The sequence below is a fragment of the Chenopodium quinoa genome, unplaced genomic scaffold (assembly GCF_001683475.1).
Source record: "Chenopodium quinoa cultivar QQ74 unplaced genomic scaffold, ASM168347v1, whole genome shotgun sequence".
Lineage (NCBI taxonomy): Eukaryota > Viridiplantae > Streptophyta > Magnoliopsida > Caryophyllales > Amaranthaceae > Chenopodium > Chenopodium quinoa.
In genome coordinates, this window is record NW_018743047.1 from 2,483,104 (window position 1) to 2,555,192 (window position 72,089).

At 37.7% G+C, this 72,089-nt stretch overlaps 4 protein-coding genes and 2 long non-coding RNA genes across 6 annotated transcripts; 1 reads left to right on the top strand and 5 right to left on the bottom strand.

Moving 5' to 3' along the window:
- The first annotated feature begins 5,169 nt into the window (after positions 1 to 5,169).
- LOC110730698 (protein RSI-1-like) lies at positions 5,170 to 6,336 on the top strand. The gene is made up of 3 exons (XM_021910520.1): positions 5,170 to 5,350; positions 5,528 to 5,552; positions 6,154 to 6,336. The coding sequence occupies exons 1-3, from the start codon at positions 5,273 to 5,275 to the stop codon at positions 6,333 to 6,335; spliced, it is 285 nt and encodes a 94-aa protein (XP_021766212.1). The 5' UTR covers positions 5,170 to 5,272; the 3' UTR covers position 6,336.
- A 1,509-nt stretch (positions 6,337 to 7,845) lies between these two features.
- On the bottom strand, positions 7,846 to 11,007 carry LOC110730699 (myosin-binding protein 2-like). The gene is made up of 2 exons (XM_021910521.1): positions 10,132 to 11,007; positions 7,846 to 9,395 (listed from the first exon to the last, which is right to left on the bottom strand). Exons 1-2 carry the CDS (start codon positions 10,772 to 10,774, stop codon positions 8,272 to 8,274), a joined length of 1,767 nt encoding a protein of 588 aa, XP_021766213.1. The 5' UTR covers positions 10,775 to 11,007; the 3' UTR covers positions 7,846 to 8,271.
- An 8,454-nt stretch (positions 11,008 to 19,461) lies between these two features.
- Positions 19,462 to 27,713, bottom strand: LOC110730700. Its single transcript, XM_021910522.1, has 13 exons — positions 27,579 to 27,713; positions 26,288 to 26,681; positions 25,913 to 26,065; positions 24,799 to 24,872; positions 23,952 to 24,028; positions 23,796 to 23,867; positions 21,130 to 21,198; positions 20,940 to 20,986; positions 20,749 to 20,863; positions 20,585 to 20,653; positions 20,388 to 20,491; positions 19,862 to 19,937; positions 19,462 to 19,768 (listed from the first exon to the last, which is right to left on the bottom strand). Exons 2-13 carry the CDS (start codon positions 26,620 to 26,622, stop codon positions 19,616 to 19,618), a joined length of 1,344 nt encoding a protein of 447 aa, XP_021766214.1. The 5' UTR covers positions 26,623 to 26,681; positions 27,579 to 27,713; the 3' UTR covers positions 19,462 to 19,615.
- A 1,518-nt stretch (positions 27,714 to 29,231) lies between these two features.
- LOC110730701 lies at positions 29,232 to 35,902 on the bottom strand. The gene is made up of 5 exons (XM_021910523.1): positions 34,499 to 35,902; positions 33,246 to 33,304; positions 32,970 to 33,098; positions 30,957 to 31,092; positions 29,232 to 29,802 (listed from the first exon to the last, which is right to left on the bottom strand). The coding sequence occupies exons 1-5, from the start codon at positions 35,198 to 35,200 to the stop codon at positions 29,446 to 29,448; spliced, it is 1,383 nt and encodes a 460-aa protein (XP_021766215.1). The 5' UTR covers positions 35,201 to 35,902; the 3' UTR covers positions 29,232 to 29,445.
- A 3,013-nt stretch (positions 35,903 to 38,915) lies between these two features.
- LOC110730652 lies at positions 38,916 to 39,976 on the bottom strand. The gene is made up of 2 exons (XR_002513116.1): positions 39,890 to 39,976; positions 38,916 to 39,125 (listed from the first exon to the last, which is right to left on the bottom strand). It is a non-coding gene; the product is annotated as an uncharacterized LOC110730652 (long non-coding RNA).
- Positions 39,977 to 40,100: 124 nt separating this feature from the next.
- Positions 40,101 to 40,751, bottom strand: LOC110730653. The gene is made up of 3 exons (XR_002513117.1): positions 40,342 to 40,751; positions 40,238 to 40,276; positions 40,101 to 40,143 (listed from the first exon to the last, which is right to left on the bottom strand). It is a non-coding gene; the product is annotated as an uncharacterized LOC110730653 (long non-coding RNA).
- Between the last annotated feature and the right edge of the window lie 31,338 nt (positions 40,752 to 72,089).

Consider the following 72,089-nt stretch of genomic DNA (forward strand, 5'->3'; position numbering starts at 1 on the left):
CCTACTTTGAAGTTCAAGTATAGATCTTCCAGATATATATTAGTGGATTCCTTTGACATGAGTGGAGCATTGATTTCATTCAATGATTGATATAACTGTGGTACATTCAAATGTCTTCCCGTAACGGGAGATTATAAAGGATGTCACCTGCTTACTTCAAAAGTTGAGTGGGAGCTTTGTTTCTACAAGATTAGATTGAGTCTACCTATTATATTAGGGAATGTGTCATGGCCTCTTGAAGAGGGAGAATTAAGAAAATACGTGGCCGTGTTCAAATGCATTACTCAGTAATCATTTGGTTTTGTAATACGAACTCAAATATCAAGAAATGATTTGTAGATTATTATGATGTCGACATGTGATGCAATCATATTATCAAATCGACACACATTGACTTAATAAATTTGTATATTGCACACTTGTCTCAGACAAGTGGGAGATTGAAGGATTTATGTCTTCGTCGTGTCCAATTACTAGATATAAAAATGGATCAAGCTATGGAGATAATTAAGTTCATACATTTGGGTCGTCGATATATCATAGCTAGAGGTACTAATGATCTTTGGGCTAGTAAAATAGGCTAAAGCCAAATTGGACGGATCCTATAAGGTCACACAAAGGGCCTAGATCAGCACGAGGATTTTGACATGCAATATGGAGTGATACGGAGGGTTTTTGGGTTTTGTGACCTAGTCTAATTATAATAGGATTATATAAAGACTAGGTGCCTAGGGTTTTGACATGCAATGCAATTCAGTGATCAGGAATATCAAACCCTAATTAGCAAACACGAAACCTAACCCTCTCACACTCCCCCAGTCCCTCTCATCCACGGCTCTCTCCTCCCTTGGCACCAGTTGTGGTGGTGGTTCGTGGTGGTCGGTTTAGTCCATTAAAGGTGGTGATCACGATTTTCCTCTTTCACTCAAACAATCTAGTATTGGTGGATGGATCATTCAAATCCTGTGGGCTAAGTAGAGGAGCAACGCTTGGGGCTCTATTCTCTCCCTGATTTGCCAATTGATTAGCCTCGTGGAATTCACGCTTCAAAGGTATGATTATGTGTCTTGTGTGTTATGAAGGCGATCTTGGATTTAGGTTCTTTATGTATATGTTTCATGTTATCCGCATATAATACCTATAAACTCCTACACGAGGTACTACCCCGCACCCTCGACAGCCACATGTGGGTTGTGCAAGCAACCCGACTGGCCGAGTGAGGTGTTTAGGGGTTTTGTGCCTCGTTTTTCCATTTATGTGAGCTTGCTCGGGAGAAAGGCTTAGGTGAAGACCACAAGGGGGGACCAACCACCCCTTGCTCTTCAAGCAAGCTCACACAAATGGCTCACCCATACACCCGACAAATGGCACCGCGCCGGCTGGCGTGGCCTGCCTTTGGCGCCAAGGCTGTCGCGCTGGTGGCCTGCATGGCCCCAAGGCTGAGCATGCTGGTTGCATGTGATGAAAGCCCGCGCCAGCACGCCACACATTATTGCGGGCTACTGGACGCTGCTGCTCTTGCATATGTGCGCGAGGCCCATCGAGCAATGGCTTGCTGCTAGCCTCGCTGCAATGGTGCGGGTTGTTCGAACTAGCACGCCTAGCTATTGCAAGTAGTTGCTAGCGAGGCACAACATGCAAGCTTACGGCTTGCCTTGCTAGCACGCCTAGTTATTGCTAGCAGTTGCTAGCGAGGCACAGCATGCAAGTTTGCGGTTTTCCTTGCTTGCACTACTAGCTTGCGAGCTCGGCTAGCAAGCACCGGCTAGCACCCTTATAGGACTGCTGAGCTTGCGGCCTTGCTTACGGTTATGGCTAGCTAGCCTATATAGCTTAGCTCTCGATTAGCCAGGCCAACCCAAGGATAGGGATATATTTTAACTTATTGTTTGCTTGATTTCTCGTCTCGTCAATTCCTAAATTTGACTCGACTTACGACAATCGGTTTCGACACTACCAACTCGATATTCGACGTTTTTGTTCGTAATACTCTAATGAGTCATTTAATCCTTCGGATTAATTCGTCGTCTCGAATCAGTTACTCTATTGGGTGTGACCCAAAGGATTCAGTCAAGATTGAGCTGTAATATTAATTATGCATTAATATTATTGGTCGGAAATGGCCTCAAGCTAAGCATTTCAATCACTTGACCTCACTGAATAATTAGCTTTCTAATAATTCTGAACCCTCTATTGGAAAAATACACTTATTCGAAGGACATCATTCCTTTCAAAGGTGACACGTGTCATCACATGAATGTTTGAAAAATAATAAAAAAAATATGGAATAAAAGCTTAAAAAAAAACTTCAAAAATCACACAAAAACCCAGCCCCACTCACACGTCAAAACCACTATCCCGACCACCAGCTACGATCCTTCCCAGAACCCTGCACCTCTGGCGGCACCCTAACCTTCTCTCCAACATACCCAGTCGAAACTGACCCTCAAAACCCCATTATCACAGCCCGGCCCAACTATAAAACCCTCTAAATGACCCTCCCCTACCCTCGAAACCCTAAACTCTAGCCGCTAGAGTTTCGAGGGTAGAGGGGCCGATTGTGGTGTTTGTGCGGTAGGGTTGGGTTTTTTTTTATAGGTTTTGAGTTGTTGATAATGGTGGTTTGGGGGTTTAGGGAATTTAGGGGGTAATGAAGGGCAGAGTCGGTACCAACACCGGCGCGGGGGAAAGGAGGTTGGGCGCGACATATTTTGGAGGGTGGGGCATGTACCTTGGCTAGGCTGTAGGAAAAGCTAAGGTTGCCGAAAATCAGGGTGGTGGTGGGGGTTGTCGTGGATTAGGGTTGGTTTTTTGTTTTTATTATTTTTTTAAAATTGTCAACCAACCACGTGATGACACGTGTTACTAAAACCAAAAACAATTACCTCTTTAACAAGTTATCGATCACTTGGGATCATTTTGAGTGGATGACCCCAAAAGTTCGGATTATTTAAAAATAATCCAAAGTTGGGATTATTTTGAGAGAACATACAAAAATTGGGATCATTTTTACTATTTATAATGAGTTTAAGATCCAACAAGTTCCAACCTACTATCCAATTAACCGAACATGTTTATTAATGACTTGATCAATTACAACTCAACTCATTTTACTGTTTTACCTAATCAACCTAACTTATTTACATTTTGACTCGAACTTGGCCTGATTTGATTTTGTGTATGACCTAACAAACCTAGTTTCTTTTTGACCCGACTCTATTATGATTTAATTCACCTGACTCGTTTCAACCTACTATTAAATCAGCCTAACTTGTTTATGACCCTTATTTATTGTGAGTTTATGCTCAAACTCATTCTAACTTACATACTACTCTATACCTAATTAACCGAGTGTGCATCCGACCAATTACAACTAGACTTGTTCTAATCTGTTACCAAATAATCCAACTTGTGTAAGTCTTGACTCGATTTTGAGCAGATATGTTGCTACCTGTGATTAATCAACTTATTTAGGACCCAAGTGAAAGGGATTACTAATGTGCTAGTTAAGTTTGCGATTAATGACAATTAACAACAACGAAGACGGAAAAACAAGCAATAAACGAGACAAGGAGAATTTACCGTGGGAACCCCGAGAACCGGGAGAAAAACCCACCAATCCATTATGGAGTAACAATTTGATGAAGAATAATGTAATTTACAAGCTTCAATCACCATTAAAGCTCCCACCCCAAACTCACCCTCTCAAACACTCAAACCCTAAGTGTTTGGGTATTTCATGAGGCTTTCTCTCTCTGCATCTTTTCCCTTCATCCTATTCCTTTTCCCTCTCTACAATGATAATACAAGAGTATATATAGAGTAGGAAGATCAACGACTAAGATTACATCCCGAGCGAAATGAAAGAAATCGCGTTGCTGAACAGGGGCTCGATGGTTCGACCTAACCTTCCCAGAGTTCGGTCGAACATGAGGTGGTTCGGTCGAACTTCTTCCTTGGTTCGACCGAACCTGATCTAGAAATCAAAATGCTACACATTCTTCCTCAATTACTTAGAAGCAACTAGGTTCGACCGAACCTTTCATGAGTTCGGTCGAACTCCCTCACTGCGCAGACAACTCTTCTTAAAACAGCCATAACTCCCTCGACTCTGAACCAAATCAAGCTTATGACCAATTGTTGGAAAGCTCTTGAGACAAGCTATCACCTCCAACTTGAATCATCTCAATATCACTTCTAGATCTTGAGATATGCCCATTTGAAGTCAGCCCTTTGTCATCCATCATTGCTTAACACAAAGCAATAGCCCATAGCTTAATCTCCTAAGCTATGCACCCCCTTAGCCTTCTTGAAACCGTTCCACACTCTCAAACCCAACACCAAGTTTCGATTTTGACCCGGCTTCTTTATACCCACTACCTGATTCTTAACCCAGCTTGCTTAGAGACTATCTCAATTTGACTTGACCCATTTCAACCGCTACTCGTAAACCCAACTTAAATAAGACCAGACTTGTTTATGACCCGACTCGTTCCTATCGTTATTCGATTAACCCGACTAAATAATGATTCTACTCGATTTTAATCCATCAAATTTGAATAGGATCCCCTCTTTAAACTAGCTAAACTTGCTTTAAAACTGGTCCAATTTAGATCAACACAAACCGATTACAACTTACACTGATTAGGACTCTACTTGAATAGAAACCGTAATAAAACAACGAAACCAAACGGACTCGGTAATTTTCAAAACCAACCCGATCAACCTGCTAGTCTTGTTTAATCCCAAAATCATTCATAACCCTTAACAATTAAATAGAACAAAATAAAGTAAAAAGTATAAAACCATAGTACGCGGAGTATTAAAACAAAATACCGTCGGTGATAATTCACAAGTCACATGATAAAAGAGATAATAAAACAACAGAAATAGAGGTGCAACAGTTAAAACAGTAGTTACTGTTGAACTAACATGACATCCAACATTGACAAAAGTGGAAAAAATCCAAACAAAAAAGTTGCAAACTTTTACGAAAGAAATGCAACTAACACGCCGGATTTACCGTTACAAACTTTTTATTCTTCAATCACATATCCCATATATCACGCCTAGACCACCGCTAGTTGCCTCCCCACTTGAGCATATAACACTGTGCCCCACAAAATCATCCTCTTTTACTTTCAACTAACGCTTTCTTACATCTATATAAACTCTTCTTACACCCCTTTATTTTGTTCATGTCATTACCATTTCCATTCTCTCTTACATTTGCATTGCTCAAATCATCTTAACTTATTTAGAGAGTTTGGATATGGCTGGACGTAGTCACATTTACAGCATTGTGCTGGTTGTTTTACTAGTGTTGGTCGCGTTTTCGAGCGTCATTGAGGTAATCCATCTTCTAATTTCGATATAATATAGTGACATTACACTAAAAAAAAGGAAGGTAAATAAGAAGTTAGGATATTCTTCTCTCAGATTATGTACATTTAATGATTCTATTTTCATGTTGTAAGTATGTTTGTTGGTTGTGTAGCTGATGTTGAATTTTATTTTTTATAAACAGGGAAACAACAGGCTTCATCCAGGAGGTATATGATAAACTTTTTTTTTTTTTTTTGGCAACTTCTCTGTTTTCTTTATCACTTTTTTTTTTTTATTTTTTTATTTTTTTTTAACGGGCTTTATCACTTTATTGTAAATACTTGACAATCCACTTCAAATAACAACTAAACAAAAAGGCTAGCTTGCATTTAGTGGTACTACAGTACCTACGCTACATTGTAGATTGTGACTTGAGAGTCAAATTAATGTCCGGATTAATTTTAAGGCCACGTATTTAAACCTAATCTGAATTGAAGTGAACTAAAAAAATAAAAAATGAACAAAAAGGCTGAATTGTGAACTAAATTGAAGTGAAAATTAAATAAGACTAAAAAAGAATAGATTAATACAGGAAATCTAAAATGTTATACACTGAATTTTTTTTTTTATTTTTTACTTTTAATTCAGCGCTACGCAATTCAAGAAATATGAAAATAGCACAGTCCGTGAAATATTTATAATAAAAGGGGTTTGCTAAAAATAGAATAAAGTATCCGGTAAACAATAGACCAGCGGAATAATAATTATTTTGCATTAATATTGATGTTCTGGTTAACTCCGAATCTAACCCGAACTAATATGATTTAGATTGTCAACCAAGATGCAACTATAGATGCTCAGCTACATCACACAGGAAGCCATGCATGTTCTTCTGCCTCAAGTGCTGCTCAAAATGTCTGTGTGTACCAAAAGGTACCTACGGCAACAAGCAATCCTGCCCGTGTTACAACAACTGGAAGACCCAACAAGGAGGACCCAAGTGCCCTTAATCACCATCTACTTCCCAAATCTATAATTAGGCATTAATTATACTTAAATAATTATTGTTTAGTACGTGGTCGTACTATTTTTATATTATGTACTACTATGTATTATCACGTTATTAACTCATGCCCTGGGTTAATGTGTTGAGTATTTGGGTTATTTTGATGAGGAAAGAACATTTTAAGTATAATTATTTAAACGATTATCATTTTATTATCGATCATGTGTTCATTTTGTGTATCTAACATGCTGTACATACATATCAAGGTTTGATTAGAAATCTCACATATATAATCTTCTCGCCGTGTTAGAAACTAATCCGACTCCTTAGACAGTACTTAAAATGTGATGATTGTTGGCGTTGTAAGATATATTATTACAACTAACTAAACTATCCAAAATGATGGGAGAACACAACTCTTATGCACATTTAGCCATCTTATATATATTACTGTCTTACTAATTGCTCTGTATTTAACCTAGCATAAACAAATAATCTTTCTAATTTATTCATTACCATGTTTTCCGACGAGTAATTACTAATTAGTATAGCTACGCGATCTTCCTATTTCCTAACACAATTACACAAAAGTTACTTTTTAGGGACGATATGTATTTGAGAATTAATCCCTTGACTTGTATTTTTAACTTACATAAATCTGCAAAAGACCATAAAACTGTAGTACTAGTGTACTACAGCCAAATTAGAAACTGCGTAATTTTAATGCAATTTCATTTAAGAACGTTATTGAACATTTTGTTTATGATTCCTGCCAACAAAACTTTTGATCTATTTCTCCAAGAATCTAAGTCCACCTAATTTGTTCTTGTCTTATCTTTTCTTTTTCTATTGAAACATCCATAGCAAAAAGATGATAATTGTAATGTTTGTAGCCCTCGAATTCCATGGTGAAATCAAAATTTATCTTGATCTAGTAAGGTACTTTATTATGAAAATCTCAGAGCAACTCGAATGTAAGATATCATCAAATATCCAAATCCAATGAATCGCGTAAGTAAAATGGTCCTACGATCACAAATATCCAAAGATAGAGTTTAAGTAATCATAATAGTTTTAAAATTTCTAACGTAATCCTTAAGCTCTAAGATATGGACCAAAGTTTTGGATGTAAAGTGGTCAGACGCGAAATTATCACAGAAGTGAAGTAGTGAACCATCATCCTGAGTTGGTCATGCTATCAGAATGCACACTGGTAGTTGGTTATTGCTAGACATCAGAAATATTTCGCTACATAACAGGTTTTCCTTACACTAACTTTGTTCCTGGACTGCTGAGGTTTTCCTTACGCAAACTTTTGTGTTGTTGCTCTTGCATCAAGATATCAGAAATATTTTCAGTCACATTTTTTTTTTTGGTAGTCTTTAATTTAGTTCACTTTGATGTAAGTTACTTGAGCAGTTGATCTTCTGGAAAACTATTAGGTTAGAAATTCCTTGTCAAAATATACTGTATATGAAACCTGTGCTTGAGATTCTTGTCTTGAATACACTGACTTATAAGTGAATCCTGCTTGTTTAACAAGTCAACCAGGCAACCAGCCCTGCTCGGTAACATCTTTTTGAGTAGCTTCTATAAGACTATAACATTGACTACTAAAAGGCGAAAATAAGAATTTTGCCAAGTAGTTTATTTTTTTTTCCCTTAGAGTAGTAAAGGAAAATAGTTTTTGAAGGTAGAAATTAGTTCAAGTTAATTTTCTGTTACTACGAATAGATTAAAAACTATTTTGAGATTTAACCTCAAGGTCCTCAACCAACTAAACCTATTACTACAATTATATGATTGCCTGGCTTGCCAAACATTTAACAATGTTGAAGGCAAAAAGGAGCATCTTAATGACAGAATCGAAAAATAAAAGGAAAAATAAAGTGTCCAAAGGACTCAGGATGGAGGCCTTGACACAAGAGCACCTACATACTTCACATGCAAATTTCTGCATCTCTTAACTCCCGAAGATGCTGCAAGATTTCTCGAAGTAGACTAAGTCCTTCATCTCCTTTGTTCACAGAGCCAATACAGTGCCTAAGAAACTCCGTATCTGCCTCTAGTGCTTGTAGCCTTCCATAAACATGCTCCATTTCTTTCTCAATTGCTAACCTTTTGCTTTCGGTTTCAACTTCAATTTTACTAGTCAAAGCCATGTCTTCCATTTCATCATCTTCTGATCCTACAAGATCAAGCAGCTTTCGAGCAACAGAAGCCATTGTTTTTGGATGATTTTCACTCTTTACTATGCTGGTAGAAAAACAAGAAGAGACCAAGTTAACTTCTTGGCTGCAGAACTCTGGATTCGGGTCTAAATCAGTATTATCCTGCTCTTCTAATAAAAGATCTGTTTGTTTTTCATCCTCAAACATCTCTTCATCCTGTTTTTCACTGCTCCGAAGCTTCTCTTCCAACTCCTGGAGCCGTCTTATGATGGACAGTCTCTCTTCCTCTAGCTCATCCAGTGAATTTTCAATTGCACCCCATTCCTTAGAGCAGTCAACAAGAGACATTTCCTTGGATATATTACCATCTTCAGCTTTTTTATAGTGGCGATTTAGATCAATAGATAGCACATCACTATCATTGTCAATGCTGCACGAAGAAGAGAAATTCCCACTGCATTTCTGAATTAACAGCATCGCCTTCTCTTTAGCATCATAATCAGAAAACCTCTCTCGATACACATCTAGCTCTTTCTCAAGCTCTTGCGTCTCTATTTCTCGCTTGGCCACTACCTCATTTAACAGCTGCAGCGCGTCTTGGTCATACTCAGCTTGCTCCTCCATCACCCTTTGGTATTGTAGTGCCTCCATCTGCATTGCAGCCTTCTCTTCTTGAAGCCTTGTTATCATAGCCATTGTCTGATTTGCAGCAATTGCAGCAGCATTTCGCTCCGCCTCTAGTTCAGCATACAGCTTATTTCTAGCTTTTTGTTCAGCTTCAAGTTCTGATTTCAGCTGTCTGATTGTACTGAAGATGTCCTGATCACTCTTCTTCATCTCATCTAGAAGACTTCCATGAAGGGACTCTTTCACTTTGGACTTGTTTTCATCAGCTGAAACCAAAAGATGGTCAGTGTGTTCGATACACATCATTTTATCTTCTTTTCTAGACTTTTCTATCTGCTTTCCACAATTCTACCCAAAAAATTGTCAATTTTACTTATCAATCAGAAGCTTTGGCTTCTTAATAACTCGGATTTTCACTATTTTCAAGGACCAAATAAATGCTACCCAGCAAGTAATTGATAAATCACATTCTATTTTGAGAGAAGATAACGATTATCTGCAAATATAACAACTACTATCACACCCAGATTGTAGCCTAAGTTTCGGAGTAAAGTCTTAAGAGAAGAAAAATTGGAGATTTTTTAATCAGACCATCTAAGCTCTCAAGCAGGCCGAGCAATACCGGCAAGTTTGAGCCCAAGGCAGACTACTTTCACTCAGCAAGTTTGAGCCTGAGAAATACTACTTTCACTCAGAAAGTTTGAGCCCGAGGCAGACTACTTTCACTCAGCAAGTTTGAGCCTGAGGCAGACTACTTTCACTCAGCAAGTTTATGATATTAGTTGAACTAATCACGCAACTCAGCACAACTCATACATTTGCAGATTATTTTAACTCAGCAAGTTTCTGATCAAAAGCTCTTAAATAAAATTTTAAAATATAAAAAATTAAAATAAAATAAAATTGTTTAAAAGAAGATGCAGGGAATTTTTCTACTGTGATAGACTCGGATGCTTTAGTTTGAATTACATGATAATAAACTGACAAAGGGTAAGTAGCTACCTGCATGACCATCCACTTCTTCATCTTCATTACTGTCATCTTCTGCGGCTTCTCTGAGATAAAAGCTTCCAACATCCGAAAGGATTTGAGGTTCGCATTCTGAGCAACTATGGTTACCATCATCATTAGCTTTGGACCAAATCTCCTCACTTTTCTCCTCTTCTATTTCTTCGATCACTAAACTTTCTCTGAAAGGTATATACCGAGAATGTTGAAGTTTTTTGTTCGAGATTTTTGCACAACAGGAACAGGTTGATATTTTCTCACTAGTTACCATCTGATCAGATATAACATCCTTTGTCTTAGCAGGAGAACATTCCGTGCACATTTCCTGTGATTCAGTGAATCTCTGATGTTTTGAGCAGTAACTCAGTTTTGATATCTCACAAGCATGAATCTCACAGACCAGATCTTTGTAAGTATCTGTAGTTTTCACAGGCTCTAGTAAGTGATCAACTCTAGAACACAAAATGCAGGGTTGTTTAAGGCCAAAGTAAATGGCAAATTTTCTGATCATGTATGAGAAAAAGGAGTTTGTAAGAAGGAAAACAATTAACACCCATTCAAGAAATGAATACACTAGAACAGACACGATTCTACGACTGTTTCTGGATAGCGCGACAGCTAACTTGTTTGAAGCCATGAATATTGCTACACTCTCTCTTCTACTCTAAGATTGGTGTATTAGTGGTTTTAGTGACTGAAAATCAAGATTGAAGTTAAAACAGTCCCATAATGATGATCTGTAAATTTCACATCTTCAACTTTTTGGGTTAATGAATATCTTGGATAATTAGGAAATGTAAAATATGTTAAAGATTTAATGGATTGGCTTCCCCTATTATTGAATTAATCATCCAATAACTATACAAGAGACAGCCTAGTCAATCTTGACTATTAGGAAATAATATCCTAACACCTCATAACTTCTCATAATTTTATATGGAAAATTCTCTTTGGTAACACCGAAGTATTTGATTTTCTCAGTGGTAAACAGTTAAAAAACTTATTATCATTGGTAACATCCAACTATTGTCCTTGAGTTACTTATAACATTAATGATTAATTTTTAACTATAGTTAGAGGTTATGGGTTAGATTTTAAGTTTCATAAATAATTAAATAATATAATTTTTTTTTTTCTTCTCCCTCACACCCCTGCCACCAGCCACACTCCTCCCCTGCCGGCACCAAACACCCCCATCCCCGGCCGGCGACGCTCCCACTTGCGACGCCCAGCCTCCCTCCTCACCTCATTCCTCCTTGACAACGCCCAACCCCTTCCCCGTCGTACACCCAGTCTCCCGCCGTCCCGCCGAACACCCTTCCCCGTCCTCTCTCCTTTCTCGCACCTCACCACCATCGAAAATTACAAAAATAAAAAAAAAATAAAAAAAATTTGCGAATTTCAGGTAATCGAAACCCTAATTTCTCACAATTGAACAAGATATTATGTGAATTACAGGTAATTGGAATTAATTTGAACCCTAATTCCGCTTTGAGTAGTGACGCTTAGCGTAGTCGCGGCGAAGGAAGGCGAGTTTTGGCTTTCTTCCTTGTGATGCGAGGTTTAAGCGGCAGTGGTGGAGGAATGGCGAAGGATGGTGGCGATTTGGTGGTTGGAGTAGTGACGCTGCCATTTTTGGTTGCTGTTGGTGGGGGAGAGTTGAGATGAAGCAATTAACCATGAAAGGCGTGAATGAAATTGATATTTAGCCTTGAAGAAGACAGGATGTCAGATGGGGCAAATGGGAAGGGCGTTGGATAGGGGTTCGCCGGCGGTTGTGGGGGGCTGCGCCGCTGTCCGGAGGTGGAGGCTGGGCCGCTGTCCGGAGGTGGGCGGTTGTGGGGGGGTGCGCCGCTGTCCGGAGGTGGAGGCTGGGCCGCTGTCCGGAGGTGGGCGGTTGTGGGGGCTGCGCCGCTGTCCGGAGGTGGGCGTTGGTGGCACCAGCAGGGGTGGGGGTGGCACCGGTTAGGGAGGGGAAGGGTGGCTGTATTTTTTAAATTTATATTATCACTAAAATAATATAAATTAATTGTTAAAAATACAAAAACTAACCATGGTTAAAGATTTTAATTAAAATTGTAATTATCTTTGGTAGACAATAATACAAGTTTACCAACGACAATAAGTTTTTTAACTGTTTACCACTGAGAAAATCAAATACTTTGGTGTTACCAAAGAGAATTTCCCATTTTATTTATTTATTTTTTTGAAGAAATGCTGAAGGAGCAAAAATACTACTATATGTACGTAGATACTATCAAATTAATGCTAATTTATTTTTATACAATATATACTCACCTCTTTTATTGTAAAATTCATATAAACAAAAATGTCTAATAAGTTATGAGTATAAGAAAGTAAATTAATTTGATTACTTTTATTTTTTTGATTACTTCAACATATTAATTTGATTATGAAATATATGTATACATTAAAAGAAGAAAAGAACAAGTAAACTTTTTTTTTTTTTTTTGAAACAAGAACAAGTAAACTTTTAATCTCACTAAGTAAAAAACACATGATAATGATTAATTTCAAATAATAATATAAATTTAAAGTAGGTAAAATATTTATCATCACCGTGACGGGTACTAATCTAGTACAAAAGACAGCCTAGTCAATCTTGACTATTAGGAAACAATATCCTAACACCTCATAACTTCTCATAAAATAATATTCTAATAAAAGTCATGTATAATTAATTCACCTTTTAAAAAAAAATAATAAAAAAGGTATGGACGAGTTTTTAAGAGTTACACAATTGATTTTTCCAATTGATAAACACAAAATATAAATCAACGGGTAATTATAATGAGGTCTAATAAATTCGGGATGGTTAGGTAAATATAATCAGGTAAATAAATCGCATTCTAACAAATGATTTGTAAAATCTTGCACAGAAACATACTTTGGATTCTTGGCTAGAAAAGAAACTTAGAAAGGATATGTCAATTAATTTTTAAGAAAAAAGAGCTACCAAAAGAGGGTACATTATAATGATGGGACCTTATGAATTAGATTAAACTTTTTCACAAAGCTGTAAATAATGGCCCATCCTCATGGGATTGCCAGGAAAAGTAAGAATAGAATAGAGGAAAAAGGGAAACTAAAGTGAGACACATTGGTGAGCTCTTTGCGGTAATGATGGACAAAGATGCCATCAGTTAGATAATTTGCAATAGTCTTCCACTAATGTCATGAACTCATGATGGTCCCATTCTCCAATTTTGCGCATGTTGTAGATAAGTAATCGAGGTTAAGATGGTGTAGTAGCGACATTGCCACCTCAGATCCTCGTTATATGAGTAAAAACCGGTAAGTATAGAACGACAAGCGGAGTATTTTATAAAATATAGTCCTGTGGGGCACTTAAAAATAACGAAGGTAGTAGTATATGTCGAAATATCTTCACCAAATTAGTAGTATATGTCGAAATATCTTTACCAAATTAGTAGTATATGTCGAAATATCTTCACCAAGTTAGTAGTACAACAGCTCTTGCAATGTCATTGGCTCTTTGGACTTGTCGACATTAAACTTTTCTTAAATATGGGTTTGAGCTACAACCATCACTTAGAGAATAAGTCTAACGCAGAAGTTTAAGGAGATTTCGTCTCAAAACCATAAGGCAATAACAATGTAGGCCAGTAGGACATTGCATACTGTTTGGGAGGGTTACACTTCAAAAACTTTCATTATAGTTCATCGTTGAAACTGAAGACAAATAGACCTGATATTCTTCACTTCTTCAAAGCTTTAATGTTAGAGAAGTCAGGAAATAAATCTTTAAGATAGAAAGCTGAATAAAGTGTATCATAATAAAACAAATTATCTATGATTTGCAACGATTAGACATTTGAATGTTGCGAATAATATGAAAAGGAGGTAGTAATTCGAATAGTGTTGTGCGACAGCGGAAGCAAAGGTCGAAAACAAACAAGAAAACAATAAAGAAATTCAATGCAAACAATAAGAACAACACCAAGAATTTACGTGGTTCACTATCGATGTGATAGCTACGTCCACGGGCACCGAGATCGAATGATTTCACTATAAACTGCAAAGATTACAAAGATGATTCTTGTATTTCTCAAGAACGGCTCTCACTCTCTCTCTCTTAACCCTTATACTAATATTAGGGAGGTTTTATATTAATCCCTAAAATAAAAGATACTTGGGCAAAAAGATAACATAAAAGATAACTTTAAATCGTAAAATCCGCGTCTCCGCATTTTTCCTTCTCCGCCCGGTCAGACCGGGCAAGGTATGCCCGATCGGGCGCGAGAAGAAAACTCCATACGAATGCTTCAACGTATCCAACCCCCACCGCCCGGTCAGACCGGGCAATGTCCGCCCGATCGGGCGGACAAAGCTACGAAGTACGAGTCACCTAATACTTATCAACAATCTCCACCTTGACGAGAACTCGTAGTCAGCAAACGACCCCATCAAGACATAGTGGAAAAACATCTCAAGCCAAACCCGATGCAAGACTCATGCATAAGCCATACATCCCGATAAGTCTTCAACCAAGACCCATCACATACTCGTCTCCAAGTATAACAACTCATAATGCTCCACCTGCATCACAAGCCCCGGGCAAGCTCCACCTTAAGGCCAACACACCTACACCAGGAGCTCCCCAACTTCGCCCCTCAGGGCCTACTACATCACGTAGTAATCAATATTTAGCAAGTCTAAGCAATGTTTAAACTTGCTAAACGGAACAGGCTTAGTGAAGAAATCAGCCGGGTTGTCAGCAGTCCCAATCTTCTTCACCTTAATCCTCTTGTCAGTACGCAAGAAATGATACCTGACATCAATGTGCTTCGTCCGATCATGGTGTACTTGATCTTTAGCTAAGCAAATCGCACTTAGACTATCACAATACACTGTAGCAAAATCCTGTGCAATACCCAGTTCACCTACTAGGCCTTTGAGCCAAATAGACTCCTTAGCTGCAGAAGTTAAAGCCATATACTCAGCTTCAGTAGTTGACAACGTAACTGATGACTGCAATGTAGACTTCCAACTAACCACAGAACCACCCAAAGTGAACACATAACCAGTCACAGACCTCCTGGTATCCACATCAGCTGCATAATCAGAATCACTGTACCCAGTGACCAAGCATTCCCTACCATTCCCGTACACAAGACCAATATCAGTTGTCCCTCTCAGGTAGCGAAAAATCCTTTTCACCCCTTGCCAGTGTTCCCTCCCAGGTCGAGCCATAAACCTGCTTACAACACTAACAGCATGCGCAATATCCGGCCTAGTACAGACCATAGCATACATCAAACAACCAACCGCGTTTGCATATGGAACTCTAGACATATAAGACAACTCCTCCTCTGATTGAGGTGACATAGACAAAGACAACTTACAACTAACAGTAGTTGGCGTACTTATAGGCTTCGATTTTTCCATCCCAAAACGAGACAAAATCTTTTCAATGTATCTTTTCTGAGTCAAGAAAAGCTTACCTCTAGCCCGATCCCTGTAGATCTCCATACCCAAAATCTTCCTAGCTGCACCCAAGTCTTTCATGTCAAACTCCGAGTTAAGCATCTCCTTTAATCTAGCAATATCAGATTTATTCTTTGTGGCAACCAACATGTCATCAACATATAACAAAAGATAAATCATGGAACCATTATCCAGCTTACTATGATACACACAGCAATCATATGAATTCCTGTCAAAACCTTGTGAAACCATAAAAGAATCAAACCTTTTGTACCACTGTCGGGGGGATTGCTTAAGTCCATACAATGACTTTAGCAATCTGCAGGCATAGTGTTCCTTTCCAGGAACTTCGAATCCTTCGGGCTGCTTCATCAGAATCTCCTCCTCCAAATCGCCATGAAGGAAAGCCGTTTTAACATCCAACTGCTCCAGCTCAAGATCAAAATGTGCTACAATTGACAATAACACACGGATAGAAGTATGTCGAACCACAGGTGAGAATATCTCAACAAAATCAACCCCTTCTACCTGACTGAACCCCTTAGCAACTAGCCTAGCCTTAAAACGTATTTGCTCAGTTTCCGACAACCCTTCTTTCTTCTTGTAAATCCATTTACAACCCACAAGCTTCCTCCCTTCCGGTACCTTTACCAGTTCCCACACTCTGTTCTTGTAAAGAGACTGCATCTCTTCACCCATTGCGGCAAGCCATTGCGCAGACTCACTACAACTAATTGCTTGTTTATATGTGGCAGGTTCAAATGACTCTACATCATCAGCTACACTCAATGCATAACCTGTCATCGCATCAACACAGCAATTTCTTCCCTCCATCTCTTCAATCAATCTAACAGGCTTCTTGATAACTCGTTTAGGCATCTCAAGAATGGTGTCAGGTTGACTAGATGACCCCTGATTAGATTGCTCCACCTCATCCCCAGAGTTAGAATGAGTAGGAGTAATCTCAGGTTCAGGAGTACCCGGCACTGGAACATCAGCATCATCATCAATATATTGTACCCGAGGTAAATCAGCAATGGTAGACTGATGTACCTCAAGTACCCCATCTGTCTGTAATAAATTGTCTCCTTCCCTTCTCAAATCTGAAATCTCTGCATTTTTAATTGAATACATGGTGTTTTCATCGAAAGTAACATCCCTACTAAGAATGACCCGACCCTCCGAAGGTGAAAAAATTCTAAACCCCTTCACACCATCCCCGTACCCAACAAAACACCCCTTCTTGGCTCGTGGATCCAGCTTACCCTCAATAACATGATAATAAGCAACACAACCAAAAATCTTCAAATTCGAAAAATTAGGCAACTTACCACTCCAGATCTCAAACGGAATTTTGGAATCAATTCCAGAATGAGGACCCCTATTAATGACATAACAAGCTGTTAACACAGCTTCACTCCAGTACCTCCTCCCAAGCCCTGCATTAGAGAGCATGCATCGAACTCTCTCTAGCAGTGTCTGATTAACCCGTTCTGCTACACCGTTCTGCTGTGGTGTCTTCCTGACAGTATGATGCCGACCTATACCCTCATCTGCACAGAACTGATTAAACTCGTCTTTGCAAAACTCTAGCCCATTGTCCGTTCGTAGCTTCTTGATCTTCCTTCCTTGTCGATTTTCCACCAAAGCTTTCCATTGCTTGAAAACTTTGAAGGCCTCATCCTTTGACTTAAGCAACCTAAGCCATGTGTATCGGGACTTGTCATCAACAAATGACACAAAATAGTGGTAACCTCCCATACCTTCAACTCTAGATGGACCCCAGCAATCTGAATGGATGTAATCGAGCACTGCATCAGTAATGTGAGCACCCTTGCTGAACTTTGACCTGTGTTTCTTACCAAACACACAATGCTCACAAAATTCAAGGTTGGCAACCTTGACCCCGGATAGAAGACCCCTCTTGGACAATAGCTGCATCCCCTTCTCCCCCATATGACCAAGCCTCATGTGCCAAATCTTAGTCATCTCCTGGTGAGATACAGATGCGCAAACCGCAGAACTAGGCAGTGTAACACCCTCAAAAACATAGAGGGTGTTCCTTTTGATACCCTTAAGTACCAACTCAGAACCTCTGAAAATACACAACTCCCCATCTGAAAACACACCATTGTACCCCAAGTCATCCAGGGTACCCAATGAAATCAGATTCTTTCCTAAAGCAGGAACATGCCGTACATTAGTCAAAGTTAACCTCCGCCCATCAACAGTCCTCAACCTCATGGAACCAATACCTGTGACCTTACATGGAGCATTGTTACCGACTATAACCATACCCCCATTGCGAGGTTCATATGTATCAAACCAATCTCGACGTGGACACATATGGAACGAACACCCCGAATCTAGAACCCAGTTATCAGATAAATCATCAGACCTAGCAGAACTGACTAATGCTAAATCTTCCTCTGAATTATAGCTCTCATTCGGTTTCTCTTCAACTACAGCAGCCTGGGACTTGTTTTTCCTCACCGGACAATTATTCCTAAAGTGACCCGGTTCTTTACAGTAATAACATGTTTTAGTAGTAGTTTTACTAGATCCATCCTTGCCGTTTCCAGCACCCGACCCAGCATTGTTCCCCTTGTTAAACCCCTTATTCTTTTTAGACTTTCCGGACTTAACAAACAACCCACTACCATTATCCCCATTATCACTCGTAGCTTTCATTCTGAGTTCCCTAGTATGAAGTGCTGCCTTCACTTCTTCTAAGGTTATAGAATCCTTACCAACAACAAAAGACTCTACAAAATTCTCAAAGCTAGACGGTAGAGATACAAGTAAAATCAACGCAGCATCCTCATCATCAATTTTAACATCTAAATTACGTAAATCAAGCAAAATAGAGTTAAGTTTTTCTAGATGTTCCCGTAAGGAAGTACCTGACTGCATCCGGAGGCTAAACAACCGCTGTTTCAGTAATAATTTGTTGGTCAACGACTTAGTCATATACAATGACTCCAGCTTCAGCCACAATCCAGCCGCCGTTTCCTGATCAGCCACCTCCGTGATGATTTGATCATCAAGACTAAGTAATATGGTAGAGTGTGCCTTCTCTTCCATAACTTCTAACTGCGGGTCAGTCGGTCCATCTTCTGACTCCGAAGTAGTACTCTTTGGAGCCAACGGACGCCATATCTGCTGTTGTTTTAACAGAGCCTTCATCTTAATTTGCCATAGCCCGAAACTATTTTTCCCGGTAAACTTCTCAATTCTTATTGTTGAATCTCCTGCCATTGTTATCTTCAAGAAACTCTCCAAGGATTGAACCTGAGCTCTTGATACCAATTGTTGTGCGACAGCGGAAGCAAAGGTCGAAAACAAACAAGAAAACAATAAAGAAATTCAATGCAAACAATAAGAACAACACCAAGAATTTACGTGGTTCACTATCGATGTGATAGCTACGTCCACGGGCACCGAGATCGAATGATTTCACTATAAACTGCAAAGATTACAAAGATGATTCTTGTATTTCTCAAGAACGGCTCTCACTCTCTCTCTCTTAACCCTTATACTAATATTAGGGAGGTTTTATATTAATCCCTAAAATAAAAGATACTTGGGCAAAAAGATAACATAAAAGATAACTTTAAATCGTAAAATCCGCGTCTCCGCATTTTTCCTTCTCCGCCCGGTCAGACCGGGCAAGGTCTGCCCGATCGGGCGCGAGAAGAAAACTCCATACGAATGCTTCAACGTATCCAACCCCCACCGCCCGGTCAGACCGGGCAATGTCCGCCCGATCGGGCGGACAAAGCTACGAAGTACGAGTCACCTAATACTTATCAACAAATAGCAAATACATTGCAGTGTTGACAATTGACATCGTAGTAAAAAAAAAAAACATAATTTTGAATTAGGAATTAGTTAACTCTGTGGTTCAAGGGTTCAACTTACAGAATACAGACTAGTAATTGAGTTTTCTATCATCATAATTATGCTACATTCTTTACAGTTTAATGAAATAATAACGTTTACATTTATATCAGCTTGCAGTGCCATCATCCTCTTCAGCACCATTCTGATTTAGTGTAAACCTCCAGCTATCGCCCTCTTCGATATCCCATTGTTGTTTCAGCTCGTAGATAGCTCTCGATGCAGCTGCAGCAACAACGGGGTCACTATCCTCTGCCAATCTCTGCAAGATCAATATATATATAGTTATTGTAAGACCTGTAGGTAAATGGTAGCATTACTAGAAAAAACCAACTCAGTGATACCAAAAACAAACCTGCAATGCTCCCATGCCTGCATTTCCAAGCGTCCACATTGACGGAGCTGCTGCTAAAGCATTTGCTAGTGCTTGCCTGCATCAGAAAACAAGAGTTCCAAATTATGTCATGAAATACAACAAATCAAATTTGTAGTAAGAAGAAATCACAGAAACTGATGTTGAATCACCAAATATTAACATTACATTATACAAGTATAAAACTTAGTTTTTTAGTATTAGACTTTTAAGTATGTTAGTAAATATATTCTGCAGCTCCGAGTTTAAAGTCACAAACTTTCTATCAAACTTAAGAGCTACATGCAATTTCTATGAATCGAAAAAGAACCCATCTAAAATACTCCGTTGTAGACAGGAAACATTATAATATCATGGATTGTTGTTGGGTTTTGCAGTTTAAAACCAAAGCTGGAAACTAAAGGTTTGATCTCCTACATTGTTGTTTCCCGATTAACACATTTTTATCTCTTTTTGTGTAATAAAGATCAAACATATGAAGTATAAGCACATTTGAAAGATAGGATACCTAGTATTGACATCGGGAGAGCTAGAACATTCAGCCAAGAGTGATACACTTGATTTACCGTCCATAGCATCAAGGTCTATGAGCGTCGTAATTAACAGCTCAAGCTGGATCCAAATGTGAAAAATCATATAAATATACAGATATAAAGATTTTCATCAGTAGTTTTGTCAGATTCAAATGTGTCCATCCATTCAAACCTCTTCAGGATCCGTGTAGTCAATTCCATCTGCTTCAGAAAGTGCAAATGCCATACTCCAGTAAGCTTCCTGCAAACCGCAACTTCGAAAGGATTAGAATTCTATGTTAAAAACTTAAAACCTAATCTGGAAATCAATAGCAACACAATGCAAAAGCAAGGAACCTGAATAGCATTGATGCGATCATCGGACACTTCACCAGGGAAGAAATCAAGAGCCTTTCCATTCTTTTCAAGCATTATATTTTGATTCAAGGACCCATATTTCTTGCGCAGAGGGCTAAATACAAAATGACAGATTACAATTCCACATCCAATATGATACAAAAATCATTACTCTCCAACAGAAAACTTACAATTTGTACATCCTGTTGACCATAATATCATGGATGTTCTTGACAAACTGCAAAACCCAAAAGTCAAGGCTTGTAGTCGCTTAATGTACAAAACAAAATTATAAACAATCAAGATTGGATAACTACTGAAATAAGAATCATCACTAAACATGTTTTTTTGATAACACTAAATACAGTAACTGGTTTTTACCTCTAGGGCCATAAGGGTATCCTCCATTGCACGTCTCTTGGCACGTTGGTCAGCTCGCCGTAAGTCAGCCTGTAATAAGAACTCAACATTATCTAACTAATGCTCATATTTTTGTAAAGGCAGACTAGTGTCCAGCCAACACTACTCTAGGAAGTGAGAGAGATTTTATCGAAACAATTTGAACATTACACAACCTTCCTATTAAATCTAATTTAGGTTTTGAATTCAAACTGCTTAGTGCATACTATATTCCAAGATGAAAAAAAATCACATGAATGAGGAGATGACAATAAAGCATCAAAAAAAAAAAAAATAGAACTTTTATCCTGCTCTGACTATGTTCTCTTTATGGTGATCTAGTCTAGTTTAACTTGTTGGCATAACCTAAGTCATTCCGCTCAAGTGCAGTTTAACATTAGCTCTATTTGGATAAGAAAACGTGGAAATTTTATTCAAATCCCTTCCTAGTAGGCAAGTCCTTAATACTTTGACCTAGTAAGTAGAGAAGCGTTTACTAATGATGATAGTTCAAGAACTTATCTACGGGGAATTATGTACTATACAGCATACTATAACAAGCCTGGATCAGTCATTTTTATGCAGGATGAAATTATTGTAACTCAAAGAAACACGAATCCTAAATCATGCCTCACAAAATGCTATTATCCACTATTAATATCTATTATTACAAGTGAATCCCCCTCCCCTCCTCCCACCAAAACTTCTCCCTAAACAGATACGGATAGGAAAATAAAAAAAAGGGGGGAGGGGGGTTAGTAATCTATATTGTCCGAAAGTTTTGAATTCCAGAAGTTTCAAAAACACAGTTGCATGAATATCTTGATTTGTTAACAAAATCATCTCAACATCTTCTAAAAGAGAAATACTATCTGGATGCCATACCACATTGAGGATGAAACTTATTATATGCATAAAATCCATATTATCAAAATTACATGTCAAAAGCACAATAGAGAAATACAATTATAAGATTTATGAACTGATAATTTAGAAGACTCGCATAATCTCAAACACAACAAGACTACATTCAATTTGAAATGAGAACCCTTACTAAGATAGTAAGATAACACAATCAAGCAAGAAACGACTCCCTTTGTCTTCAAATAATTTCCTCCTTAACTTAGTAAGGATATTAAAGATAATCATGCTACTAGGATAATCCTTTCTGAAATTCCAAATTTGTTCATAATCAAGTGTTTATCATGAAATTCGAACATATAAATATATAGTACAAGGGTTGATATGGAGATTACTTACATTTAGGATTAATTAGCACATTGGCAAATGTGTCAAGTTTGATTGAACGAACGTAGTATTAATAAAATTGTGGTTATTCCCTTATTGTTGAGGATGGGTTTTCCATGTAAAGTTTGTAAGGGGTCCCATAAAAATAAGTCATATCTTAATCTTCCAAAATAAATTTAGTTATAGCCATTGACCATTCTATCAACATGTTAAATGTGAAAATTATTATTATTAAGTATTCTTATATTAAATTTGTGATTATTTACAAAAATTCTAAAATCTCCAAACTTCTTCTTTCTCACCCCTTACCTTCATGTCATATCGTGATATCAGCATTAAATATTTTATTTTATTTTATTTATTCCTTCTTTTTTTTTTTTTTTTTTTTTTTTTGGGTGTTTGTGAGCCACAAGGGCTGGTGATGTCATCACAATTCCCAAGATCCCTTGGAATCAATGTCAATAGATTAATCCATTAGATTTTTGGTCTCTCTCCCCTTCTTGGCCCTTCAAGCACCAATAAGACCAAATCAACTGCTGGTCTCCCGTTTCTCCACACCTCATTTAAGGTCCTAGGCGCCACCCTTCATGGTTATCTTTCACAATTCTCTATGTCAGCTATTGGGCAACCGATTTCCCCTCCATAAACAACATCCGCTTTTCAAATTGTTTGAACATTCCAAATCTATCTATGAAGATATGTATGAAAATGAATAAAGGAAATGAGCGGAAATGCAAAATATTGCAATCCAACATATCCATAGCTAAATTTAGTTTAATAAACATGGAAAATAATACTTGTAGCCTTGTAGGTTTGTACCATCCCCTTCCTCTCCCACCCGCCCCTAGGGCCCAAGAGCAAAGTTTGATTTGGTCCAATTCTAGAGGCTATCTTAATGACTCAAATAAATAGTAGCAGACCGGTACCACGACAATAATACTCTAGGAAGAAACTGAAAAATAAATAAAGGGTCCCGTATCTTAAGCAGCAAACAAAAAGACAAGGATCATGAACATAACAACGTTGACATCATAATTTTTGGAGGACTACAACCACCAAGATCATAACATGTAACGTGCGAAATAGTGAATAAATGATACTAAAAGCTTTAATTAACGCAGTGCAGACCTCAGTAGCAACTAGATTTTTTTTTATTTATTTATTTATTTTGGTTATTTTCGCAATATACATAACATGAATCATTTCATGGAAGATAACTATTAAAAGTTTTTTATATTTTGGAAAATTAAACTAAACAAAGACCGACAACGGACAACCAAAATCTTAATATGCACAAATAATACAAATAAAAAAAATAGACAAGTTTTACAAGAAGTTAAACCTTGGTGACAATGCAGGAAGACAATGACACATAAACTATAAAGCATTGTAAGGCACACCTCTAATGCTCCATCACTCCAATGTTGATCTGCTGCAGTCTTCAGTCTTGATTTTGCTTTATCTTTAACAATCTGATGTGGTTAAGAATAAGTTTTTAGTCAAATATCCAGAAGTTACAATGAGAAACTAATGTAAAAACAAATAAAAGTGCCTACTGTAGCAATGTGATGAAGGCGTTCAGCCTTTCTCTTGACGTTATGGTCAATTTTTTCAGTATCTTCCCTTGCCCGAGCTATATATCACAAAAGACAAGGCAAAGAATCATTTAGAAATCATAAGACAACAAAATATAGAAAGCAGTGTTTTTTTGTGAAAATAGACCCCAGTTTTGTACATAATTTGATCAATCACAAATATAGAGGGTAGGTCTTCCATTATTGAATTATAAGAGTTTAAAAAGACAATTGAGGAAAGTTGTTTGGGATAAAATATCAACACCATCAACTTGGGTTTTGAAGTCCTATAACACTCAAAATGGAATTTAAAATTGATTTTAGAATGAATGTGAAATTTAATAAATTTTGTTTGTTGGCAATTGTGTGAATGAAGTCCTGCACCTCTCATTTTCTAGGAAGTTGTCAGACATCTAACCAAAAAATCTTCTCTGTATTTCAAGGGATAAAAAATATGCACATTGTACAATCTTATACTTCCTCCGTTTTTTTTATTATTGCACCATAAGGGTTTGGTACAAATATTTTGGTAGTGGAAAAAAGTGAGAGAGAGAAAGGTAAAAATACAAAATTGCCCATGTGACATATTGATAAACTAAAAAGTAAGTGTGAAAAAGCAAGGGTATGTTGGGTATTTGTAGTGTGAACACAAATAATTTATATCCTAAAGAGGAAATGGTGCAATATTTGTGAAACTTCCTAAAAAGGCAAGTGGTGCAATAATAAAAGAACGGAGGAAGTACTCACTAAGAGTCTTATACGAGGCTGTACAGAAATTAAACTATATTTATGAAAATAGGAAATTAAAACAAAACACCAATGAACTCACCATCTAGTTTAAGAAATTCCAAACCTAGGATGGCTACATCCTGACGTGCACGAGCATCAAGGCTGCGTAAACCACTGCAAAAGAAATCGGAAAGGAAAATAATGAACAAGAACTTTTAAGGAGACTGATCAGAGCACTAATAATTGGATACACACTAAAGTATTAAACTAAAGGATCAAGCATGGTTGAAAAGTTCATATATCACAAAGGAAATACAATAGCACTATAACCATCACCATCATTAACAGCAAAAAAGTCATTAGTGTCCAGTGCATAGGTTTAATTATGCAAATCCAATACCATATTTTGGGCAATTAAAGACACAAGATATTTTCAACAATACAGTTCACTTTTTTAAAAAAACTTCTTATTGATTGGATAAACATCATTTTCACAACACAATTATATCACTTTCAACAACACATCTTGGCATTAACTGAAGATTTATGCCCATCCCATCCCATCCCACTGCACAAATTACAAAAATTTATGATGAAAAACTAATTCACTGATGACCCTTTCATTCATTGATGTCAATGATTCTGACTTCTGACTATACCTTTACTACAAAACCATCTTCTATATCATGACAAGCAAAAAATGATAATACGCCAAATTAATAAGTTTTATATTGGGGAAATATCAGGAAATGGACTGTTATATTTACACGTTCAGTCTGAACTCTGAAATCAATGCCTATTCTGGTGCAATGTATGAATATTAACTTGTGGTGGAAAATCTTTCAGCTTCTAGGAAGTCTGCCAGGGAAAAGGAAAAACCATTTTAAAAACATCTGACTGTTCACCAATATGCATCTTCTGACGTAACACTTTGGTTCAAGAGCTTTCCTCCATTGCCTCAGGCAATTCTTTTCCATTTTTGTTCATGCCATAGAACAACTTTTCTGACTATGACATTCTTAGATTCAAAGGCAACTTAATTTCTTTATTTCCTTAATATTTGGGCAGGTAGAGGTGGCATCAACTTAAAGATGCAACAAATAAAGCAACTTCGGGAAATTAATTAGTTAGCACTTGTGCGAGTAAAGGATTAGACGGTGAAGTAAACATGAATATGAAAAAACCAGAACAAGTTATCAAATTATTAGCATTACCGAGAAAGTAAGACCATATCTCTACGTGCTCTTTCATTAACAAACTTAGCATCGTTATGAGCATATTTATAGGCTTCTGCTAGTCCTTGAGTTGTTGAAGCCAACTCTTGACCTCCAGCTGAATTCTGAACTTCCTTTTCTTCAATCCCTTCTCTACAATACAAAGCAAAAAATTATGAGTACAAGATATGAGCTTAAAAATATTACTGGATAGACACATCACTTTTGTCGTTCTAAGAGCTCAAGGATATCAATGGATAGATACATCATTTTTTTGTTTGTCATTTAAATCATTCTAAGAGCTCAAGGATACCCTCCAATAATCACTTAAATATTGACAAGGAACAATGAATGGGTAGAAGCTATCCACAATACCCAGTTTTATCCGCACATTCACTAGCATGTCTAATGCCTTCTCTTGATTTTGTCTGAGGAGTTTCTGTCAAGTGGCATTGTACTAACAATCTCCGACAAGTAGCATGGCTTACAGGTCTTTTGCATATGCCCCATAGACTGTCCGAGGAAGGACTCAGCCTGGCTTCCCTGTTACGCTCACTGCACAACCTTCTGAAACTGGCTCCACAACTTCCACTGTGACAACTAGATCTAGGCGAATTAGGAATGGAACATAAAATTGCTTGTCGGTTAGAATTTGCAGTTTGATCTGAAATTGCAGGATTTCTTATTACTCTGCTAGAGGTTAGTGCCATTTGAAGGATCAGAAATTGAATCTGACTATGCTGAGTGGCATTTCACTGATGAAAGCTCACTGTTGGAACAAATCAAAGAACGGGAGTTATTAGTACATCAATGAAGATTTTAAGACACCAGCCAACAAGAAACACACGATGAAATGCATACTAAGCTAGGGTCCAATTCAACCAAAGAACCAAGAACACAACAAGATTAAATAACAGCCAATTCACAAATTCGACATGCAAAGGCATCAGCATAGTAATGGCTCTTTTAAGCTTTTGTGCTGCATTTGAACAAACACATACAGGTACAAATGAGGTAAAGATTTATGTAAGATTCATTTTGCATTTTTACTATTTTTTCATCTCAATTCAATCATTTAAGTTGATATAGCCATAGGATTGTATAAATTCTAATTGCAAACTCTTTACTATATAGGATTATACATGCTTATTTATTTCCGTGTATCAATAATCAATTTCTATTATACACCCGAGTACAACTAACACCTTCCACATGGGGAGGAAACTGTGAGAGAGTCGAAAATTTACACCCGGGTGTATGATGGACTCCTGCATACCAAATGATCAAAAATAGCAACAAATAACACGATTCTGGAATGTGTATCATCATTGACAAGATTACAAATTACTCAAACATCAACTTAAGTTATCAATAAATAGTTCAACTCCATTATTGCAAATTCTACCATTTTGACAAAATATAACATCATCCCACCAAATAATTGTATCATACTTATAATTTAAAAAATACCCTTTAGAAATTATAATCAGTTTGTCAACATAAACATGAAATTGCAGCAACAAAAAATCAACTTTTCCGAGCTACTCATATATTGAAGTGAAAACCAATCAAATTTGATTACAAATAGTATTTCAAGTACAAGTAAAATCAGTTGAACAGTATTGGTAAGAAACAAGAAGATGAAAAGAGAGAATATTCAACTGACCTCAGAGGGACCAAGAGAGGAGAGCAAGAAGAGAGTGAAAAGGGTGTAATTGAGTCGTAGAAGATATTGTAGGGATGATGAGTAGTGAATACTGAATAGTGGGTGAGAGTGAGATGAGAATAAATTCCAACCACTAGGACCAAACTATGTCAATTAACCCACTTTATTTTTGTTGAATTGGATGTGCCTGTGTCGATAATTGCTCTTGTTGTCTACGACAAATGTTCAGCCATGCTGATCCCACGTCCCACTGTTTGCATTCAACCCAAGGTAAAAACCGAATACTCGTAAAAGTCGTATCGAGTATTGTTTGGTTAACCTGGAAATTAGAACTTCCTATGAATAGTAAATTTATGGAAATTAAATTCTTATACTCAAATTTATAGGAATTTTATAAAATTGTTAGGTTAATCACGAGGGAAGTAATTTTTAATGGGAATTTATACTTACTTACCTTGGAGGGTTAGGTAAGTAAGTTCCAACATTTCTTAAAAAAAAAAAAAAAGAAAGAAAGAAGAAGAAGTTCCTACATTTTGTGGGAACTCAAAATTCTTAGGAATTTCCACTTACTTCATTTCAACAAATTTGGTCAACCAAACAACACACAAAACTTGCAATTCCCAGGAAGTCTCACTTTCTATGTTTTTCTTATGTCAAACAAACAAGTCCTTCGGCTATGTTCACTCTATCTATTATGACTTAAAATTTTCTAATCTGGTTAGATTTCATTTTTAAATTTGTTGAAACATTGACCTTTATTGGTATATTTTGATTAGGGATGTCAGTGGTGTGAATCAAGTAGGAGACATGCGCCCACTAGGGCGGAGATGGGTCTCGGTTTGGCAGGTGGTGGGGCGGGGATGGGGATAAAAAATCATGCTCGCTAGGGGTGATTGGGCGGGGGTGGATTTTAGGTTGTACCCGCCTCATTCTCGCCCCACTCCACTTTATACCCGCCTCGCCCCACTTTATACCCGCCTCATCTCCACATCTATAAATTTTTATAAACAAAATTTATATTTTTATTCTATTTTATTAAAAAAAATATATATGTAAAATAAATTACTAGATATAATACTTTAAAATACGCTAATGTCATAAACAAAAAAGTTTGCAATATTACAAATATATATTTTTTTAATCCATATTAATTACTAGTATGTAGGATTGTGTATTGAGAAGTGGGGATTAGGCGGGTCTTGGGTGGGGATTAGGTAGGGTGGATATCCAAGTGGGGCGGGATGGTTTTGAAATTGTACCCTGGCTACCGGGTTGGGGATGTGGATGAATTTTTGACTCGCCACGAAGATGGGGATGAGGATGAAATTTTAGATACGGATGGGGATAGGAATGCCAATATCCACTCTACTTCGTCCCATTCACAACCCTAGTTTTGAATGTAGGCATTTTTTTTATACATGGCTGGCCACACCATGTGGTTGGGGTTACTCAAGTAATGATCTTTAGCAACCATATAGGTAGGACGTTAAGCTACTTTACTATTGTAGGTTAAAATTACTTCAGATTGATTAAAATGTTACCCTACAACTGAGCAATATACAGTCAAACTAATATCAATCGAGTGAACCCAACAGTTATTTCATCTAATTTTTGTTGGAAGAATTGGGAAAGGGCAGGAAACGAGAAGTTGAATAAATAAGATAACAAACATTCACATTCAAATGCTGCGCACGTCAAAAATTGAATGAAGACAACATTCACAAGAATCGTTGTGTACTTACTATTAATATACACTTATAGTCTACACTCGATAACAATTATACAATCATTCAAGGCTATGCAATGTACATGAAACAATTTACAAACTCATGGCAAAAACAATATATGATAGTGTATTGGCCAAATGTTAAGAATTTTGGGAGCCTGGTGAAGCACCTTCAATTCTGTGTAAATTCATTTCTCCAGCTTCTGACTTTTTAAAGAGCTTCGATACTAATTCATCCCAAGTAGCTCTCTCACCAATCGATCTTGGAAGGGGTCTTGAGGACTCCTCTGTTGGCTTATCTTCCGATGAACGTACAGCTCCCTCCTCGAGGGACGCCGGCTTCTCAAGTTCCTTCTCTAAAGAAACAGCATGAGGCACCTTGAGACTTACAGCTCTTTCCAAAGCATCTTTGTGTTCTTTTTCAATTGTTTGCAACCTCTCAAATCTCTGCACTCTTGGAGGACTAGTTACTGTCTCTGTGCTGCTGTCTTTCATCCTCTGCACAAAAAAAGATAGTAAATTTTTAGATTTGATTTTTCTTTCACGTATGTTAGAATTACAGTCCTCTCCATTTTAACAAAGGTGAGCATTTCCTTTTGTTGGAAAACTTAAACAACTGTAGGTCCATAGGTGCTCATATAATAAGGAGCATGCACTATTCTCACCTTTAAACAAGAAAAGATAATCTAACATAATACTATCTACAGCAATCGAATGAAAATTATAGCTCAAATAGAGATAGTACTCCCTTTCATACTAATACTATTTGTTCAAATGCAATGTTAATCTACTAAAATACAATGTAAACACAAAGCCAATGTGTTACAAGACTTACAACCTAAGGTAGTCCAGTGTCATTTCATCAATTCATTAAACTGCGAATCGAAAATGATGGATTAATAGGTGAATGGTTCAGATTTTACTGGCAAATTAGGCAATACTGCTACCCATAGCTCCGGGAAGCATTTCCAGATCTTCAAGAACTACACCATTTGAAATCTACCTCTACACTTGGCAATTTAAAGAGTTGGTTTAGGAAATCCAAAATCGTGTGTTATCCACCCAAGCACCATTAACTGCCATTTAACTCGCGAGCCAGGACTAGCTCAAAAAAGCCTCCCTAGGTAAGTCTCGCAGGAAAATAAAATATATTACGGAGTATCACAAATGCTCATGAGCATTCATTGCCCCAGAGCACTGGGAAATTCCCCAGAGACCACAAGGTTCACAATGACAACATTCCCTTTTTGGAGATCTTCCTAAAGATTTAAGTCATTTAACAGTTAACACATGTCAGCAAGTTAACATCAAAAAATCAGAAAGTACATACCAAACTTTTCAAGCATATACCATAAGATGACCAAGAAAAAAAGGCATCTGATGCTTTACCTACCCCCCACAGATACATACAAGTATTTCAACCCAAGACGTGAACTTTCATCAAATGACAATTCTTACTTGATTCCCCGATTCACTATCTTTTCCGCCTTTTTTATTAAACACCAAACTTTGGTAAAAGTGAAATTTTGCTTAAGAGCACATGTTCGGGTTTAAAGATGAGAACATTGAAGAAAATTCGTAAGACTCCATACAGTAACTTTATAGGATCCCTAGGATATTAAAGATCTCAATTCAGATGTGAATTAACTTACTAGTAAAGCTTTCTCTGCTTCTCTTTCGATCCAAACAATCCCATGATCAGATGTAGCATTACAGGACAGCACAATATGCTCAAATCTTCCATCAACAGGAATAGCAGTTCTGACTTCTGGAGGAAACCTTCCACATCTGAAAATTTCGATATTTAAAACCCAAGCTTATGTAAACAACATTTAGCAAGTCTATTTCTACAATTAAGCTACTCAAAGGATGCAGAACTCAGTAAATTGCATGAAAGCATAAAATGATTGAGCAGGGATTCCAACATATCTGTGGGTTAGGGGCTTTGGGTTAAAATTTTATGACAGAACCCTGTACAGTACAAAACATATATCTGCAAAGAACCAATTATCATTTATTCATATGACTAATGACTTTACTGCGAATAACCAGATAGTAAGGAAATCAAAATTAATCAAAATTGGTCAAACTCTCACTCCCCCCATGCAGGAGGTACTCCAACTCCATACCAATTATCTAGCCACCTCTTTGGATAATAAAAAAAAAAAGATAAAGGAAATACAGGAAGCATGTCAACCTTTAAGGAACGTAACAGTCAACAAAGATGTTCAAACTCGAGAAGAAAACATATAGGTGAAAGAGTTAAGCATACCATCAAGTACCAAAGCTGACTTACTAACACATGACAATCTCCCCTCAGAGATTTTTCCAGCCAAAATCATTTTTAAAATATCACCTTAGGGGGAAATAAGTTCTACAAAATAATAGTTGCTCTGAAGCATAAAAATACCTACTTTTAAAAAAGCTTTCTAAAATACCTAAAATGAGTAGATCTTGATATATTTATGTTTCTAATATTGAATTTATAATGCATAAAGTTTTGTATATGTAAATTTACCCAATAATTACAAAGGCATTTTCTTATAAATACTAGTCTGAGCTTCAGGTAAAAGACTAGTTTTGCAATAATACAGTGCCTGGAGAATTTGTGAAGTTGGTTTTGGTAGGATCTGTTGATTAACATGTGATGCCTTTTTCAATTGCATTAAAACAAGGTCTTAGTTCTTGCACTTAAGATAGTCTGAGCTTTTTTCTTTAATTTTTTTGAGGCAGGGGAGCTAGGAGGGTGGGATTTTTCTGTAAGAAATAAACAAATAAAAAAATTTACTTTTAGTTTCTGTCAATCCCGCACATACTATTGGGGATTCACTTAAAAAAATAAAATAGCAAGTAAGCAACAAGCACAAGTTACTTGCATGGTTTTGTGGCAAACTATCAGAGCTTTGTTGTTTTATATTACAAAAGCATATGCAAATTCCCAAGCACTAGAAGCTGGGAAGAGGGACTTCTAAGCTTGTAAAAAGTGCTTGTTGCAGTGGCAACTCCTTATCATAGGCCTTCTCCGCTTTTGATTATGAGGGTAAGAAGCGAAAATAACATGCCAAAAGGTGGGACATTTCTTCCTTTCTAGCTATCTCGAATGATGTGCCACTACTCTATGTAGCATCTATTACAAAACTGAAAAAATATTCTAAAACTATGAAAAGAAACTTCATAACAGGACACTTAATGTTTATATGACTGAAAAAATACACCGTGACAGGAGTAATAGGGACACTGAATGTTTATATGACTGGCATCTCAGCTCCTAAGTGGCAAACACCAAGATTCACAACCATGAAAGAGATTAAGAGATCCTCCAAATGACATGTCTATGCAATGAAAAAGCTGGATTGATTTCAAAAGTGTTAAAAAAAAAAACAAAAACAAAAAGGCATTGCCACTGTGCTCCAAGCACTTCTTACAAGCTTGAAGAAAGATATGAAGGTGGTTTACGAGGAAAATCTAGCTAATATAGTTCCACACTGCCTGTAATAGTGTAATATGAGATTCTTAAAACATTAGGAATTCAGGATTCAATCCTAACATGAGGAAATAACAAGAACAACACAACTCGGCTCTTACCTGCAAAATTTCCTTTCTACAATATGGTACATTAATCCTAACATGAGGAAATAACAAGAACAACACAACTCTGCTCTTACCTGCAAAATTTCCTTTCTACAATGTGGTACATTCGTCCAGGAGCATATAGTCTTCTTGGATCTCTAAGCTTCCTTTCCTCGGGGATGAAGGTGTCCCTCAAGCAAATCAAAAACATCAAACAGGGCAAGCTGTTGAAAGCATTTAAGGCCTGGTTTGAGAGATTGATATAAATAACAAACTCACTGCTTTACAGATCACTGATTCTGTAGTAAACTCAAGAGGGAGTTCCTTTCTTTTCCCATCTCAATTTAAAAAAATTAGGGAATAAGACTAACCAGAAAATTGACTTGAAAATATCTTCTAATGGAGTGGCTGTTCTGGGTAGAAAGTCATCCTGGATAACAGCATAAATATGGTGATGTTGTCAGGTCACTAGTGAAATTTAACATTTTCCCATGTAATAGCTTAGAAGTACTTTGAAAATATTTACAAATTCATTTAAATATAAAGCAACTAGATAAGCACAAAACAAGGGAAATTAATAGCTTCAGTTTAGCATCTGATGAGGGTATGCTTATTGAATGGGCGAGAGCTACCAACTGAAGGAAGGATCAAAAGATTACTATAACAAGCAGCCATAATTCACATCCAAGACTAACTGGTCCACAACTGAAAATCTAACATTCTAATGGATGACTATCTGGGTTGATCTCTAAGCTGACAAGCTGGCAATAAAATTATCCTACATCAATAGAAAGAACAAATTCACTAACTAAGAGAGAATACAAAGAACAGATTGAGGAATGATCACAAATCGGGCTTTTAAAGGAATTAGTCTAGCTAGCATGTAAGATGCAACACAAATATCTGCAGAAATAACCAAAAACCAACTCCACCTAAGTCCTCCAAGCCACGGGAAAGAGTAGAAGGGCTTCCACTTGACCCAGGTTGCATGAATGTGGTAGAGTTACTAGACCAACTAATATGAAGAACAATAACAACACTAGTCCTAAAGGCTTCATTATCAAATCATTTAGAAGGACCCTTCTCATCAATGTCAACGGTTAGTAACTCATACCATATCATTAGTCCATTACTAATTAGATCTATAATCACCCCTTATGTTACACTCGGTTGTATGATGAAAGGTTCCCATGTAATTAGTACAAAATGGATCATCAAATCATACTCATGTCTTTGAGTATTGTTTCTCCTACACCGCACTTGAGGTTAATGAAGGGTCCGAGTAGCAACAATTGACCTATACAGATTGCCCAAATTTACCATTATCAGACATAAAGCACAATTTCTGAAGAATGATCCTATCCTAATTACCAAAATCTCTGATTTATGTGTTTTTGACAAGTACTTGTTAACAGACACTGATGTATGACAGAATCCCTTCCCAAATTAAACTCAGTCAAAATACTCAAAACCCATAAGTGTCAATGATCCAACACGGGCACCAATCGAAAAGTGCGAAACAATTATTACCAATAAATTAACATCTTCTAAGTAATAGGCCTAATAGCAACAATGATAAAGAAGTCAAAGTAATGAAATCACAAGATCTTATCATACTACTGACCTGAAGTATGACAGAGTGAATAACATCAGCATACTTAACAGCAAGATTAAGCGACATACACCTCGCAGGAGCAATCGAATAGCAAGTAACAAGATTCCGCGGAATCCCCCCAAGTTTATGACCATGATTCACAACAACAACAGCCAACAAAGCAGCAACACCAGACCCTAAAGAATGCCCAACAAAGACCATCTTATAGCACCTTCCATTATCCACCCACAGTTTCTTCAGCGTCTCTGACTCTCTATTGAGCAACCAAATCGCCGATTTCAACAACCCATGATGAACATACCCACCATCAAACATCTGCATTCCAAGCCGATTATCAAGTAGTAGCTTATAATCCGATTCTTTGATTAGATTTAACCCACGAATAGCAAGCACGATCTCACGGTGTTGGTGGTCAGCATAGATAATGTAAGGCGGAGCACGGCCTTCTGTTTGTTCATACGTCACTCGCTTTATAAGCCAATCTGGGTTGAGCCGATAACCACCAGGTGGGGCGAATTGGGGGTTACGGATATCTGGTTCGTAAACGGCGAGGATGACCCGGCAAAGGCGGGGAACTGGCTCGAATTCATCAGGGGTTGCAGATGGCCATGTAGCGCTGTCGTTGGAGCCGACGTATGTGCAGCGCTTCCATAGCCATCTGGAAAAGCCAATGATTACGACGCATTCGACGCTGCAGCAGCAGACTGACATGGTTGTGGTGGAGGAGAGAGAAAGAGAGGGGTGTGACTGTGACTTAGTAGAAGGTGTGAGGCAGGCTGTCGATTGGTTGGCTGTGAAAATGAATAGAATCAGGAAGAAGTGAAGCTGTAGAGTCTTGTAGTTTTGCCTAAAAAAGGTAAAATGAAATGAAATGAAAAAGGGAAACGTGACAATGTTCGAAGGTTCTTATCTTAGCCTTGAAGGTGTTAGCTGCCACTCTGCCAGTGTTACAGTGCCAGGTCAAGCTGGTTCTGTGCTTCTGCTTCATTACTTGCCCATGTTTTTTATTTTTTTATTATTTTTTTTTAAACTCTCTTAATTTTTTTTTTTTATTTTTTTTTTTTTTTTTGAGAAATTCTACAAGATAACCCTCAACTTTTTAAAATTCTACAATGTGCCCTTATATTTCTAAACTTCTACACTATAACCCCAAGGTACAATTATGTCATGTTAAATGGGCTTGCCCTCATTAGCACAAAAAAAAAAAAAAAAAACAATTATGTCATGTTCTTTTAAGCTTCTGGGCAGTACAAATTTTTACCTAGACTCTAGTCTAGGATGAAATCCCTGCACCCCCTTGCAAACGACGCCGCATCACTATTGTTTTTAATTTCTTTCACCTTCAAACTACAGGACAATCTAACTTGATCTCCATCTTACATCTTTGTTGATCTCTCTGCCATTTCTACTTCTCCGTCGATCTCAAAATAACTTTCGGTAGAATTGCTACATTTGCATGCTTTAGATATATTTATGAATTGCAGAGATTATTGTGTATTGATTTGATCAAAAATTGATTGCAGTAACTTACGATCAATTAGTTCAACAAGCAAATAACGAGCTTAATCAAACAGGCAAGCCATATCAAGAAACTAACACAAAAATTATAAAAATAATTTGATCCAATATTTCCTGATTTTTTTTGTGGGATGAAGATCTGGAATTATATATGCTAGTTTACTGTTGTGGTGGAGGCGATGACGACGCAACTAAAGTTGTGGATTATTTATTGTTCCAATTTTTAATTCCTTTGTAGTTGATGCCAAATATGAAAGTAATAGAGAGGGAGAAGAAAAAGATGAAGAATGAAGCTTAGAGGATTGTAGAGTATTAAGAAAGAGAGAGAAAATTATGAAGACTAAAGCTGAAGAAAAGATACCAGAAACACCTTACCGTACTGTATAATGAATTTGTTCATGAATGAAAGACAAACATAAATGAACATATAATATTTTGTAATTGAACATTTAATTATGGTTTGATAGAACATTTAATTATTTTCATAGATGATTAAAAATTTATAAAAGTTATCTTTTTTGTATTATTAAAGGAGTTTGAGGATAATTATTGAGGCTTATGTGAAAAATAAACATATATTAAAAATTTGTGGAGTATATAAAGTATATAATATTTATACATATGAAAATGAACATCAAATAATATATAAATGAACATTTTTTTTTATCATTTTCATGAAAAGCTATAGAAAATCAAATTGTTTTTGAAATTCCTTATTAAATATGTAGAAAATATATAAAGATCGAAGATGGAAAAAGTGTGGACATTTATCAGAAATCTAATGATCGTCTATTAATATGCGAATAATGATCATATACTAATATATAAATGAACATTTATCAAAATGAAAATGAACATTCAACAAAAAGAATGTATTGTAGTTCATCAAGTAAACACTATAGGTTGTGCAATATGAGTTTGTTCTCTTGTAGCTATTGATTTCACTATATTGTCAATATATCCATAACTTGATGTACATGTATAAATATGACAATGAACATGCATCCATTTCTAGATGAGCATATTTCAATACAAGAATGAACATTTATTAAAATATCCTGAAATTAAAACAAAAATTAACAAACATCTTGACCGTGCATTTAAATTATGGGATTGAACAATTGCAATACTATATGTATAAACATCTACTAAAAAAATCGAAATCTACATCTATTAATATCCTGGCTATGTATCTACATGAGAATAAGCAAAAGGCTTTGATAAGAACATCAAATTTATTTATAAGTAGTTTAAATATAATAAATATGAACATTAGACGCTATATATATATAATAGGAAAAATAACACATGAAAAACTATTAAAAAAAACAATATATACATAAAAATGAACCTAAAAGAGTATAGAAACTAACGTGATCAACATATTATATAATGAGCATCTACTCACATATAAATGAACTTATATTGGAATGATAATGAACATGGCATAAAATTAATGAGCATTAAAAAATATATGTGGTTAAACATATAAAGCTCTACTCAAATTTTTTAGTATCTTACTGCTTGCATAAAATATATTTTTATCTTAGATGTGACATACAAATGATACAGGCAGGCTAAGTAGTAAGTACTACATATACTTAATTACCTACTACTCCATACTATACATAAAAAAGAGTACGTATTTGTAACAATCAATACACATTATTTACAAAACGTGAATGAATGTTTATCAAAATTGAAATAATAAACTTATCAAAATAAAAAATGAACATTTATTAATAAGAAAACGAACATTTATTAATACGAAAACGAACATAAACCATGTATGTATCAATATCACAATAAATATATATAAAATAAAGTGATCTTGTATCAATATGGAAATGAACATTTATCAATATGAAAATGAACATTAATAAAGTTAAAATAAAAATAAAATAAAAATAAAACTACTTTAAGAAATTTTTTTGATTAGGGAAAGAAAAAGAAAGCAGCTATGCTTATGATAACTGTCAATTAGAAAGACAAAGTAGAATTAGAGACTAAAAAAATTTAAGAGGGACAAAAATTGATGGGAAATTCAATCAATGAAATTTTTGTTGATTGAATTTCCATGGAAATTACTAGTAGAAGAACAAATCACACACTTCTAAGTTACATAAATTTTATGTTAATTTTGTTGTATTTTCAATATATATGTGTATATGTCTATTTTAATGATAATCATTGGTTTGTATTTGTTCATATGCCTTTTAAATAGTGAACAAATTTTATTATATGTTAATGTGTAGAGTTATAAAGATGTTCAGTTATGTAATGATAAATGATCATTTATGTAGATATATATGTTTTTTAATATAATAATAATATAATTGAACATTATTGATATTATATTTGTTTATTATAATTATTGCAGCCGATAGTAGAAATGCTCAAGATACTCTTATTGTTTCAAGGAATGTTCACGCTGCTTCTAGCTAGTGCTTCAACAAATGTTCAAGCTACTACAAGTGTTTCAAGAACTGTTCAAGCTACTACTAGTGTTAGTTCTAAGAAGTGTTCGAGGTGGTTTAGGACATACTTCTATTAAGTATGATAAGTTCTTAGTCTTTTTTGATACAAATGTAGCTAAGAGGTTCACTAGTAATGGTAAATGAGGGAGTACATTAGGAAACCATAACTTTTAAATTACTACTTTCATGAGACTGCATTTTATATTTTTATCATGTAATGGATCTAAGGTTGTGTTTCTATTAAGCAATGTTTTCTTTCAACCTTAATATTGTTAGTGATGTAAATTATTTGCAAATGAACATTTCATAGATACAAAACACCGAGTTGTTAAATATGTTAAAAAAAGAAATACTAGCTATTTAACATACAATATTAAAAAAAAAGAAATATCAAATTCTATAAAAAAAATAGAAATACCAAATAAAGACTCTTAAGCGAGTAAAATCTATAAGTTCTATTGAACACATATAAGAACATATATCTTTGTATAAATGAACATATATAAATTTATAAATGAACATGTAATACTACTCTTTTGTAATTTTTCTTGATAATCTTTTGTTGATCCTACATTCAGTGTTTTCTTCAAAAGCATTAGTTGAGTTGTGTATTGCATCCTCAGCTTCCTGATTTGGTCTACCTGTTGATAAAAATGAATATATAATATAATATTAATTGTTATTTAATAATATATAAATGAACGATATATTTTAAGTAAATGATCATTTGATGGACTAACATTGTTTGGGTTTAAGTCACAAATCCATTTTTTATTTTGATCACCAGTGAATGTTTCCATGTGTTTCATAATGTAAACTTCACAATTTGTGTAATCCTCATTGCCACTTTAAATGACACATCACTACAATATAGATTATATCAATTTATATGAAGAAAAAAAAATGTTCAGTATGTATTTCATATATGTTCATATATGTATCTACAAATGAACATTATTTTTTAATATAAATGGCATATTTTTTTACAGGTAGATGCTCATATATGAATTATAAAATATGAATAGCATATCCATCTCTAAATTCCATCAAATGTTTCACTTAAAATGGTATAAAACTATAATCTAGCTTTGTTTATTATGCATTTAAAAATGTTCATATATGTATGTAAAAATGCTGATAATATTTAAAAATAATGAACATATTAATAAATGTAAATGCACATATATAAACTATTAAAAAAACATTTGAATGTATTACCAAATTTTGTATGCATGCGTTCATAATGTTTCATACAAATCAATAACACATATTTAAAATAAAAAAAAAATCAAATCTGAATATGTTAATAAATACATATTAACATGTAATTATAGGTAAACATGTGAATATTTTCATAATATGATGTGAAAATGAACATATAGTGCTTTATAATTGTTCATTTTACCTAAGCATCCGAGACACTATTTTTACATCTGCAGCCTTAACGCTTGTATATCTTTGAAAGTGTTGGATCTACAATAGGAGATTTTTGTTCGCCTGTTTTTTTGTAGAGGTGTTTCACCATCATCTCAATTTTTACATTATAAACCATTTAATAAATTTTTTTTAATAAATTCTTGTAAATTTAAGAAGTTTGAGTAATATACTTACATTTATGAAGAATCGTTGTTTCTGTTCTCTGAAATAGATTTCTCCAAACTGAAAAATGAAATTGAAGCAAGTAGATGTTAATTTTACTAATTATTCGAAATAATCACTTTGAAATTGATGAATTATTAACATAAATACTTACATATATACATTTTCAGTTATTAAACTATCAATTTGTTTCCTGAAACACAATCACAAATAAATTCTCAAAAAATTAGTAAAAATTATATGAACATTTATACTTACTCTTTTGATTTTCGCTACTTTTTTTCGGTGAAATTTGCTTCGGTTGTTTGACTTCGTCTCTAATGTCCGCCATGGTTGAAGTTTTAAAGCTTAGATGAGAGAGATAATGGAGAGGGAAAATAAAGAGAGAACAAGATGTTTTTTTTTTTTTTTTTGGGTATATATATTTGTGGGGTAGAGGAAGTTACTGAATTTTTTTTTAGGATTTTAGGGAGTAATAGTATGCTGCATTTTGTGAGGGTATAGTACTGCAGAAACTATGAAAGTAGGTAGATGGGGGAAGGGGTGTTAAACGATGTGTTTAGAGAGGGGTGTAGGGGATGATGCCTAGACTAGAGTCTAGCCATAAATAACTATCTGGGCAGGGCAGAGCAGAGCAGAGTAGATCAGATTTCAACATTATTATTAATACTATTATTAATGTTGTTATTATTATTATTATTATTATTATTATTATTATTATTATTATTATTATTATTATTATTATATCTCAAAACCATACAAAGTTATACAACCTATAGAAAATTAGTGAGAAGCCGAGATACAATTTGGGCTCCCACTCCTCTAGCTATAGAAAAGTCGATCCTAATAAAGATATGGGCTGCAGCACGCACCCCAATATCCTGAGTCTTCAAGAACTTCTGGATTCGCTATTATTATTATTATTATTATTATTATTATTATTATTATTATTATTATTATTATTATTATTATTATTATTGCTACTACTACTACTACTACTACTACTACTACTACTACTACTACTACTACTACTACTACTACTACTACTACTACTACTACTACTACTACTACTACTACTACTACTACTACTACTACTACTACTACTACTACTACTACTACTACTACTACTACTATTACTACTACTATTACTACTAGTATTATTATTACGGCTATTTCACCAAATGCCACTAAACAATTTAAAAATTCACCAAATGCCATCGGACTTTTCAGAATTCACCAAATGCCACCGTGTTTTTAAAAAATTCACCAAGTGCCATTAATGACTAACGGCAGTTAACTCTGTTAGTCATTTAGGCTAATTATGCCACGTGGCATATTCTTATCGTTTCATTTTATTATTATTATATTATCAAAAAAAAAAAATAAAATAAAAATTAACCCCAGCCACTCCCACCGCACCACCGCCCCAACACCAGCCCAACCCCTTGCCCCCACCGGCGACCAGGCCAACATTCTCTTCGGGTGTCAGTGGCCACCCTTCCCCCTGATCCTATGCCATCGCCACCCTCTCCTTCCCAGAACCACCTTCCCCCCACCCTAAAACCCCTCCCTCCACTTTAAAAACACCTCCCTCCCCTCCCACCGTCGCCCAGCACTATCACTTATGCCGCCATGCCGGCTGTAGACACCTAAAAATGTCTCCCCAAATCCAAACCCGATGATGAACAACCTTTCACCGCCACTATTGATCGGGTTCAGTATTTAATCCCGAGAGTGCTTAAAAAATCGTATTTGATTAAATTCATATTTTTGAACAGTCCATGGATTAGTCTTGATGTTTGGTAAAAGCATAGTTTTAATTTCAGCCCAAATTTATTATTTAATTTTAGTCCAAACCTTTTTAATTTATTATTTATTTTTGGTCCAAACCTTTTATTTATTTTATTTAATTATTTTTTTATTTTAGCCCAAATGATAATAAATCAGAAAAGGCCCGAAATTGTCAATCAGCACTTAAAATGCTGAATGAAATTAGGGTAAAAAATGTATTTAGACGGAAAAGCGGGCTGGGAATTCCCGCGCCACGGCAGGTATCCACCGTGTCACGGGAATCATTCCCGTCTGACGGTGGGATTTTCCCGTGACACGGGAAATCTGCCGTGACACGGGAAATTCCGTGTCTTTTCCGCGTAAACCCTTAACGCGTTTTCTTCCCCGTTTACTGAAAATTTCCCGCGTCACACTAAAATTGCACCGTGTAACGGGAATGTTTCCCGTCTGACGGTGGGACTTCCCGTGTCACGGTACAGATAGCCGTGTCGCGGGATACTTTTTTTAGGGTTTTTATCATTTTAGGGTTTCGTGTGCTCCCTCAGCACATTTTCTCTATAAATACCCCCTCATTTATGATGTACGAGGCATCAATTAGTTCTCTAGTTTATTTTTCTCTCTTCTACGCTTTAGCCTAAACACTAGCCTACCCTTCTTATTTCAAAATTCCTTCTTCAAGTGCTCAAAGGAGTCCATACTTTACTCGTGGTTCTATCATTAAGCCAAGGCGTGAAAGGTAGAACTGTTTGAGGGTTTGGCCCCAAATCAACTCTACTTAATTTAATTTAATTTAATTATTGTTTTATTATTTTTTTTTTGAAGTTACTAACTCGTTTATTATTTTGTAGTTGCAAACAAACAGAATCAAAGTAAGAATTATGTTCCTTTTATTTCCTATTATTTTTCTAACGATTTTATATTGTTGGAATTATGGTTAAATTGCTTCCAATATTAATGTTTCTACTATTATTTTTATTGATCACCATATTGCATGTTTAAAGGGAATATGTAATTGAAAATCACGCCTAATAAGATAATTTGGACAACCGGTTTAGGTTTCTTTTTAATCTTGTTATTAATTCAAGTGATCACAAATATTTTAGAATTATGTGTTGCATTAATATTCAACCAATTTAGCCTAATAATAGTTTGGAGCAAATTGAATCTTTGTTTGTATGCCTTTGAGATTGCAGGAATCACTTTTCACTATAAGAATCGAGTAGAGGCCAATACGGGCGAATGTGACTCCATGACTCACTTCGTACCATCATCCCCGATCCTCCTTTCGTGGTTCTGAACCATATGGAGTTAGTAATCTCATGGATTATGAATGGGGTGTAACCTTCACGGGTCAATCGTTGTTGCCTATCGTTGTCCCTTATCGTGGTTGCCTTTTTATGATCCGTGAACGGTTTACAAGTTCCTTAAAAACTTGTTGGCGGCTCCCTACTTTCCTTGTCCCTAATCGTGTCCCTTATCGTATATGTCAATTCCCACTTCCTATGAGTGCCAAGCATATTCACACATGCTCTAACGTAGGCGCACTTCGAGCGACGCCTACAATTTGGCGACTCCACTAGGGAGGATTCTTGGTTATTTATCGATTTGAGTGATCGATATTTAATTAAGATGAGTGGATGAGACTTGAAAGATTCTTGAAAAAAATATTCCTGTGATTAATTTGGCATTTTTGCATCTGCATAGACGTTTTAACGTCGCATTCAGGTCTGTCCCGTAGGAAAAATTGAATAACTTGGTTGCGCACGAAGGAAAACAGGGCACCAGTCAGATCTTCTGACTGCCGTGCCACGGCAAAATCTACCGTGTCATGGTACAGTGCACCGTCTGACGGTGCACAGTACCGTGGCACGGGAATTTTTGTCGTGTCACGGTTGTCCTAAAATCAGTCCGGCGGTTTATTTTCTCTTCTCACAGTCAACTTCCTTCGATTTTTCTGAAAAAGCGTATGTGTTCTACATGCGTCTTAGCCCCGGGGGATTTAAGCTCTATCAACCCAAAAACGCTCATGGCAATAAGGGTTCATCCGAGTCATTAAATCCACCCAAACCATGGAGTCGAGTTCGATTTCATCACGAATTCGCGGAGCCGCCCGTTGGCATACACCCTCAAGGGAGGCTGCCTTGCTAACGCGTCCAAACACTTAACCATGGTACCCTTTTGACACCCAAATCTTGACCAATAGTTGAACATAGATCTTGACTCTAGGTTGCGAACTTTTTTTACATCATTGTGCCTAAATGCTATGTGATTGTTTGGTGCTAACCTTCATGTGTTTACTCTTTTTTTTAACCCATGACCGAGGGTTTTTATTTTCACATAGTAATTAGTATGGACCTAAAATCGATTAAAATTTGGAAAAATCACAAAACTGACCTGGAACTGCGCACCGTGTCACGGTGTGTTCTGCCGCGCCACGGTGAACAGTTCCGTGACACGGGGCTTTCTACCGTCTGACGGTAGACTGCACCGTGTCACGACAGTCAGCACCGTGACACGGTGCCCAGGAAAAGTGTCCTGTCTGTCTTGTTTTGATTTTTGTGCGTACGTATGTGGATGCTGTGTCCAGTTTGGTGTCATGTCTAGCTATACGGTCAAAACACGCGTCCATAACCTCACTCAATAACTCACATATTGTGTTCACACACTTTTTTTTTCCTTTAGTCGTGCACTACTTTTTGACCGTATTTTAGGATAGTCTTGTTTTTTGTGTCGTTTTTTTCGGAGTAAATCAGATAGTATCCTCCCATATTTTTTTAAGAAAATAAACGAATAAGAATTTCAAAATTATAATTTTTTTTTTTAAAAAAAAATTCATTCCGGATGGGTTAAGGTTAAGTTTGGTCATTAAAGGTGTGTTTGTTTCGGTGTCACAACACTTGGTCTAGGAGCAGGGGTAGATTGTTACGGTTCGAGTCAATACCTCAATAACCTCTTATACCAAAGAGGCGTACAAGGAAACCACCTCAATCATCTCCACAAGATCCATCTCCAGTCTACTTTCAACCAATGGCTACTAAGGAAGACATCGAGAACCTCAACAAGACAATTGAAAAGTTGTCTAACATGATGCAGACACTCAACACTAGAGTCAGCACGGTAGAGCAAGACAATCAAAACAATGTCAATACCGCTGCAATGGACAAGATTAAAGTACAGATGAGCAAAGTTTCTGAAGAATTCACTTATGTGGAACAACCTGTCACCTCTTCGTCCATAAGGGACAAACTTCCTGAGAAGTTTTCCACTGCTGACATCCCCAAATTCAAGCCTACTGATCATCCGCTTTTCCATTTGAAGGCTTTTTCTGCGACTATGGCTCTTAAGGGAGTAGATGTGACACTCTTCCCTACAGTGTTCCCTCTTTCCTTGGAGCATGCCTGTCAACAATGGTTTTACTCTTTGGAATCCAAACATGTCGCGACCTGGGAGGATGTTGCTGAAAGCTTTATGAATCGTTACAAGTGTAACATTCAGGCCAAGACTTCTGAACGTGAACTCTCCATTCTCAAATAGAAAGAGAATGAAGGCTTCACCACATACCTAAGCAGGTGGAGGGAAACAGCCGCGCTCTTGGTGGATCCCCCCAAGGAAAAGGAGATGGTTCGCTTGTTCATTGCCAATCTGACTCATAAGTATAAACAACACTTGAAGTTTCTTCCTCTCAGTACCTTTGAAGTTGTATATGATATTGGAATCAATATCGAGGACGAACTAATGAAGACTGCTGGTAGCAACAATAATAACAGCACTTGGAAAAACAAGAAGAACGACACTCCTTCTTCTTCGTCTTCTAAGCCCAATAATGCTACCAACAATATCAATATCAGTGATGTGCTGGCCCTTAATGCTCCTCCTCAAAGATTCCAAAGGCAAAGGAGGGTTTACACGCCTTTGGGAATGACTTATGATGCTGCTTATGACCGTTTGCATGGTCAAGGACTGATTATGCCAATTGGACCATTTCTAGAACCTCGACCAGTGAATAGGACCGCTAGCTATGATCCCAATGCTTATTGCAAGTTTCATCAAGGAAAGGGTCATAATACTAAGACGTGTTGGAGGTTGAAGGATGCAATCCAAGACCTAATTGATGCTAATCAACTTCCTGTTCCTCCAGGGGGCAAGAAGCCTAACATTCAAACAGGTCCTCTTTCTGATGCTTTGGTTATCATGGGAGATGAAGTCTCCTTTGATCCGTCAATACTCATTCAACCTGTGAATGAACCTCTGCCGGAAGTTGTATTTTATCTCGAGTTCTGAAGAAGTGAATGGAATTTGGGATAGTGACGATGAAGACGTCTATCTCAAGGATATAGCCTGTTCATCTCTTGGCACTAGTGAAGATGTTTGGGGAGACTTTGAGGTCAAGGTTCTCACCAGAAGTGGACGGTTGCGACAACCTAGTCCACCTCCACCTCCACCACAATCACATCCGATAATTATCCCATCGACCCTATGAACAGCGATATGGTCAAACAATTGCAAAAGACCAAGGTGGAGATGAATGTATGGAAGCTTTTGGCCACCTCCCACGAGCATCGAAAGGCTGTGATGAATGCTCTGGTGAAAATAGGAGTTGATGATGACATGACTCCTCAAGGACTGGTCAACTTTCTCACTACTGAATCGCCAAGTACTAGCAATCTGATTTCGTTTTCTGACAAGGATCTGCCCCCGGAAGGGGACCAACATAATAAGGCTTTACACCTCACTGTGGTGTGTAGGCAGATGAATGTTCCTATGAGCCTGGTGGATAATGGCTCTGCGATCAATGTGTGCCCACTCCGTACTGAAAAGAAGTTGGGCATAAAGAATGAAGAATTGACTCCCTCCACTCAAGGGATTCGCGCTTATGATAATACTCGCCGTCAAGCCGTGGGTACTATCATACTGAATATAACTATTGGGGCCATTGAACGTCGCACTAAGTTTCAGGTATTAGACATTAAGGCCTCCTTCAATCTGTTGTCAGGACGCCCTTGGCTTCATGAGCTAAAGGCGATTCCATCGTCGCTGCACCAAAAAGTGAAAGCCATAGTTGGAGGGGTTCCAATTACCATTGATGCCTCTCCTATGCGCATTCAAGTTATCGACACTCCTATCGTCCATGTCGAGCACGACGAAGAAGAAGAAGATCTTTGGGGTTTTTCACTCGATGATGTTCTCGTGATTGAAGAAGAGGAAAAGTGCCATCTCGACTTCGATCCCTATTCAAACACCAATATCAATTCCATTATGAAGAAGCAAGGTCATTTCCCTGGAATGACCCTCGGACTCAAAAAGAAAATGGTTGAATCTTAGGGCCGTCCTGGTGCACTCAAGAAGGATACTTTTGGCTTGGGATTCAAGCTAACAAAAGAAGATGTGAAACAAGATCTATTGAAGATGAAGGCTCGCAATAACGCTCGAATCATAAAGAAGGAAATGGTCATGGATCCATATCCATTAACACTCAATGGCCAGTACATCAAGGAAGGGGAAGACTTTCCGTGCTATGAATTCCCTGAACCATTCGTCCACGATGGGATGCGTGAACCAGGATTCGAGATGTTCCTCGATTGTGACTTTCTTGATGAAGATGAAGAGCTCTTCACAACTGAGAAACCAGCTAGCCCAAGTTCTGATGATCTAGGCATCAACCTGCTTTTTGGAATGGAGAAGAATGAGTCTAAGCCCGTCTGCAATGATAATTCTGAGCTCGTTCAAGCTGTTATAGCAAACAAGGATTTTGATCCCTCTGAATTAATCGTCCAAGCTGATAATATTTCAAGGGGATGGCGCAAGACATTGAGGATCACTACGCCAAATGGAGAGAAGTTGGAAATAACTGCTGGCGAAGGTCCTATGTTTGATGAGTCTGAGTCGTCTGGGTCCGAGTCCGAGTCTGAGTCTAAGTCTGTAGACGAGTCCTTAGAGTCTGAGGCCGACCCTCTTTTTGCTATAGAGTTCAATCCTGAGTCTCTTTTTGAGTCCTCTCTTTCTAGTCCAAATAATCCCGGTGAGGTCGCAACTGACCTCGCCCCTCTTGATGTATTAGCCAATGAATTCAATAAAATGAGTACCTTTTCTTATGATGCGTGTCATTCCCCTAGCCATGATCAATATTGCTTTGCTAATGATAAAAATGACAAAGAAATAATAAAAGCAATGGAAGAACACGAAAATAAAACAGCAGTTATAGAAGATACGGAAATAGTTAACATTTCTAATGATACGACTGTTAAAGAAGTAAAAATTGGATTAACACTAAGTCAAGATGAACGCAAAGAGATAATTAACTTGCTTAGTGAATTTGTTGATGTATTTGCTTGGTCATACCAAGATATGCCAGGAATTGACAGGGATATAGCTCAGCATACGATACCACTCATTCCAAGTATGAAGCCTGTCAAACAAAAGCTGCGCCGTATGAAACCGGATGTGGCTCTCAAAATCAAAGAAGAAATCAGGAAGCAGTTGGCCGCAGGTTTCATCAGAGTATCCAAGTATTCAGAATGGATAGAAAATGTGGTTCCAGTTCCAAAGAAGGATGGAAGGGTCAGAATGTGTGTTGATTACAGGGATCTCAATAAAGCAAGTCCAAAAGATGGGTTCCCTCTACCTCACATTGACATTCTGGTCGATAACACAGCAAACCATGCACTCCTATTATTCATGGACGGTTACGCCGGATATAATCAAGTATTGATGGCTGAAGAAGATATGGAGAAAAACACATTCATCACACAATGGGGTACATATTGCTATACGATAATGCCATTCGGCTTAAAAAACGCGGGTGCCACCTACCAAAGAGCAGCTACAGCATTGTTACACGACATGATGCACAAAGAGGTGGAGGTCTATGTAGATGATATGATTGTTAAGTCTAAAGATCGCCCAGGCCATATCATTGCACTTCGCAAGTTCTTTGAAAGACTCCGCAAGTACAACATGAGATTGAATCCAGCAAAGTGTGCATTCGGAGTCACGTCAGGCAAATTACTCGGATATGTGATCAGTTCTCGAGGGATTAAAATAGATCCCAAAAAAGTAAAAGCGATCATGGCCATGCCACCGCCCAAGAATGAGAAGGAGATTCGAGGTTTCATTGGAAGGTTGCAATATATAAGTAGGTTCATATCAAAGCTCACAACGATATGTGAACCTATATTCAAGAAGCTTAAGAAAAATGTCCTAGTCACATGGGATGACGATTGCCAAAAAGCTTTCGACAAAATCAAAGAGTACCTGGAAAACCCACCTGTGCTAGCGCCAGCAATACCTGACTTTCCTCTTCGACTCTACCTTACGGTCACAAGAGACACGATGGGGGCAATGCTAGCACAAGAGATTGAAAGCAAGGAGAATGCAATCTACTACTTGAGTAAGAAGCTTCAAGGATATGAGACACGATACACACCACTTGAAAAATTGTGCCTCGCACTTGTATGGGCCACACAGAAACTAAGACATTACATGCTCACTCATATAGTGCATGTCGTGTCCAAGATGGATCCTCTCAAATACTTGTTCGAAAAAGCAACACTCAATGGCAGATTATCAAGGTGGATAGTCAATCTTGCTCAGTTTGACTTGAAATTTGTACCACAAAAAGCCATCAAGGTTCTGCGGTTTTATGACTTCTTAGCAGACTTTCCGCTAGAATAAGTTGAGAAAGAAGAAGATGAGTACGATTTCCCTGACGAAGATTTACTCATGACCGAAGATGATAGCTGGACGCTCTATTTCGATGGAGCTTCAAACCAAAAAGGATGTGGTGTAGGACTCTTGCTTGTATCACCCAATGAAGAGTACATCCCAATTTCCATGAAGCTCGACTTTGATGTCACCAACAATGCCGCAGAATATGAAGCATGTATTTTGGGATTAGAAACAGCTGTCGCCTTGGGAATTAAGAAACTCAGAATCTACGGTGATTCTTCACTAATCATTAACCAAATCTCCAAGAGATGGAAAGTAAGAAGTGAAAGTCTCGCTACGTATCAAGCTCATTTAGAAACTCTCACGGAGCAACTAGATGAAGTGGAATATACGTATTTGCCGAGAGAAGAAAACCAATTCGCCGATGCACTAGCTAAATTAGCATTAATGGTGCGAATTCAAACGGATACAATCAGAATGCCATTGACCATAGAAAGAAGATATGAGTCGGCTTATGTTCACGCACTCGACGATGAACAAGAACCACAAGAAGAAGATGAAGAGCCATGGTATACAAATATCCTTAATTATGTGACAAGAGGAGAATACCCTCCTAATACTGATAAAAGGGCACGCCGTGCTTTGAGGCTCCTGGCCTCACAGTATGTGCTCATCAGGGGAGAACTCCACAAGAGAACTGCAATGGGGAAAAATCTCTTATGCATAGCCAAGAAAGAAGCACATAAAACCATGGAAAACCTTCATGCTGGTATATGTGGAACGCACATGAATGAAAAGATGTTAGTCCAAAAGATTCAACGACAAGGTTATTATTGGACTACTATGGAGAGAGATTGTCACGAATACGTCAAGAAATGTATGAAGTGTCAAGTCTACGCAAATTTACAGCATGTTCCACCTTCGCTTCTCTACACATATACTTCTCCATGGCCTTTCTCCACATGGGGCATCGACATCATTGGAAAAATAACACCACCAGGACAAGGGGGGCACGAATTCATCCTCGTAGCGATCGACTATTTCACCAAATGGGTCGAAGCTGCCTCATATGCTAAGCTGACGGCAAAACACGTAGCTCAATTCATTGAGAAAAATATCATATGCCGCTATGGGGTACCACATGAGATGATCAACGATAATGGAACGCATTTCCAAGCCGAATATCACGGGAATATGGAGTATCAACGGTAGTAAGCCAACATCACGGGAATATGGAGTATCATTCGTACCAACCATCCTAGTAAGCCTCCACCAAGGCACCACCCAACGAATGGAAAATTCCCTCTTTGCAAAGAAATTTTTCTAGTCTTCATACGACATGTTTGCAGAGTAATTCTTTTTCCTACGGACTAGGTCGTTAGGGCCATATTTTTCAACATCATCAGGGGCTTCGAATAGTTCTAAACGCTCCATCAACCAAATCTGCACAAAAAAAAAAAAAACAGTCGTTGATAAAAATTAAAAAAAAAAAAGTGCAGATTCCCGTGACACGACAGACTACATCGTGTCACGGCAGACACCCACCGTGACACGGTGCCTGTTTTGTGTCACGGGGGCTACTCGGAGCGTATTTTTACCTGCAGCAGTACCAGAGAGCCCTTCCTGATGGCTTTCCGGTCAGCTTTTTCTTCGTCAAGGCCACAAAATGTTTCTCCAAGGCACGTAAGCATAGGAGATCTCCCAGATTTGACATGTTCAAGCACAGACGCTAGACAAGCATGTCCTACCCTACTGTTTGTAAATAAAAGCTTGCTAAAAATGCAAAAAATATATGCACTTCTACGATATACATGATAAGACTCAGAGATAGGGCGATTAAAATATAAATTTGCAAGTTTTTCTAAGTCTACCTCATTACCACACACAATTCTATTTAAATCTGGATCTGTTAGATTTAGATGGCGTTCAAAATCTTGGTAATAATATTCACGTAGGGTAGGCATGGCAATAAGATTTCTAGCAGGAAATCCAAAGATTGCACCAAATTCCTCCGGCAGGGGACATATTTCATCGTAATCAAATTTGAAATAATGTGTTTCTGGACTCCAATAGTCTAATGCTGCCCTAAGAAAATCATGTTCAATCGCCACATGCCTCAGGGCTAGTAAACCCCTGACATGAAACAATTCTAACTCTCTTTTGTCAGCATTGGTCAAAGCATAAGACCAGTCGCGCAATGTATTATCAAAATTCTGAGACATTATTATTGAAATATGAAATTCTAATTATTTTGTGTTTCGTAATTATGCATATCATAAATATACTGGTCCTATTTTATAGCAAAAGCGCTCGGAACTACTCAGAAATTATCTTTTCGTACGCGTAAACCACACGTTGTAGAATACGCGCACCATGACACGGGGAATCCCACCGTGTCACGGGAATTTTTGCCGCGACACGGGAATTTTTGCCGTGACACGGTGTGCAGTGCCGTGTCGTGGCACCCCACGCATTTTCTTTTTTATCTTTTCCCGTACATATCCGAATTTTTTTTAGTATTTTATCTTCACCGTTATTTTTCAGTTTTCTAGGAGTTTCATTCCTAATAAAATTCTCAACTTTTTTTTTATTATTATTTTTATTTATTTATTTTTATCATTTCTTTTTTCATTATTTATTTTGATTCATTACTTTAGTATTTCATCCTTTTTATTTCTATCTTCTCTTTTTCATTTATATATTTACTTGTTTATTCTATTTATTTTTTCTTGTCTTGTTATTTCTCTTTCTTTTGGGGAAGGTCGGTACCCTCCACTTACTCCACTTACGTTTTGTTGCGTCATTAATAAATACACGATCACACACAATGAGTCTCAAGCACACACTAACACACAATAATGAATGCATAAACTGTGAATAATATACAAGATGAGTCATAGTAAATAAACAGCGTCAAGTGTCATCACAGTATGTACAAATAAAGACCCTCGGTCAAAAGTCTGTAGAACTAGAAGAGTTAGGGTCAGTATCATCTCCACCTTGTGAATACGGGAATGGTGAGCCAAAGAGTCTCGCCATCATCCGAGTACGGGGAGTAGTGTCCCTACTAGTCCGTGTGACTCCAGCAGCAGTCAAACTCAAGGCAAGACCCGTCCAACTGGCAAACGATGTAGAGTGACTCAAAGACACGGGAATCCGAGCAAAAAAAGAAATTTTTTTGGGGTGAAAACCGGACAAGGAAGAGAAATGGTTGATGAGCAAAATGGGAGAAGTGGTTGATATTTAAAGCCAAAGGTAACCGTTGCATGTCCCCGTTTCCCGTGCAACGGTAACAGTAATATATTGCGTGGTGCACGTGGTCTGACTGGTCAAAGATGCCAATTGACTGATTTTCAGCCAACTAATTTCCCGCTTAACAAGAATCTGCTCCGCTTGACGGGGACCCCTTGCCGCGTCACGGGAATCTGCTCCGCGTGACGGGGACCCATGCCGTGTCACGGGAAGTCATTTTGTGACACGGTGGCTTGCGCCTGCCCTACATGGCTATTTGCGAATATTCCTGGCATTTTGACCAAAATTGCACGATTTTCTGCGCAAATTGGACTGTTAATTTTTCGGTAAAATTACGCGGAAAATTCTAACTGACGGTTGGAGGGTACCAAAATTACTATTTTTCCCCTAGAAACATTGAAGTCATTTTGTTGATATTTTAAAGCACCTAATATAGTCGGATAATCGACTTAAAGGTGTGAATCATATGCGGCCCACATTCAGGGATAATCGAACCATCATACACTTGCAAATTTCAGCGATTACAGTAATTGTGGGCTTTCCTCAAGCTTGGAAAGCGTTATCGGTGGATTTTTCTTCAAGTATAGAAAACCGCCAAGTCGGCTTTCCTCAAGCATGGAAAGCGTTATCGGTGGATTTTTCTTCAAGTATAGAAAACCGCCAAGTCGGCTTTCCTCAAGCATGGATAGCGTTATCGGTGGATTTTTCTTCAAGTATAGAAAACCGCCAAGTTCCTTTGTCGGCTTTCCTCAAGCATGGAAAGCGTTATCGGTGGATTTTTCTTCAAGTATAGAAAACCGCCAAATTCCTTTGTCGGCTTTCCTCAAGCATGGAAGGCATTATCGGTGGATTTCTTCAAGCATAGAATGACACCAAATTCATACGTCAACTTTCCTCAGGCATGGAAAGTATTATCCGGTAGGTTTCTTCAGGCTTAGTAAACTACCAAACTCCTCAATCGGCTTTCCTCAAGCATGGAAAGCATTTCAACATACGTCATCCGGTGGATTCCTTCAAGAATAGGAAGCTACCAAACTCATTTGTCACCGATACACTGGTGTCAGATACGCATTCTATCCCTTTACTCTTTTATCTGTGGAACTAACATTTTTCTGCAGGTATCGGCGTATACAGAGTAATTTAGGATCGCAGAACGTCTTAAATCATTCTCCGTCCCTATCGACTACTTTGACTATCGTTTTCGAAACTAACGTTTCTACAAACTCACTAAAAGTGGGGGCTTCTGTAGACACCTAAAAATGTCTCCCCAAAACTAAACCCGATGATGAACAACCTTTCACCGTCACTATTGGTCGGGTTCAGTATTTAATCCCGAGGGTGCTTAAAAAATCGTATTTGATTAAATTCATATTTTTGAACAGTCCATGGATTAGTCTTGATGTTTGGTAAAAGCATAGTTTTAATTTCAGCCCAAATTTATTATTTAATTTTAGTCCAAACCTTTTTAATTTATTATTTATTTTTGGTCCAAACCTTTTATTTATTTTATTTAATTATTTTTTTATTTTAGCCCAAATGATAATAAATAAGAAAAGGCCTGAAATTATCAATCGGCACTTAAAATGCTGAATGAAATTAGGGTAAAAAATGTATTTAGACGGAAAAGCGGGCTAGGAATTCCCGCGCCACGGCAGGTATCCACCGTGTCACGGGAATCATTCCCGTCTGATGGTGGAACTTTCCCGTGACACGGGAAATCTGCCGTGACACGGGAAATTCCGTGTCTTTTTCGCGTAAACCCTTAACGCGTTTTCTTCCCCGTTTACTGAAAATTTCCCGCGTCACACTAAAATTGCACCGTGTCACGGGAATGTTTCTCGTCTGACGGTGGGACTTCCAGTGTCACGGTACAGATTGCCGTGTCACGGGATACTTTTATAGGGATTTATCATTTTAGGGTTCCGTGTGCTCCCTCAGCACATTTTCTCTATAAATACCCCCTCATTTCTGATGTACGGGGCATCAATTAATTCTCTAGTTTATTTCTCTCTCTTCTATGCTTTAGCCTAAACACTAGCCTACCCTTCTTATTTCAAAATTCCTTCTTCAAGTGCTCAAAGGAGTCCATACTTTACTCGTGGTTCTGTCCTTAAGTCAAGGCATGAAAGGTAGAACTGTTTGAGGGTTTGGCCCCAAATCAACTCTACTTTATTTAATTTAATGTAATTATTGTTTTATTATTATTTCCTTGAAGTTACTAACTTGTTTATTATTTTGTAGTTGCAAACTAACAGAATCAAAGTAAGAATTATGTTCCTTTTATTTCTATTATTTTTCTAACGATTTTATATTGTTGGAATTATGGTTAAATTGCTTCCAATATTAATGTTTCTACTATTATTTTTATTGATCACCATATTGCATGTTTAAAGGGAATATGTAATTGAAAATCACACCTAATAAGATAATTTGGACAACCGGTTTAGGTTCCTTTTTAATCTTGTTATTAATTCAAGTGATCACAAATATTTTAGAATTATGTGTTGCATTAATATTCAACCAATTTAGCCTAATAATAGTTTGGAGCAAATTGAATATTTGTTTGTATACCTTTGAGATCGCAGGAATCACTTTTCACTATAAGAATCGAGTAGAGGCCAATACGGGCGAATGTGACTCCATGACTCACTTCGTACCATCATCCCCGATCCTCCTTTGGTGGTTCTGAACCATATGGAGTTAGTAATCTCATGGATTATGAATGGGGTGTAACCTTCACGGGTCAATCGTTGTTGCCTATCGTTGTCCCTTATCGTGGTTGCCTTTTTATGATCCGTGAACGGTTTACAAGTTCCTTAAAAACTTGTTGGCGGCTCCCTACTTTCCTTGTCCCTAATCGTGTCCCTCATCGTATATGTCAATTCCCACTTCCTATGAGTGCCAAGCATATTCACACATGCTCTAACGTAGGCGCACTTCGAGCAACGCCGACACCGGCAAAGCTAATTCGCCCATCCCCCTACCATCTCCATCCACTTTCCCCCCTTAAACCACCATCCTCGACACACTAAAACCCCAAAATTGAAATATCCAAAATCAAAAACCTAATTCGATTTTAAGGTTTTCAATTTTGGGGTTTGAGTGAGGTGGTTCAGGGGGTGGAGATGGGAGGGGGAAGGGGGCGGTTTGGGTTCGCTGGAGCGAGGAGGGTTTATTGGTCACCAGAAGTGGGGAGTGGAGGGGGCTTTGGTCGTCCGACGGTGGGGAGGGGAATTGAGGGATTTTCGATGGAGAAAGAGAAGGTTGCGAATTGCGAGAAGGGTGGCTGGGTTGCGTCGTTGGCGCGGGCTGGCTAAGCTGGGTTGCGTCGTCGGCGCGGGCTGGTTAAGCTGGGGTCGCCGACGTGGTTGTTCAGGGCTGGGTCACCGTGGTGGGGATAGGGTGGTGGCAGTGACAGACGGTGGTTGGGGCTGGGTCATGGTGGGTGTTTTTTTAAGTTTTTTTTATTAAGTAATTAATTTACTAATTTAATAATCAACCAATCATAAGCCACCACGTGGCATATTTAGCCTAAATGACTAACGGATTAACTGCCGTTAGTCATTAATGGCACTTGGTGATTTTTGTAAAAACTCGATGGCATTTGGTGAATTCTGAAAAGTCCGATGGCATTTGATGAACTTTTAAATTGCTCAGTGGCATTTGGTGAAATAGACGTTATTATTATTATTATTCAAAATAATAAATTATTATCATCACTACAATGTTAATTATTATTATTGAATATTAATTATTATTGTTGTTATTATTAATTATTATTTGTAAATTAATCAGAGTAGAGCCGAGCAGAGCAGAGCAAATTTCTTTTGAGTAGAGCAGATTCGATTTGAGCAGAGAGAAGAGAAAAGCAGAGCAGAGCAAAGAATCTCTAAAGAACGGGGCCTTAGTAACCCACGATGTTCCCGTAAAAAAAAAGTAACCACGATGTAACCGTCAAGTCTCTGATAACAATGTTCCATTTGTTATTATTAAACCATTATTTGAGGTTGGTGGGAAAGTTTCCCTCCATAGCAACGAATCTCCCTCCCCTCTTCCCCAATATTAAGGGTTTCAATTTGTTTTCTCTCTCTTCTTTCTCTCTCTTCTTCATTCTCTCTCTGCCTCTTTTCTAGTCATGTCATCTTCAACCTCTCGAAGCTCCTTCCCCTCGAATTCATCTTGTTCGTTGGAGTTTGTCAGCCATCGATGTTGGTGTAGGCCACAGAAGCTTGCGAAGTTGAAGATCTCGAGCACATATTAAGGAAAGCATTTTTTAAGTGCAATGATTGTGGATTCTTCAAGTGGCTGGACGAAACTGATATTTTAGGGCTTGATGCTGTGATGAAGGGCAATAATGAGATAGAGTCAGTAGTTTTGAAATTGACAGAGTTTATGTCTTATTTTAGGGAAGTAGTTAAAGTTGGAATTTTTTTGTATGTTTTGCTGGTTGTGATTATGTTGTTAAAAATGGGGCAACGTAATTGTAATTGTCATGTTAAATTGTGGCTTATTGTAACCCAAGTTAATTACATGAAATAAAATCAAGTCTTATTTTGGTGACTGTTTTGTTTTCAAAGCATTTGTTTATAATCAATAACCAAATTAATAAAAGCAGAAAAGGGGTGGTGTAGGCGTCAATTGAAGTGCGCCTACGTCAAAGCATGTGGTGAATATGCTTGGCACTCTTAGGAAGTATGGGAATCGACATATACGATTAGGGACAAGGAAAGTAGGGAGCCGCCAACAAGTTTTTAAGGAACTTGTAAACCGTTCACGGATCATTTAAGGCAACCACGATTAAGGGACAACAAAAGGCAACAACGATTGACCCGTGAAGGTTACACCTCATTCATAATCCATGAGATTACTAACTCCATAAGGTTCGGAACCACGAAAGGAGGATCGGGGATGATGGTACGAAATGAGTCATGGAGTCACATTCGCCCATATTGGCCTCTACTCGATTCTTATAATGAAAAGTGATTCCTGCGATCTCAAAGGCATGCAAACAAAGATTCAATTTGCTCCAAACTATTATTAGGCTAAATTGGTTGAATATTTAATGCAACATATAATTCAAAATTTTATGATCACTTGAATTAATAACAAGATTAAAAAGGAACCTAAACTGGTTGTCCAAATTATCTTATTAGGCGTGATTTTCAATTACATATTCCCTTTAAACATGCAATATGGTGATCAATAAAAAATATAATAGAATAAAGATTAATATTGGAAGCTATTCAACAATAAATTGTTAGTCAAATCAAATCATAAATTAACCTAATCATGATACTATCAATATAAAAATAAAACAAGTAATTAAATTAATTAATTAGTCACATTTTGCGCGCTCCTTGAAATTGCTACAATATAAATCAAATGGAAATTAAATTAAATTAAAAGTAGAGTTGATTTGGTCCAAACCCTCAGTTAATTCTACCTATCACACCCTGGTTAACGTATAGAACTTTGGGTATTGTATGGATTCCTTGGAGTGTTTAAGGGAACTATTATGGAAGAATAGGGAGGCTAGTTGTAGTCACCTAAAAATGTCTCCCCGAAACCAAACCCGATGATGAACAACCTTTCACCGCCATTATTGGTCGGGTTCAGTATTTAATCTCGAAAGTGCTTAAAAAATCGTATTTAATTAAATTCAATTTTTGAATAATCCATGGATCAATATTTTTTTATTTTATTATTATTTTGGCCCAAACCATAGTTCTTTTTTTTTTAAAAAAAATTCAGTCCAAACCTTTTTATTTTATTATTTTGGCCCAAACCTTTTATTTATTTTCTTATTTATTTTTTCCTAAACCTTTTATTTTATTTTATTTATTTATTTATTTTGGCCCAATTAATAGTATTAAATCAAAAATGGCCCAAAATTATCAATCGGCACTTAAAAATGCTGAAAGAAATTAGGGTTAAAAAATGAATTTAGACGGAAAAACGGACTACGGGCTCCCATGTCACGGCATTTGTCCACCGTGTCACAGGAATTTTCCCCGTCTGACGGTGGGATTTTCCGTGACACAGTGCCTCTGCTGTGACACGGGGCAATTCCGTGTCCTTTATGCGTAAACCCTTCACGCGTTTTATTCTCCGTACCCTAAGTATTTCCCGCGTCACACATCTGTGCACCTTGTCATGGGAATTTGCCCCGTCTGACGGTTCCAGGCACCGTGTCATGGTGCCCTCTGCCGTGTCGCGGTGCAATTTTTTTTAGGGTTTTTATCTTTTTAGGGTTCCGTGTGTTCCCTCAGCACATTTTTTCTATAAATACCCCCTCATATCTGATGTACGGGGCATCAATTAATTCTCTCTTTTTCTCTCTTCTATGCTCTAGCCTAAACACTAGCCTACCCATTTCTCTTTCAAAATTCCCCCTTCAAGCACTCCAAGGAGTCCATACTTTACTCGTGGTTCTGTCCTTAAACCAAGGCGTGAAAGGTAGAACAGTTTGAGGGTTTGGCCCCAAATCAACTCTATTTAACTTAATTTGACTTAATTATTGTTTTATTATTTTTTTCCTTGAAGTTACTAACTCGTTTATTATTTTATAGTGGCAAGCAAACAGAATCAAAGTAAGGATTATGTTCCTTTTATTTCTATTATTTTTCTAACGATTTTATATTGTTCGATTTGTTGTTAAATTGCTTTCAATATTAATGTTTATTCTATTATTTTTTATGATCACCATATTGCATGTTTAAAGGGAATATGTAATTGAAAATCACGCCTAATAAGATAATTTTGACAACCGATTTAGGTTCCTTTTTAATCTTGTTGTTTAATTAGGTGATCACAAATTTTATAGAATTATATGTTGCATTAATATTAAACCAATTTAGCTTCATAATAGTTTGGAGCAAATTGAATATTTTATTTGTATGCCTTTGAGATCGTAGGAATCACTTTTCACTATAAGAATCGAGTAGAGGCCAATACGGGCGAATGTGACTCCATGACTCACTTCACAACATCATCCCCGATCCTCCTTTCGTGGTTCCGAACCATATGGAGTTTGTAATATCATGGATTATGAATGGGGTGTAACCTTCACGGGTCAATCGTTGTTGCCTTCGTTGTCTTTTTATTCGTGATTGCCTTAAATGATCCGTGAACGGTTTACAAGTTCCTTAAAAACTTGTTGGCGGCTCCCTACTTTATTTTTCCCTAATCGTATATGTCAATTCCCACTTCCTATGAGTGCCAAGAATATTCATACATGCTTTGACGTAGGCGCACTTTGAACGATGCCTACAATTTGGCGACTCCACTGGGGAGGATTCTTGGTTATTTATCGATTTGAGTGATCGATATTTAATTAAGATGAGTGGATGAGACTTGAAAGATTCTTGAAAAATATTCATGTGATTAATTCGGCATTTTTGCATAAGCATAGACGTTTTAACGTCGCATTTAGGTCTGTCCCATAGGAAAAATTGAATAACTTGATTGCGTACGAAAGAAAACAGGGCACCAGTTAAATTTTCTGACTGCCGTGCCACGGCAGAATCTGCCGTGTCACGACAGTCCTAAAATCAGTCTGGCGGCTTGTTTTCTCTTCTCTCAGTCAACTTCCTTCGATTTTTCTGAAAAACGTGTGTGTTCTACATGCGTCTTAGCCCCGGGGGATTTAAGCTCTATCAACCCAAAAACGCTCATGGCAATAAGGGTTCATCCGAGTTATTAAAACCACCCAAACCATGGAGTTGAGTTCGATTTCATCACGAACTCGCGGAGTCGCCCGTTGGCATACACCCTCAAGGGAGGCTGCCTTGCTAACTCGTCCAAACTCTTAACCATGGTACCCTTTTGACACCCAAAGCTTGACCAATAGTTGAACATAGATCTTGACCTTAGGTTGCGAACTCTTTTTACATCATCGTGACTAAATGCTACATGGTTTATTTGGTGCTAACCCTCATGTGTTTGCTCTTTTTGTTTAACTTATGACCGTAGGTTTTTATTTCAAGGTGTATTTGTTTCGGTGTCACAACACTTGGTCAAGAAGCAGGGGTAGACTGTTACAATTCGAGTCGATACCTCAACAACCTCTTATACCAAAGAGGCGTACAAGGAAACCACCGCAGTCATTTCCACAAAGTCCATCTCCAGTTTACTTTCAACCAATGGCTACGAAGGAGGATATCGAGAATATTAACAAGACCATTGAGATGTTGTCCAACATGATGCAAACACTCACCACTAGAGTCAACACGATAGAGCAAGACAATCAAAACAATGTCACTGCCGCTGCAATGGACAAGATCAAAGAATAGATGAGTAAGATCTCTAAAGAATTCACTTATGTGGAGCAACCTGTCACCTCTTCGTCCATAAGGGAAAAACTTCCTGAGAAGTTTTCCACTGCTGACATTCCCAAGTTCAAGCCTACTGATAATCCACTGTTTCACTTGAAGGCCTTTTTTGCGACACTAGCTCTTAAGGGATTAGATGTGACACTCTTCCCTACTGTGTTCCCTCTTTCCTTGGATCATGCCTGTCAAAAATGGTTCTACTCTTTGGAATCCAAACATGTTGCGACTTGGGAGGACGTTACTGAAAGCTTTATGAATCATTACAAGTGTAACATCCAAGCCAAGACTTCTGAATGTGAACTCTCCATTCTCAAACAGAAGGAGAATGAAGGCTTCACTACTTACCTAAGCAGGTGGAGAGAAACAACTGCGCTCTTGGTGGATCCTCCCAAGGAGAAAGAGATGGTTCGCCTGTTTATTGCAAATTTGACTCATAAGTACAAGCAACACTTTAAGTTTCCGCCTTTGAGTACCTTCGAAGATGTGTACGATATTGGAATCAATATCGAAGATGAACTGATGAAGACTACTGGTAGCAACAATAATAACAACAACACTTGGAAAAACAAAAAGAACGACACTCCTTCTTCTTCGTCTTCCAAACCCAATAATGCTACCAACAATATCAATATCAATGATGTGCTGGCTCTTAATGCCCCCCCTCAAAGATTCCAAAGGCAAAGGAGGGTTTACACGCCTTTGGGAATGACTTATGATGTTGATTTTGATCGCTTGCATAGTCAAGGACTGATTATGCCAATTGTACCTTTTCCAAAACCTCGACCAGAGAACAAAACTACTAGCTATGACCCCAATGCTCATTCCAAGTTTCATCAAGGCAAGGGTCATACTACTGAGAAGTGTTGGAGGTTGAAGGATGCGATCCAAGACCTGATTGATGCTAATCAACTTCCTGTCCCTCTAGGGGGCAAGAAGCCTAATATTCAAACAAGTCCTCTTTTTGATGCTTTGACTATCATGGGAGATGAAGTATCCTTTGATCCGTCAATACTCATTCAACCTGTGAATGAACCTCTACCAGAAGTTGTATTAGTCTCAAACTATGAAGAAGTAAATGGAATTTGGGATAGTGACGATGAAGACGTCTATCTCAAAGCTATAGCCTGTTCATCTCTTGGCACAAGTGAAAACGTTTGGGGAGACCTTGAGGTCAAGGTTCTCACCAGAATTGGATGGTTGCAACAGCCTAGTCCACCTCCACCTCCACCGCAATCACAACCAATAGTTGATCCCATTGACCCTGTGAACAACGATGTGGTCAAACAATTACAAAAGACCATGGTGGAAATGAATGTATGGAAGCTTTTTGCCACCTCTCACGAGCATCGAAAGGCTGTGATGAATTCTCTGGTGAAAATAGGAGTTGATGATGATATAACTCCTCAAGGACTGGTCAACTTTCTCACTATTGAATTGCCAAGTACTAGCAATCTGATTTCTTTCTCTGACAAGGATCTGCCCCCGGAAGGGGACCAACATAACAAGGCCTTACACCTCACTGTGATGTGTAGGCAGATAAATGTCCCCATGAGCCTGGTTGATAATGGCTCTGCAATCAATGTATGCCCACTCCGCACTGCAAAGAAATTGGGCATAAAAAATGAAGAATTGACTCCCTCTACTCGAGGGATTCGTGATTACGATAATACTCGCCGTCAAGCCGTGGGTACTATCATGCTAAATATAACTACTGGAGCCATTGAACGACGCACCAAGTTTCAGGTGGTGGACATTAAGGCTTCTTTCAATTTGTTGTTAGGTCGTCCTTGGCTTCATGAGCTAAAGGCGATCCCATTGTCGTTGCACCAAAAAGTGAAAGCCATAGTTGGAGGGGTTCCAATTACCATTGATGCCTACCCCATGCGCATTCAAGTTATCGATACTCCCATCGTCCACGTCGAACATGACGAGGAAGATGAAGATCTCTAGGGGTTTTTGTTGGATGATGTTCTCATGATCGAAGAAGAGGAGAAGTGTCACCTCGACTTTGATCCTTATTCAAATACCAATGTAAATGCCATTATGAAGAGGCAAGGGAATTTCCATGGAATGACCCTCGGACTCAAAAAGAAAATGGCTGAACTTTGGGTCCATCCCGGTGCTTTTAAGAAGGATACCTTTGGCTTGGGATTCAAGCCAACAAAAGAAGATGTGAAACAAGCTCTCATGAAAATGAAGGCTCGCAATAATGCTCTAGTACGACAAACTGACAAATAGTATTTTCGAGGAAAAGATATGATTTTATCCTCCAGTACGACAAACTTATCTAATTTTTGAAAACGCGTCAAAAACAGGTCTGGCGCCTGTCTCCAGGCATTGGCGCCTGGCGCATATTAGCTGGTGCTGGCGCCAGCTTTGTTTTGCGTGCGCCAACCTCGTTTTGCGTGCGCCAAGTGCTCTGTTTTGATATTTTATCTTTTTGGCTGATTTCTCTATAAATAACGTATTAAAAACTTCGTTTTCATTCACGAATTCTCATCAACAACCAATTCACACGAATTCATACCTACAATCAGTTTTCATTCGCAATCATTAATTCTCTAATTCTCTCTTAATCATTCACCAATTCTCATCAAGTTTTCTTGATTATTTCATCTCTCTCTTTCTCTTTTTTAAACTTGCTTTTCAAATACAATTCCACACTCATTAGATCTAGAAACACCTAGCCATATTCGAAGTTGCCTTCGCCCTACACGTGAAAGGTTTAATTTCTGAGGGTTTGGTCCCAAATCTCTCTTTCAATTATTTAATTTGATTGTTTTTTTATTATTTTCCTTGAAGTTACTAACGTGTGTATTTTCTTATTAGAAAGAGGTACGAGGCATCAAAGTAAGTAATTTAATGGTTTTTATTGATGTTATGATGTAGAAATCATGTTTACATTGTTCTTATGATATTCCTAGTATCATGTCTAGGGTAATTTTAATATTAAATATGATTCCTGCGATGCTTCCTATGTTCTTCCTAATATTTATGATTGTTAGTATCATGTTGGGGTTAAAGATTTGATCTTTATTGCTTAGTGACATGCTAGGGTTTGTTATTAATCTTGTTAGTATCATGCCTAGGGTCTTGCTATTATTATTATGCTTTAATATTAACATGAACATGATTATGATTATAATTGTTATGATTTATGATGATTATGTTTATGATTATTATTATTATTTTGATGATGATTATTTTATGATTATGATGATATTATTATTATTATTATTATTCATGATATTGATTATTTATTATTATGTTGCTTGATTATGTTCATTGTTATTGCTTGATCACACCTTTTATGCATGTTTAAAGGGAATTTGTACTTGTAATCACGCTTAATAAGATAACTAATAATCTTGTTTAGGGTTAATTTGATTATAATTCAAGTGATCGCCAATAATAGTTTATTTGTGCACTATATTCAACCAACATAGATAAACAGGTTTAGGGTAATTCTATTGATTGCATGTTAATTTAAAAGCGCACATGAATACGATCAGAATAAAGTAGAGGCCTATTATTAGGGCAGGTTCAATCTCTTTTAGGTTGGATTTGTACCTTCATCCCCGAACCCTTATTTGGAGTTGACGATCTCATGGATCGTTAAGGGGTGTAACCTTCACCCTGTGAACGGTTTACAAGTTCCTAAAACTTGTTGGCGACTCTTTTGCTCTATCTTCTTCCCTTTTGGACGCCACCGTACTCAAGTGTATGATCACAGTGGGGTTCAAGCTAGGGGTTAACGCTTGAAATTTATTCCCTACAGTTTTTGGCGACTCTGCTGGGGAGGATTTCTATTTTAATTCCTGAATTTGTTTTGGCAATGATTTAGAATGAGTGGATGAGACTCGAAACGTTCTAAGTATTTCATGTGCGTAATTTTGATTAACATTATTGTCATATGCATAAAAAAGATCTCATTGGAAAGACCATCCGTAATGAGTTAAAAACATAGGATTTTACACGTAGGAAATTTAAGAAATATCTTTCACAACTAGAGCCGAAATAACACCGCGCGAAACTGGAAAATTTTATCGAGCACAGAAAGCTGCTGAGGCATGTGGGAAGTAGCGCCAATGACCAGAGCATTGGCGCCAGCATTTTCCATGTCATTTCTACAAATTCTACTATCGATGACATTTCTACAAATTCTATGCTTGAAGAATCCACCGGATAATACTTTCCATGCTTGAGGAAAGTCGACAGATGATGAGATAGCAAGTCTCTGTGTATCGAGAACCTTGCACTGTGAAATGATGGTGGTTCGATTGTCCCCGAACGTGGGCTGTAGTTGGTTCGCTTGTCCCCGAACGTGGGCTGTAGATGGTAGGGGTGAGCAAGACCGGGTACCCGGTCATATTTGTAATACCCGGATCCGGAACCGGTTATAACCGGGTCCCAAGAATTGGAACTGGTCCCGGAACCGGTTAATACCGGATCCAAATTTTTTGGAACTGGTCCCGGACCCGGTAGGAACCGGTTCCAAAACCGGGTACCCGGTATTATTCAACGTAGTAAAATACTGTTTTTTTCTTTATAATTGTTATATAATATATTATTATATATAATGGAATTTTGCAGGCTAGTTATATTAACATAATAATATCCCTAAATTAGTTTTGGAGGCTAGCAAAATACAAATATTTCAAAATACAAATATTACAAACTAATAAGCCAAAAACTAATAACATCAACACAGTAGGCCAGTAGCAGCAGATCAACACAGCAGTAGCAGCACAGAGCAATCACTCAAGTATTTCGACCACTTCATCAATTTTAGCATCACCAATTGCCATATTCTTCACAAATTAAAATGTAGCAAGTAAAATCGCAAGTTAAAATCGCAAATTAAAATCGCAATTCACAATTGAACATGCAGTAGCAACGATTAGTATTTAGTACTTTAGTAGGAGAAGACAGGAGAGAGCAAGTAAGTAGAGAAACGATTAAAATCGCAAATTGAATTCGCAAATTGCATATTTCATACCTTAATTAGTAGGAGAAGACAGGAGAGAGAGAAGCAGGTGGACCGTTGACGGTGGTCGCCTGGTGTCCTGGTGTACTGGACGGTGGTCGGAGACTCAGAGGAGACAGTCAGACAGGAGGGAGGACGAAAGAGTGGAGAAAGGCTGAGAGGATTAGAGGAATTAGGGTTTTTTTATTTTTTCATTATATACCTAGGGTATTTAGTTTTGGGCCAGGCAGGGGTTTTGTAGGATTGGGCTTATAATTCAGTTTGGTTCGGTTTTGTTCGGTTTTTCAATTTCCCGAACCGAAACCGAACCGAAAACCGAAATTTTTTTATTTTTGACACCGAAACCGAACCACCCTCCCAAAAAACCGAACCACATTCCTTATTCGGTTTGGTTTTTCGATTCGGTTCGGTTTTACACCGATTCACTTTCACCCCTATGCATCACCATCTACATCTTTCTCCACAACTACAAATTTCAGAAAAGACCAGCTCAATAAAACAAGAAATAGATCTGAAAATCTGAAAAAAACAAGGTAAACCAATATCATGATAACTAGATTAAAAAAAAAAAAAAAAAAAACACTATTGCAAAGATGCAAGGTGAATGTGATCAGAAGATGGGATTGTAGTGTAGTGTAGTATGATTTTTTTATTTAATCATTCAGTCAGGAAAAAAATTCAACAAAAAATTTTTGAACTTTGGGAAATATCTCCTCTAAAGAAATTTTTCCACTAATCCATCGCAAGTGGTAAAAGCCAAAAGATAGAACATTGAGTTATTGACTCTGTTTCTTCCAATGTTTTTAACTCTATCAGGGAGAATGCAAGCAGCAAACATAACATCATTAAAACGAAACCCCAGTGTACCCACCTCATGTACTGAGATCAACACCACAATGTTAACAGCCAAACAACAACTTCTATAAAAGCAATGACTGAACTAAACATGTACAGCAACTAAAAATGGTACCCACCAATTAATACTCAATAAGAATCTATTCAAACACCCAGAAATTGCAGAAAAAGACTATAAGTGCAGTCAATTTGTACCAATTCATTGATTTCAGCATATTAAACACTCGTAACACCCTCAGAAATTGAAGAAAATAAAAATTAAAATTAACATAAACACTCTAACTATCTCCAAAGAAAATGCAAGCAGTAATAAACAGTACCAGAGATCTACATATGCAAGATGAAACAAAAAGCAAACAAAGTGAGAAAAATACTTACGAAAGAGACAGTCGTTCGGTGGCTTGATGAGAACGAAAGAGAGGATGAGATTTTGAGTACCAAGAGAAAAATACTTACGAAAGAAGACCGAGAATCAGTGAATTGATGAGAACGAAAGAAGACAAGATGAGATTTTCAGAGGAGAACAGAGAAGATTGAGAATGAACAGAGAAGAACAAAACCCTAGCAAAAATGAATTCAATGAAATGAGGAGGCTTAGTGGCTGACAGAAACCCTAGCAGAAATGAGTTGGATGAAATGGGCCTAATGTTGTATTGGACTGTGGATTGTTGGGTTTTTTAAAAAAAAATAATTTTTTATAACTAAATCAGTACCGGTTCCGGGTACCCGGATTGTCTGGATCCGGGACCGGGTACCCGGAACTGGAATTGGTTTAAACCGGGTACCCAGTGGGTACCGGGTCCGAAATTTTAGGACCCGGTCCCGGAACCGGTTACAACCGAGTCCGACATTTTGGACCCGGTCCCGGAACCGGTGGGACCAGTTCCGGGTCCGGACCCGGCGGATCCTAACCGGTTCCGGGTCCGGTACCGGGTACCCTGGGTCTTTGCTCACCCCTAGTAGATGGTCCACTTGTCCCCGGACGTGGACTGGTTGAAAATGGTCCGCTTATCCCCGGACGTGGGATGTAAATGGTCCGCTAGTCCCCGAACGTGGGCTGTAGATGGTTCGCTTGTCCCCGGACGTGGGCTGGTTGTTAATGGTCCGCTTGTCCCTGGACGTGGGCTGTAGATGGTCCCCTTGTCCCTGGACGTGGGCTGGTTTTAAATGGACCGCTTGTCCCCAGACGTTGGCTAAAGATGGCCCGCTTGTCCCCGGACGTGGGCTGGTTGTAAATGGTCTGCTTGTCCTTGGACGTGGGCTGTAGATGGTTCGCTTGTCCCCGGACGTGGGCTGTAATTGAGACCTGCAAAATAAAATTTTCTAGGGGACTCGTGTAGACTATGATTAACTTGACCAACTGACTTGACCAAGTTTGACATTACATGACACGACATGACATGTGTATGACTTGTGATTGTGTGTGTATAGTTTGAGTGTGTGTTTGCAGACATAAGCAACCGAAAATGCCAAAAGCAAAAATTTTCCATCATTTTTGTCATGAGACGAGTGGAGGGTACCGACTTTCTCCCAAAAAAGAAAGACGTGAAAAATGAAATTTTATTTTCGAACTTCCCTCGATAAAAATTTTGAAAAAGTTTTTGAACATCCCCAAAATAAAATAATGAAAAAGGGAAGAAGTTTTGAACTTCCTCCTTGAGCAAGACGAAATGAATCGTATGGATTGAATTGCTTGTCCTGAAAATAATGTATGCATGATGCATGATCTTAAGGACAATTACATCATGTGACGCAATAGATGAATGAACTTAAGTCATGGAGCTAAGCATCATAAATGGTGTAAAGAAGCGATCTTGAATGTCACTTAGGTCTGGAAGCTAAGCACGTATATAGATGAAGTGATTATGAACATTGCATAGGTCAAGGAGCTAAGAACAATATGCTTTGTATTATTACAAATCATTGACATAGAAATGTTACTCAGCACATTATGCGATGCATGAAACAATGAACATTGCTCAGGTCAAGAAGCTAAGCAAGTATACAACGTTTCTTCTGATGAATGTTGTCTTGAAAGATGATGAGCATGCACGGTAGGGAAACAAGAATTCGTGTTAAAGGGTTCCTAAGGGAAAGATGATATGGATATGTATGTGTGAAAGAAGTGTGTGAAAGTGATACTAAGGTGAGGCTGCAAAGGTTATGGTGATGGAAATATATGTGTGAAGAGTCAAAGATGATGACTCTTTAGGCTGGGTAAGCTAATGTGATGTGGGTTCAAGCCCCCAAGTCTAGCTCTAAATGGGTAGGGATATAGAGATAAGCATTGGATATTCTTTGACTCGATCATGCATAGATATGAATATGAATGTGGTCGCACCTTCATGTGAGGTTGCCTACGTATCCGTTAGGAATAAGGCCGAACGTAACTCTAACCGAACTTTGCACAAGTGTATGTACACCTCAAAGAGGTCTTTCAAGGGTTGTAATGTGGTTAAGTTGATGGTTTAAGGAAGAAAGGGGTAAAAGGCTCAAGACCCGAGAGAAGCCCCCAAGATGTGTAATTGTGAATTTGAATTTTTGAATTTTGCAAGTTTATTTTCAATATTTTTTTTTTCTTTGATTTTTTTTTTCATTCTTTTGAATCAATGTAGGCAATCTCTGATCATGCGGTCCATCACTCACTTAGCATTCATGTTTCTCAGGCACGGTACCAAGCACTCGATGAGAAACGAAATTTTGAGACGTGTTCATATCAAAGACATTGGAACACTTGCCTTTAGACATTGTTTTATTGTTGCTTTGCGGCTTTCTTTTTTTTTTTTACTTGCTTTTTGAATGTTATACAATTACACATCTTCCAACCCCAGGGTTAAGTAAATGTGGGTTGAAGAAATGAAGGCCAAACGTTAGACGAGGCTCAAAATGGTTGATGAAGAAATGGAATGTGATTGAACGGTTAACAGGGAATGACAGGGTTGCAAAGGTGCCTCAAGTCATTGGTGTACCTTGGGTTTAGTTCGGTAATTGATTTTTTTTTTATTCTTTGAGAATGAATGAATGAATGAAAAATTCTATGATCGAAATGTAAAGGAAATTTGCTCATTTTATTAACGGAAAAGGTGAACGAAACACATGAAACATATAAAAATTCAAAATGGAAAACCTATGATAGACATGAATGGGGGAATGGAGATGAATGATAAAGAAAGAAATCATGAAATCTTGCACGAAGGATCTGCTGTGCGCCTTGTGTTCATTACTTCTTGCCGCCTGGAGGGACAGGAAGTTTGTTTGCATCCACCAAGTCTTGAATGACGTCCTTCAAATTCCAATATTACTCTGTGTTATTATTGTTACTACCAGCAGTCTTTATTAGCTCATCCTTGATATTGATGCCGATGTCGTATACAGCTTCGAAAGTGTTCAATGGAAGAAATTTGAGATGTTCCCTATATTTATGAGTCAGATTTTGAATAAAGAGGCGAACCATCTCTCTTTCTTTGGGAGGATCTACCAAGAGTGAAGCTGTTTCCCTCCACCTGTTCAGGTAAGCGGTGAAGCCTTCATTCTCTTTCTGTTTGAGAATGGAGAGTTCACGTTCAGAAGTTTTAGTTTGAATCTTATACTTGTAACGATTCATGAAACTGTCGGAGACATCTTGCCAAGTCGCAGTATGCTTGGCATCTAGGGAATAAAACCATTGTTGGCAAGCATGTTCTAAGGAGAGAGGGAACACCGTAGGGAAGAGTGTTACGTTAAATCCCTAAAGAGCCATGGTTGCAGAGAACGCCTTCAAATGGAATATTGGATTGTCAGTAGGCTTGAACTTTGGAATATTAGCAGTAGAGAAATTTTCAAGGAGTCTGTCCTTCACATCCAAAGGAGTGGGAGGCCGTTCCACATAAGTGAAATCCTCTGAAATCTTACTCATTTGTTCCTTCAATTTGTCAAGGGTGGAAACAGCGACCTTGTTTTGTTCCATGGTAGTGACCCTAGTGGTAAGGGTTTGCATCATGGCAGATAGTGCCTCGATAGATTTGTTGATGTTCTCAATATCTTCTTTAGTGGCCATTGAAAGGTGATAAGTAATGCGGAGATGGCAAAGTTCTCTTTGAACGCCTATTAGATCTGAGAGATTGTTGCGGTAATGACTCAAACTGTATTAATTTATCCTTGTTCCTTGACCAAGTACTGTGAAATAAAATAATTCACTTAATTGTTTGACTCATTGCTCAAGATAGGAAAGGAAAGAAAAAATAGACATTTGAAAACAGGTGAGAAAACTCCACTTATTTTTTTATTATGACAAAAAAAGGGTGCATGGACCTAGTATACGATCATAAACGACCTAGTGCACGACTCGAGTCGGAACACAAAGAAAGTGTGTGGACTATACTTGACTCGTGAGTGACTAAGTAATGTTATAAGACTCGTGGTATGATCGTATGGCTAGACATGTGAACAATAACCAAAATGACAGACGCGAGGACCAAATTAACACGGAATACTAAAAAAAAGCTGACTGTATTTATTTCAAGGGCACCGTGACACGGAAAACTGTACCGTGTCACGGTACAAGCTGCCGTGACGCGATGGTTTTTTTTTTGTGCTGGGTTTCCACCGTGCTACGGTGGAAACTGCCGTGAAACGGTGAACTTTCCCGTGGCATGGTGGATGCTGACGTGTCACGGGAAAGTTCACCGTGGCACGGGATTTTTTTGATTTTGCTGGAAATCCACCGTGCCACGGTGGAAATTCCCGTGACACGGTGGATGCTGACGTGGCTGATATGTCCAATTTATATAGCGTTTAACCCCCGTCCCGCGGTCATAATTAGTAGTGTTTTTGGCTCTTTAGGGTCACTTTTATTACTAATTTGTGTTTTCTAGTGTTTTTGTAGTTTTAGTTGCATTTTACAGGAAATTGCACTTTTGGAGCATTTTCCCGGGTTTTCATGGATCAACTACGGAAGCTAGAAGGAAACGACCACTCTTGAAGCCCAGGATCGGTGAAAGCCGATGATTAAGGGCTCGGCATGAGATATCGGGGCTATTGGATCGATTAATCAAGACCCGATAAGGAAACTTAGATTGGGCCGAGGAATTGAGCCCAATCGAAATCCAAGCCTCGAAGAAGAAGACCGGACCGGGCCCGATCGGACA

Bases quoted from the DNA above. Each gene is read 5' to 3' on its own strand.
- LOC110730698 (XM_021910520.1), top strand. From the start codon at position 5,273: ATGGCTGGACGTAGTCACATTTACAGCATTGTGCTGGTTGTTTTACTA. The intron at 5,351-5,527 runs GTAATCCATCTT...TTTTATAAACAG, and splicing joins CGTTTTCGAGCGTCATTGAG to GGAAACAACAGGCTTCATCC. The intron at 5,553-6,153 runs GTATATGATAAA...AATATGATTTAG, and splicing joins CAACAGGCTTCATCCAGGAG to ATTGTCAACCAAGATGCAAC.
- LOC110730699 (XM_021910521.1), bottom strand. From the start codon at position 10,774: ATGGCTTCAAACAAGTTAGCTGTCGCGCTATCCAGAAACAGTCGTAGA. The intron at 9,396-10,131 runs GTAGCTACTTAC...TTTTGGTTTCAG, and splicing joins AGAAGTGGATGGTCATGCAG to CTGATGAAAACAAGTCCAAA.
- LOC110730700 (XM_021910522.1), bottom strand. From the start codon at position 26,622: ATGGCACTAACCTCTAGCAGAGTAATAAGAAATCCTGCAATTTCAGAT. The intron at 24,029-24,798 runs GTGAGTTCATTG...TGTGATATATAG, and splicing joins GGAATTTCTTAAACTAGATG to CTCGGGCAAGGGAAGATACT. The intron at 20,492-20,584 runs GTTTGAATGGAT...ATTTGGATCCAG, and splicing joins ACTACACGGATCCTGAAGAG to CTTGAGCTGTTAATTACGAC.
- LOC110730701 (XM_021910523.1), bottom strand. From the start codon at position 35,200: ATGTCAGTCTGCTGCTGCAGCGTCGAATGCGTCGTAATCATTGGCTTT. The intron at 33,305-34,498 runs GTCAGTAGTATG...GCTGTTATCCAG, and splicing joins TTCACTCTGTCATACTTCAG to GATGACTTTCTACCCAGAAC. The intron at 33,099-33,245 runs GTTAGTCTTATT...TGCTTTCAACAG, and splicing joins ATTTTCAAGTCAATTTTCTG to CTTGCCCTGTTTGATGTTTT.